Source organism: Podarcis melisellensis (assembly GCF_964234715.1).
Source record: "Podarcis melisellensis genome assembly, chromosome: 6".
In the NCBI taxonomy this organism is placed as follows: Eukaryota; Metazoa; Chordata; class Lepidosauria; order Squamata; family Lacertidae; genus Podarcis; species Podarcis melisellensis.
Window position 1 is genome coordinate 48,322,029 of NC_138538.1, and position 66,675 is coordinate 48,388,703.

General features: G+C 42.8%; 2 protein-coding genes across 10 annotated transcripts; both read right to left on the reverse strand.

Annotated features, from left to right (window-relative positions):
- Positions 1-4,939: 4,939 nt before the first annotated feature.
- On the reverse strand, positions 4,940-10,616 carry LOC309372208 (potassium voltage-gated channel subfamily A member 2). Of its 3 annotated transcripts, none has more exons than XM_081915527.1 (2): positions 10,479-10,616; positions 4,940-8,573 (listed from the first exon to the last, which is right to left on the reverse strand). In XM_081915527.1, the coding sequence occupies exon 2, from the start codon at positions 8,426-8,428 to the stop codon at positions 6,929-6,931; it is 1,500 nt and encodes a 499-aa protein (XP_081771653.1). In that variant the 5' UTR covers positions 8,429-8,573; positions 10,479-10,616; the 3' UTR covers positions 4,940-6,928. The 3 variants fall into 3 exon arrangements, with proteins under 3 accessions (XP_081771653.1, XP_081771652.1, XP_081771654.1); XM_081915526.1 differs by having other exon boundaries at positions 9,872-10,616; XM_081915528.1 differs by lacking the exon at positions 10,479-10,616 and adding an exon at positions 9,185-9,296.
- A 25,461-nt stretch (positions 10,617-36,077) lies between these two features.
- Positions 36,078-60,505, reverse strand: LOC309372061 (potassium voltage-gated channel subfamily A member 3-like). 7 transcript variants are annotated; one of them, XM_081915264.1, is made up of 5 exons: positions 58,035-60,505; positions 56,495-57,563; positions 53,209-53,292; positions 52,755-52,820; positions 52,151-52,269 (listed from the first exon to the last, which is right to left on the reverse strand). In XM_081915264.1, exon 1 carries the CDS (start codon positions 60,016-60,018, stop codon positions 58,183-58,185), a length of 1,836 nt encoding a protein of 611 aa, XP_081771390.1. In that variant the 5' UTR covers positions 60,019-60,505; the 3' UTR covers positions 52,151-52,269; positions 52,755-52,820; positions 53,209-53,292; positions 56,495-57,563; positions 58,035-58,182. The 7 variants fall into 7 exon arrangements, with proteins under 7 accessions (XP_081771394.1, XP_081771392.1, XP_081771393.1 ...); XM_081915262.1 differs by having other exon boundaries at positions 52,755-52,825; XM_081915265.1 differs by lacking the exon at positions 52,151-52,269 and adding an exon at positions 52,390-52,504.
- Positions 60,506-66,675: the final 6,170 nt, after the last annotated feature.

A 66,675-nucleotide genomic window follows, 5' to 3' on the forward strand; every position in this document is an offset into this window, starting at 1 on the left:
CAGAACTACAAAAAAGCCTATATGAAAAACTAAGAGGAAACCCACACCACCAAAAAAAGGGGGACCCTAGCTTAAAGAGGACTGACCATACTCAGTGTCCCCAAAATACTGACAGATTATTGAAGGGATGGGGAAATGGTTGAGAGGCAAATGGGATGAAGTGTCCTGGCAAAGGGCATGGGTGGCTGGAACAGTGAACAGGAACACTCGCCACAACATTTTCTTACTGATCTCCCTTATTCTCATCTGACACTGCTACATGCATAAACTAGCCTTTAGAGACCCTGAAGGAAGGAGCAAAAGTATTCAAGGCATCAACATGTGCACTGGCTGAGTCAAAATAATTTACTGAGAATTCAGGTCAAATGCTAACATTTTTGTGTTGTTATCAAGAAAGCCACACATAGAGGACTTAATGTGAGCTGCAGTAAACCATGGCTCAGTTCTGGATCTGTTTCTAAAAGCTCAGCCATGAAATGTGAAGAATGAAGAGTGCCTCTGAGCATATGCTGAGCCCCTGCTTTCACCACTGAGCTACATCTGCCAGACATCTTGTATTGGAGGCAGGAAAAGCAATTCACAAGCAGGGAATCAGATGGACACAGAGAGCTTCTTGCTACGGATCCAAAAGCAGTCTCATACTTCCTGGACTGTGGAATAACAATGACTAAACTATGCTTCATTCAACAACCAACTCCTCTTTTACTCCAGCATTTAAACCCACTCTCTTCACATCTCATCCATCTATTCCTGCCTCAGCTGTCATTTAGGAACCTGAGTAATATACAGAAGACTACATTTTCCAAATTAAAGAGACAATCAACCCATTGGGCTCTAATGGAAGTTAGGAATGCTGGTTTAACAAATCCAGTTTTCACATTTGTTTACATCACCTTTGTAACCTGCCCAAGACTTTCTGGGCTGATGTCCTCCTCTATCTTGTATAAGATCAACCCTACTTACTAACCTTTGAAGGACACTCAGTTGCCACCCCAATAGCCCAGACTGCTTTCCTGTGCTTTACTGACTAATCCAAATTAGTGGCAGATTCACACCGTATATTTAAAGTGCATGATTTCTTCCAAACAACCCTGGGAGTCATAGTTTCACCAGAGCTACCATTCCCAGGATTCATTGGGGGAAACCATGTGCTTTAAATGTATGTTAAATGTGCTTTGTTAAATGTGTGTGGTGCGGATCTGCCCTAGTTGAGGCAAGAGGCTATGCCCCTGGGGTATTGCTTCATGCTTATCTAGGTAGAAGTGTGCCCTTGACCCTGAATAAACTCACCCAAAGTTATGTAAAGAAGTACCTGCTGAAGTTTAATTGGACTGCAGTCTGGACACCGCATAGGCAAACCTCACAACAGAAGCCCTGCCTTAAACCTGCAGATCCTGCCATCCTTATTCCAGCATTCATCATGACACTCCCGTTTTACCATCTGCTCCTTCCCACCTGCTGTGGTCTGCAGTTTCAGCTCTGCGCCATAACACTCTGCAAAGGTACGGGGCGTGAGATAGCTCTAGCACAGTGGTTGGGTCAAGCCAATTCATAGATTAGAGGGTTGGCATCCTGCCGCTGAGATACAGTTCAAGTTGCCTACACAGTGTCCACGCAGCAGATACGACAGTCAAAACAATCATACATTCCATTTAAACCTGACCTTGGATGCAACAGAGCACTGCAGCTTTTAGTGTTTCTCCTGGTTATTCTTGGCTTCCTCTCTCCCTACCTCCGCAGCACATCTAAGGCTGCAATCCCAAACACACTTACTAATGAGTAAGCCCCACTGAACATACTTCAGAGACAACTGCAGCACATTGAGGCCATCCTTTCCTCGGTCTACAGAATCAATATTTCAGCATCTCACCATTAGGCAATAACTTAAATGAAAAACCAACTGCTTAGATTTCCTACTTCTGCTTTTTCCCCCAACATTCATTGATAGTGGTCAGTCACAGTTAAAGCCCAGAAGGTAGGTTGTTTTGATTTACATCAGCCTTGGGGTCTCCTGATAATGGGTTTGAAAAGCTAAAGCAAAGGACTCACACTAACTGTCTGGGTCCAGATCCAGTGCCATCGATGATAGATAGATATAGATAGATGATAGATAGATAGATAGATAGATAGATAGATAGATGATAGATAGATAGATAGATATAGATGATAGATAGATAGATGATAGATGATAGATGATAGATAGATAGATGATAGATAGATAGATAGATAGATAGATAGATAGATAGATAGATGATAGATAGATAGATGATAGATAGATAGATGATAGATAGATGATGATAGATATAGATAGATGATAGATAGATAGATGATAGATAGATAGATAGATAGATAGATAGATAGATAGATAGATGATAGATAGATAGATATAGATAGATAGATAGATAGATGATAGATAGATAGATAGATAGATAGATAGATAGATAGATAGATAGATAGATAGATAGATAGATAGATGATAGATAGATGATAGATAGATGATAGATAGATAGATAGATAGATAGATAGATAGATGATAGATAGATAGATAGATAGATAGATAGATAGATAGATAGATAGATGATAGATAGATGATAGATAGATGATTGATTGATTGATGATAGATAGATAGATAGATGATAGATGATAGATAGATAGATAGATAGATAGATGATAGATAGATAGATAGATAGATAGATAGATAGATAGATAGATAGATGATAGATAGATAGATAGATGATAGATGATAGATAGATACTCCCAAGTGTGCAGCTATTCCCCTAGAAGCTTGACCAACCATAGTGGCTTTTGTAAAGTTCCTAGATTGGCACTCTTAAACTGAGCCACCAGAAAAAATGTCCAGGATGGTGCTAGATAAGGATCTAAAACTTCAGGTTATTGCCACTGCAGATGGGATGGATAAGGCAGCAAGATGATGAGCTATAAAGATGTGTCCAACATTTCAAACATGCTCTGCTATAGAGTTTTGTGCAATAAGGAGGTACATTTCAAGATAATGTTTCATGACCTTTTAGTCCTGTTTAGAGTTTCATTCCTGGGTTTCCCCTCCCACCTCTTTCTCATAAACAAACTTTTTTTTTTAGTACTGTACTTCATAAGAGGTGTAAGCTTTTATGCAACTGGCCTCAGATGAAGTCTCAGATTGCTCCTCTACCTGTATCTTAACATATGCATTGAGTTTCACTTCTGGTGGCACCTGATCACCTTATCTACTGCCAATTTCTTTTGATGCAGAGACCAGGCAATTTAGGATGCCCCTTCAAGGTTACTTCCCATACAGAGACCACTCCTTTTTGATACGCTGCACCTTTTGGGGCAGGGGGCGGTCAATAGGTATCACACAGTTGGGATTGCAAATTCAATCAACTTTATATTAGGGTGAGGGCATTAAAAAGTCAAAGTCTGCAATTCCGAGAGGCAGATTGGGAAATGCATGAAAACAAGTGTGGAGTTAGATAATGTGCAAACCCAAGTACAAGAGCAGCAATTGAAAATTCAGTGAAATAGTACTAGTCTGGATCCAACCTAAGATGCTGGGAAATAGCAGCAGTGAGTCCCCTCCTCAGAAGTACTAGGCTTCATCCTTGAAATTCTATCTTGAACATACTCCTAGCATGAATAACCTCAACTACTATTGAAATCAGTAGGCTTAGCTTTGCCTCCCTTACTCTCTGATGCCCCATGGATCCTACCCCATAATTACATGAGGACAGTACCCAGTGGAAGTCCCTGAAGTAACCCCCTTCCTCATGGATTTTTTGCATAGACTGCAATGATTTCCCCCTAATGTACAGGAGTATCCTGCATGGATCTTTAACCAAGAATATTTATGATTCCTTTACAGACAGAGTGGTGGAGAGGACAGAATATTTTTAGCAGTGGCTTAAGGCAATAGGAAGGATTATTCCATCCCTGCTCACTGCAATGGAAGATATTCCAAAATTAGCCTTTTAAATTCATAGCATAGTTGGAGAGCAAGCAATTAGAGATGTGATGCCAAGCTCTTCCTTTGTCAGCATTCTACAAGAATGGTCCAAGGCACTGTGACATAGGTGGCCCTAATCCTGCAATGCAAACTCCAGCACTGCTGATGTGTGAAATAATTAGTAAGCCCCTCAAATCATAAGCTGTTAGAAAACCCTGACAGCTTTCTTTTTTATACATCTTTTCAGCAGTGACTGCCAAGAAGGTTAGAGAAATTGCCTGTCTTTGGCAGGGGCAGTGCAGGGTTGGGGGAAGATCAAGAAATTGACCCACATTTTATCATGTGAATCTAATGTTTGGGGGGGGGGTTCATATTCAAAAAGTGAGAGTCAGCTGTCCTGCAACAGGTGTAGAATCAAAACAAGGCCTGCATGTCGCTTATACTCTGTTTAAAGGGAGGGCGGGTGTTGTTGTGATATATTGCCCCTCTTGGCACAAGCATATGGGTTAGGGCCAATACACGCAACCCAGGTGGTTCATTAAGAATGCAGGTTAAGTGGATTGTATAGAGTTTGGCACACGATCAATAAATTAGGTGATTGCTTCAGCAAGTATCCCATTCAACCTATATCATTTTCAATGCTAAGCTGTTGAAAGTGAGTTGAGTGGGGTGCAATAAGTAAATAAGCAACAGTGGATCTGCTTTACCTTGTTGCCAAATTCTGTACAGATCCAATCAGATCACATGCTCAACACATTCTTTTGGTCTGGTGAATTTTTGGTCCTCACAAGGCATCCATCATCCATATCAATGAAAGATTGATATAAGCAAGCTGCCTGAGTAATACTTGCAGGATCCACATGATTGATCTGGTTGGGGATTTTAGTTTTGCTCCATTTGCTCCCTATGGCATGGGTGGGTATATATATAGGGGGCTTCTCACATAGTCTCCAAATCCTAAGCTTCTAAATACGATATAAGCACACACACATTTCAAATAATCATACCATGTTTAGCAGCTCAGGAAATAGGACACCCATGGTGGCCTCAGAACCAAATCCTGTTGGCTTAGAAGGGTCATCATCTTTTTTATTACTGATGAGAAGAAGGGGGTATTGGCCTCACTCTTTTAAACACTGGTTCCAAAAGCCACTTTCCTAGGATGTTGATAGCAGAATGAGCCTTTGCTGAAGGGCTATCCTTTCCCTTGAGAGCTGAAGCAGCCGCATCAACGGGACACTACCAAGCTAAAATGCCAGTCTATGAAGAGCAGTCCAACCAGGAGTCTTATTTCCTCCTTGACTCAAAAAAATGGATCTGATTCTGATGTGTGAGGTTGGCCAAATTCTGCTACCATATTGCCCATTTCCCCAACAGATTAGCCCACTGGGAGTAGACCTGGATTGTTTTTACTCTAAAGCTGAGGAATATTGACTCCACCACATGACAGCAACATCCCAAAGGAAGCCTTAACTTCCAAGCCATGCGTTGCATGTATCCATCCACAGCCATCTCCTCAGCTGGGGCAACTCCGTCAAGACTCATTTTCATGGGCCAACTTTGCCCACACCTGAACAAATGACCTTGGGCTGGCATTATCGTATAAGCCCCATCACCACCAGAAGACGCAAGTCAACAAAATTCAGACAAAGTCATTGGCACTCTATACTGTTGCATCTTAGCTGTGGATCTCAAACTATCTATGCCTCCAAGCACTGTGAGCAATATTTGTTGTGGGTCTGAGCTTACATTTGCCTAACAGCGTCACCCAGCAATGTTTTAGTCACAAATAAGCCTGGCCATCTCTGGTCAGATGTACATCTCTGCATATGATACCACTATGAATAAATTACCAGTTCCTCCCTACATGTGCAAGACAGGTGTGTACTCTTCATATCACCTTTCCTGGGTTGCACCCTCATGCAAGCAAACACTTAGGGCATTTGCCTTGGTTATCAAATTTGTGGTTGGCCCACATCCATCCCCAACACATTCCCTTTCTCCCCCTTTTATGTCCACAAATCTCCTTCAAGCCACTGGAGAATCTAGAAACACTATAAACAGGTATACTCTATAGTCTACTTAAGAAAATAGATATATTTTCGTGTATTAAATATTAAGATCCATGCAACAAATATCCATGCAGCTTTACTGTAATACTGGGTTAAATTTCACTGCAGTATAAATATATTCTAGGCCACAGCTTAGTTGCTCCAGCATTTGAAACAAGATGCTTTTCAGTCCTGAATATGTTGGTGACCCCCAAACCAGCAAAAAATAATAATACATGTGTTCTTTAAAAAAAGAAATGCCTCCAGACTCTTGATGTATCTCTACCAAAGCAACAGAAAATGTCCTACTAAACAGTGCCTCCCGCGAGCCTCACACTGGCGTGCTGCAGTGGATGAATCCAATGCAGCATTTTTGGTTCAGAAGCATGACCCTGCATGGTATATTCTCCCTTTGGCATTTGTGATCTGGAAATCTGAACCTTAAAGTAATTTGGATGGATGTTCCATTAATTAAACTATGCATGACCTTTTGTATAATTCCTGAAGCTTGAAAGCTAGATGTATAGTTGCATACTATTTCCTTGGGATATATTTTTGCATGGGCTGAGTTCTATATTAAATTATATTTATGCTAGTTGGCATTTGTTTGTTATTGTTGTTTACATGGGGAGGTGGTTTGTTTTGTTTTTCTCCAATGCCTTTCATTTGATATTGTGACATAATTTTGCTTTAATTGTGCCATACAATTGGAAAACCAGAAGTCTGTGATGGGGAGGAGGGGTTGAATGAAAGCTTATTGAGCATCAAATGTTAAAAAGAGTCACTTACACGACTATTGCTTCCCATGCAGAACCAATACACGTTGTAGAACATTTTGTATTAACTACAATGCAAGGTATTATGCAACATCTGCAATTGTTCCACTCAAGTTTTAAATAAGTTATTAGGGTTGTTTTTTTATTATTATTATTAGCTAGACATCAGTTAGCATTTTGGTTATATTAACATAGTTTGTGTTAGCTAGGGTGCAGTTGGCTGTTTTCAAGTTCTCCTCTCTAAAGTCCTCATTGCTATTATTCACACCTTCTTGTATCTCCATATAATCAGACTTACTAATAGTGGAGGCACTTCTGCTTTTCTTTAGGTCAGGGGAAGAAGGGATCTTTGGGCAGCTGGTGACTTGCAAGTATTGAGCTTGCTCCTCTCCCTCTGTCTCACGGTGATAGAAGTAGTTGAAATTGGACACTATAACCGGCACTGGTAAGGCAATTGTTAATACACCTGCAATGGCACACAAGGAACCAACTATTTTCCCACCTATGGTCGTGGGGACCATGTCTCCATAGCCAACTGTTGTCATGGAAACCACGGCCCACCAAAAAGCATCAGGGATGCTGGGAAACTGAGAATCGCTCTCGTCGGCCTCTGCAAAGTAGACAGCACTGGAGAAGAGAATGACACCAATGAAGAGGAAAAATATCAAGAGGCCCAGCTCCCTCATGCTGGCCTTCAGGGTCTGTCCGAGGATCTGCAATCCCTTGGAGTGCCTGGAGAGCTTGAAGATCCTGAAGACCCTCACCAGGCGGATCACTCGAAGGATGGCAAGAGACATTGCCTGCTGACCTTGTTGGCCATCTTCTGGTTTCTCAGCCAGTTCCGTTCCAAGTGTGATGAAGTAGGGGATGATGGCTACAATGTCAATGATGTTCATGATGTTGGTAAAAAAGCCAGCTTTGCTGGGGCAGGCGAAGAATCTCACCAAGAACTCAAAGGAGAACCAAATGATGCAGAGCGTCTCCACTATAAAGAAAGGGTCTGTGAAAGATGTTTGCTGCTGAGACCCCATAGTGCTATTGGAGTAAGAGCTTGGGTTGCTACTGCTGCCATGCATCTCATCATTCTCATCCCGGAACACAGGCAAAGTTTCCAGGCAGAAGCTTACAATTGAGATCAAAATGACCATGACAGAGACAATTGCTATAATCCTGGCTGGCCCAGAGCTTTCTGGATACTCAAACAGCAGCCACACTTGTCTCTGAAACTCATTCTCTGGTAAAGGCCGCTCTTCTTCCTTGATGTAACCTTCATCCTCCCGAAACATCTCCATAGCTTCCTCCCCAAGTTCATAAAACCTTATCTCTTCTGAGAAGATGTCTAAGGGGACATTAACAGGCCTCCTCAACCTGCCACCAGACTGGTAGTAGTACAAAATAGCATCAAAGCTGGGTCTGTTTCGGTCAAAGAAATACTCATTCCGAAGGGGATCAAAATATCTCATTCTCTTTTTAGGGTCTCCTAACAAGGTCTCTGGAAACTGAGCAAGTGTCTTGAGCTGTGTTTCAAAGCGCAGTCCCGAGATGTTGATGACCACCCTCTCGCAACATTCATGGTCAGTTTCTGGGTTGTAGGTGTCCTGAGGATGACCAGGCAAAGCTGCTGCTTCATCTGTGGGATCTCCAGTGGCAACTGTCATATTTAGGCCTTTAAGCTAAACTTTTCTGAATGTCTGGTGGTGGGATGAGGTTCAGGGGGACTCTAACACCTGCCAGAAGGGTCTGCGTGTGGGCTTGGAAGTGGCTCATGAAAACGTAGAGAGGATATAAAGGAAGCCTGTCCAGCTGAAAGAGAGAAACAAATAGCACCATGAGCATTAGCCCTCTCTTTCTTCACAATGTATACAAAACATAAATGGGTTGCTTTTAATTTGCATCCTCAAGCGTAGTCTAAAAATACTCCCATCACCCCATGCTATGCCATTTAAGGAAGGGCTAAAAGAAACAAGAAGGGTGCTTTCTCCCTGGCAAACATATCACACAACATAAGTGGGGGTTCTTTCTCCCCCACGGCCAACAGTTTATTCAAAGAACTTCAAAGGCTGCCTAGAGTTTGCTCCTGCATTGAAGTGTTAAGATTTGCCCATGCGGCACCTGGGACTTGAGCATCCAACTCAAGGAATACCCTGGTGACTCAGAGGTAAACATTAAGCACTCTGTTTCATCAAACAGCATCGTGCACATTTAACATGCTGCATCCCTACCTTAATCTCTTTTGACTTTTGCAGTCCAGTCTCCCTCCCTTTCCTTCCTTCCTACCACCCCTCCTTCTCCACTGTTTTCTAGTGTGCAAGTGCTCTTTGCTAGCTTTCCCCTGCTGCATTTCTGTGCTGAGGCTCCTCTCTTAACAATTGCCTAAGGAATAAGAGCAAGCAAAAAGCAAGGCACACGTTTACCTTGATGGAGGAGAGCTCAGTGTCTCTCACACTGACTCCCTGACCTTAGAGAGAAACACAGAGGTTTCCAAGATTCCCATAAGTTCCTCAGGCAATATGGTGAGTCAGAAAGAAAGAAAGAAAGAAAGAAAGAAAGAAAGAAAGAAAGAAAGAAAGAAAGAAAGAAAGAAAGAAAGAAAGAAAGAGAAAGAAAGAAAGAAATTTGCAATGAGGTTTGCAATGAGGTGGTGACTGGAAAGAATTTTTGGTAGTTCTTGTAGCCCTTTGCTCAGGGCAGTGCCTGCCTGAATTGAAATCCTTCTGTATGATAGTGGAAAGATGCTATACTCAGCAAAAAACAAACAAACCCTGATGTCCCCAGTGTCCTCAAGAGGTGTGACGTTGCCTGGAAAACCAGCAGTAAGACAGTGCTGGATGGGCTTTAAAACAGCATCTGCAAAGAAGACCAGGAGGGGGGTTGTTTGTTTTTGTCCAAATGTAGCCCTTCCCTCACAGAGCTGTATTGCAAGCTCTAGCTATCTTGGATGAAACAAGGAGAGCAACTGTGGTGGCATAAAAACAGAGCTATATTTCTCTCACACAGAGACACAAACACACACTCTTTCACACACACACACACACAGAGAGAGAGAGAGAGAGAGAGAGAGCACAGTATATTGCTGAGGGTAGAAGTGGTAGTCTACACACCATTCGGCACTTGTGTCGGTCTATGCAGCCTGGCTGGCGCAGGGTCCTCTGCAGTGTGGTCTCCCTCTTGATCTTCCTCCTCTCAGCAAGAGAAACAGTGCAACACGCTCTCTGCCACGCAGAGCTCATCCAGCTGCGGCCGGGTCCACATCAAAGAAGCTCTGGACTTCATTCCGCATGCAGGACATGTCCTGGAAAGGCTTGGCCCTCCTAAGCACCTGAAGAAGACCCCATGTGGGCTTGAGGTCTCAGCCAGAAGCCCCCGCTGAGATTTCCATGTCCTTAGCACAATGCAGCATTGCCAGCTGTCCAGCCTCTGGCTTGGTCTAAGTGGATGCCCACCTCACTGATAGCCACAGGAGACTATTCACTTCTCTTCTCAGGATACTGCAATTTTTTGTGTGGGTTTTTTGCCTTCTTGTTGCTAAGCCCAACCAAAGGATTTTTGCTCCCCAAGAGAGACTCCCTGGCATCCCATCCTCAGCAGTAGACAGCCGCCTTCCTTAACCACTCAGAGTCAGGATTCAAGAACTAAGGGAGGGGAGGCAAATGAAATACCACCTTTTAGTCTTAGTCCTTAAGACAGAGATTTTTGCATGCACCTGACCTGTTATCTTTCTTGATGCCCATCACCATCATCATCCCTTCGGGGTGTGCTTCAGATTCTCCATTCCCTGGATTTTCCCCTTGTCTCCTGTCTCCTAGCCTCCCTTCTCCTTGTGCATTAGAAAAATAGTACAACCCTGACAAAGCTTGCAGCCTTCAACTGCTATACTTAACCCCTTGTTTACCAAGGCAAAATCATAGACGGTTATCATATGCTCCATTCTCTTCCCCCCTCCCTCCCTCCCTCTGCCTCCTCCTTCTCCTTTGAATTGCTAAGAGAATCCACCCCCCTTGGGAACGGAGGGTTTTTAAGGCAATATTTCTGAATGCCAAATGGGAGGCATCGTTTACAATCAACCTGATGTGCACAAAATGGAACAAAAGCAAAATCTAACCTTGGTTTTTATATTGTCTCTCCCTCCCTCCCTCCCTCCCTGCCTCCCTCCCTAATATCACACAAAGTCAAGGTGAATCATCAGCAAATGAGAGAGAGAGAGAGAAAATCTTCCAGCAGGTTAATTTTTATTTTGGCATCTTAATAGTGATGGAAATTTTCATTATACAAATGTTATAGTGTCGTCTGTGCTTATCATATTTTAAATTCCTCCTCCAGTCTAGGTGCTTTTCAATATTTCATGCATCTTTGATCCGCAATTCATAGAAGGACATACATATGTTTGTTTGTTTGTGTGTGCATGCGTATTCTCATGCATATAGATTTGGCTAACGAAGATGTATTGGGGTCTTTGCAGTGCGTGAACCACATCAGGTAAATGCCTGCAGGGGTGCGGCGAATGGATGAAATCAATCACTGGACAGGCATGAGGCAGGCCACACACTACAGCAATGTTCAGCATAATCTCCAGAGGCAGTGAGGTGCACGCACCAAGGGAAAGGCTGTGTTTGATTTACCCTTTTCATTCAAAATATGAAGCATCCATTTTCACAGTTTGTGGTAAACCTCTATTTAACTGGGGTGTGGGGGGAGGTGAGCAGCGGCTTACAATTGGTTCTGCAGTTAGGCATGCAGCGAATACATAACAAGCTTTCTGTGCTGTGGCGCCCCTCCTTACCTGCGAACAGAGGAAGCTAATTTAAAGGAGACAGAGCTTAGGAGACAAAGAGAGAAATAGAGAGAGTGAGCTTTAGAATCCCTGATAACAATTCATATTAGTAAAAAAGAAAAACTTCAGTGACTTTTCTTTTCTTTTCTGAAGCAGTGACTAATTGCCATTTTTTAAAAAAACTATGGACATTTGTTGCCACTACAACGCATGTAATAGTTTTAGTGACCAATGAGCTTGGTAAAAGCGCAAAAATAATTGTTTCTCAGTCAGGAATTTTCCCTGGTCTGCAGTTTCTTTGCAGCAGGACTGTATAACCTCCCTAATGGGTCCGTAGTACAATCAACAACTCACACATGTGTGTTTGTCAGACGATGGCTGAGGTCGCTCCGAGCCTTACCTTTGAAGGTGTAGATTGCCACTTTTGGAAAAGATGGCATCTGAGATGGTGGCTGAGAGGTAATATGATGAAAGCTCTGGTTGTAGTGAATGATGCATGATGGTTATACAATTAGAAGTCATCACTTCATCTGGCAGTCATTGAGTGATTAACATGAATGCATGAATGAGTCCTTAGGCCCAACTCCAGAATTCCCAACTCTACCTATTTATTAGGCACCTATTTTCTTGGGCAATAGGTACCAGTTTATTCCTGACAATGGCACACATCCTGAAAATACATCTGTTTGCCTGACAGAAAGCCAACGTTCTGGGTTTTATATCAAGACTAACAACTTGATATTAGGAGGGCTCTGGGATTCACGTCTTGTTTGAGGCCTTCTCAAGAGGCATCTGGTTGGTCAACAGTGTTTGACTAGAGAGGCCTTTGGCCTGACCCCGCAAGGCTCTCCTTATCTTTTATTAATTTTAGCAGTACACAGCAAATGAAAAAAATTCTGAAATAGTCCAAATACATGTTTCAGTGGCAGAAACAATACACCGTTTGAAATAAAGGAAGCAGTCTGGACTTATTTCCACACTTGGAGCATTTAAAGGGCATGAATCCTAGGAACTGTAATTTGCTAAGGGTGCTGGGAATTGTAGCTATGTGAGGGGTGAACTACAGTTCCCATGATTCTTTGGGGGAAGCCATGTGTAGGTGTGACCTTGATCTCAACCCTCTTATGAGGTTGAACAAGGATGCTTAAATTGCCTCCATTGACTGCTGGGAGGCTTGCAACATTTGTGGTCATTTATATTTAGCTATATGAGGTGACTTCACCTCTCAGTTTCATGTTTCAAGTGTCTCCCTACATCCAGGGAATCTTTTCAGCCAGAGGACCACATTCCCTTCTGGGGGTCACATGGGGCGAGAAGCAAATCTGGGCACAGCAACAAAAGTCAATTTTATCTTTGTACATATGGCAAGTGTGGTCTCTTTAAGAGACATCTCTGAACTGCAGTTGAAGTTCTGCTCCATTATCTGGGTGTGCTTCCCTCCATAGCTCAGTGGGAACCAGGTGGAGTCCTAGTCTTCCCTTTGTAGGACGTCATCTGCTGAGTTGCTGAGCTTCTGGTTGCCAATAAATACAGCTATGGACATTTTCCCAATTCCTGCTGCTTAAGATGGATTTCTCATCTGCATTTAGTTCATGAGATGATAAATTTACTATCAAATCCACCTTCTCCTTGAATACAAGGGAGTTGCATCAGCTTCTGCATCATCCTGACCATCTTAACACTGGGCGATGCTCCAAAAAAGTTTTGCTCCTATCTTTATTGCAGTCCTCTCTCTCTCTCTTTGAGATAGCCAAAGAATCTCCATATTTGTTGCTGCTCCCGGGGTCTGAAGAAAAACTATGAGATTCTTGGAATGTAACTACCTTTTCGGTAGGATCCTTTTGATTCAACCAGGGATATGCTTTCTCTATTTTTATCATCCCATTCATCGCATTTAAAACTTCTTAATCTTGACAGCTTTTAAGTCCTTTATGTATACATTCAATTCCTTTTGCGTACCTTCTCGCCATCGTGCTTTATCTTGTGATATGTTATTAGCCCCGTTTCACAATCCTGAACAGCTTTTATTTACCTTCTGTATTTCCATGTTAGAACGTTCAGATAGTAGTAATATTAAGTCCATAGAGCATTTGTTCAAAATAGATGCCCATTTTAAAAAATAAATCCATGTGCTGGTTAAATAAACCTGGGTATTTTTTTTTTAATCCTCAATCCCCTAGGGATCCTCAATGATTTACAGAATAGATTTAAAGATTTGGGAGAAATGTAGCATGCATATATCTTTTAGCATCTGCTTTTTTTCCTTTAACTTTCCCCAACTTTGCCAATCTGTATTATTTCCACAATTTGTTATGTTTTGCCCTGTGAGAATGATATTTGAGTGGAATATTCCATAAACCTGGGTAACTGCATTTATTGTGTCTAATTATTGTGTGTGTGCACAAATTGCACTTACTGCTAATGATCTATTAACAAAAAAGCAGCAGCACAGGCAAAGGAATTCTGTTGGCCAGTAATGTACAGAAAGGGATACATTTTCTCGGGAGTGTGGTGTTATCACTCTTCCCAAAGACACTAGATTAAATGGATGAGATTGAAAACGACTAATTAGTTGAAACAGACTATCATCTGGCGTTCGGTCTTCTGATAAGACTTCTGTAAGACCTGCTTGGCAGTGGAACAGTCTCCCTCGGGAAGTGGTGGATTCTCCTACCTTGGAGGTTTTTAAGGAGAGGTTGGATAGTAAGGTATGCTGAGATTCCTGCATTGCAGGGTGTTGGACTAGATTGCCTTTGGGGGTACCTTCCCACTCTACAATTCCATGATCGTATGATATATATTACACTCTGTTGCTTAATTGTAACAGTGTGTGTGTGTGTGTGTGTGTGTGTGTGTGTGTGTGTGTATTTATATATTCTTAGCTTTCAATGAAGGACTGTTTTCATCTTTTAGATCTGATGTTGTTTATGCACTCTTGAAGATTCAGGCCTGTCCCAAGAATATCTGGAGCCAAGCCAGGTCAGCTGAATTGGTTGCCTGGAAATGGAGCCAGGGTATGATTGGGATGAAAACACTGCCTCTTTCCACATCCATCACTTTAACTATAATAATAATTATTATTATTTTATTATTTGTACCTCGCTCATCTGACTGGGTTGCCCCGGCCACTCTGGGTGGCTTCCAGCAAATCTAAAAGCATGATAAAACATCAAACATTAAAAGGCTACCAATGTGGGGACTTTATTTCCTAAACCAAGTTCTTCTTCTTCTGTATCTGTTGTGATCTATATTTTACTCCAGATTTATCTTCTATAGATTTTGTTATCTGTTTTGAGAAGCTCCTTGGAGACAACAGGTGGAATATAAATGCAATAAATAAATAAATACCTCCTGAAACAGCCATCCAGATAGGAATGGAACAACTAAAACAGAGTGCCGGTGATTCCCACTTCACAGACAGCCTCAGTAGAAAAAGTATCACAGTTGATGGTCTTGAAAATACTATTTGGTCCAAGTCGATTGCTGGACTCCTCCAGTTCTCCATCCAGCATAGGTCAGGCTGACCAAATTTGTTGTCAATCCAAGCAAGACCTGAGGACTGCCAAATTTCTGTTTTTATTTGATTGATTGATTGATTGATTGATTGATTGACTGTTTGTACATTATGACATATGAACGCTCTGAATGAATTGTGCCTGGAAGCAAACTAGGAGCCAGTGCAGCTGCTGTGATGTTTTCCTCCTAATCCCTGATCCCAGTTAACAGCCTAACAACTATATTTTCATTCCACTGAAGTTTCTGGACAGTCTTCAAAGATAGTCCCAAGTTTAAGATAATACAGCAGTCTAGCCAGAAGGTCAGCACGGCATGGACCACTGTAGCCAGTCTCTCTGTGTTCAGAAGGGGTTGCAGTTGGCATGCCAGCTTCAGCTGGTAGAAAGAGAAGGGGTCCTGGGGAAAATACCTTCCAAGGTCCCCCTCCCTCCCTCTCCTTCAGGTCACTCATTTTCATCTTTCACTCTTCTCCTTGGCTCCTTCCTACTTGTTGCCTGGTAACTGGGTGGGAGAGAGAATTCCATTCCTTACCTAGCATCTGGTAGGCAGCAGGTAATGCAGCAGGGGGATTAACAGGCCCCTTTTACTTTCTTCTAAGAAAGCAAATAAGAGGAAACTCATCCCCACCCCAGGTTCATGGCTGGAACATGGGAAGGAAGGAGGGCACCCAAAAGTCTCTGTGGGGAAAAAAGCTTTGGTGAAATCAACAGGAACCTATTCCTGTCTTACTATTTGCCCACTTCCATGTCAGTCTCCCCCTTTCTCCCCTGATTCAAATGTGTGGCAGAGGCAGGAGGAGCGAGGGGTGGACTAGTTGTACCTTCTCTCCGTTTCTTTTTCCCCAAGCATAATAATAATAATAATAATAATAATAATAATAATAATAATAATAATAATTTTATACCCCACCCATCTGGCTGGGTTTCCCAGTTCTCAACATTTCAACATCCATTTGCAATATTTTTTTCAGTCCTCATGAAAATTTATCCACATTTTGGTGAGAATTTATTATAATAGATATATTTTTGCACCCAGTTTTGGCTAAAATTACATTTTTGTAAAGCATCTTTCCCTCGTGTAATGCGCTTTGTCTGAAATTTTCACTAATATATGCATTTAATAAATGCATATGTATTTCTGCAAGTAGATAAGTAGGTACCACTCCGGTGGGAAGGTAAACAGCGTTTCCATGCACTTCTCTGGTTCGCCAGAAGCGGCTTAGTCATGCTGGCCATATGACCCGGAAGCTGTACGCCGGCTCCCTCGGCCAATAAAGCAAGATGAGCACCACAACCCTAGAGTCAGCCACGACTGGACCTAATGGTCAGAGGTCCCTTTACCTTATTTCTGTACACATTGCATCACTAGGGAGAAGCATGAACTTTGAAGGGTGGGACTGTATTTCAGTTCACAAATTGTTTCAGAAAGGACAAATTTTGTCAGTTTGGCTTTAAATGCAAACAGAATTAAATTTATCCCCTAGGCCTACCAACCACACACTCACCACCTTCATTTCCCAGAGTCCCAAGCAGGCTCAGAGGTATAGCGCTCTGAGAAACAAAGATGGAGGTCTGAGTGACTGGAGCTTCACTCTGTTCCCTACTCACTCTGGTTATTTTTAAAGGAAAGACATTGCAGATGACTACTACTAACAAAGGCCAGCCATTTCCACCCCTACACCCTATGCAGGGGCCCAGACCTGTGGCCCATCACCCAGCCCAAGCAGTGCCACTGGATGAAAACAAAACTGTGTGCCAGGGAGACAACTTCTGCATTCAGTGGCAAAGGGATAAATGAGAACCGTCAAGTTGCAAATCTGATCCCTCAAGGAGAGTGGAGACCCATGTAGAAGAGCTTGGATACCTCCTTCCTAGATAGCCAAGCCAGCCACTGAGAAGCACATCCATCTTGCCTGCAACAAACTTCAGTTTATTGGCTCTTGTCCAATAAATTAACAAGTCCAGGCATCAATTTAGCACTTCTGCTGCCTCACCAAATCCAATGAAAGGAGAGATTTTCAAGCAGAGAGATTGTTCAAAGGGGGGGTGGCAAGGAAGAACTGACGCTTTTTATTAGAAAAAGAAATTTAGCTCACGTCACTCAAAAATTATTCCATTGTAATTTACTATTTTTAAAATCCTGAACCACAGAAAGTCAAAAAAAGGCAACACTTTAACTTGGAACCATACGCTGTAGCAACATTTATGCCCCCCCCCCATTTATTTTGCCTTCTCAAACAAGGACTTTTAGGAGAGAGTTGTGGTCGACTGGCAAGTTGACTCAAATTTCTTATCCAAAAGGTCTAAGCTGCCATTTCTGGGTTCAGCCCCTTAACACATTTCAGCCCTTTAGAAATAACTTGCTTCTCAAACTCAGTTTCTGTGGGGACCAAGCTATGCATTACACATGGTGTATTCATTTTCTATAGTCAAGCTGCACATGCTGAAATTCCCTCTTCTACACAACTATAACATTGTTTGTAAGAGTGTTGCCTGCCTTTTTTGCCCCCCCCCCTACTGTTTCCCACCTTAGTATCTGCATGGTTTCACTTTTCAGCAGCTACAAGGTCATGGGAACACACCTGGATACAGGGCCGTTTCATCCATGAGGCAGACTTAGGCAGCTGCCTCAGGCAGCAGAATTCAAGGGGCATCTCTGTGGGTGTCCTCTCCCCCCCCCCCCCACACACACACACAAACACACACACAGCCTCCGGAGAAGAAGCTGTGGCAGCTTCCAGTGAGATCTTGCAGTGGGCTAGAGTCCATTTCATCACATACATGAAGTGTAGGAATGCGGGGGGGGAGAGGGAATTGGATTCAGTTTGCATTTAAATGTGAACCTACCTAATTCACTTCCTGAACAATACAAGGACCTAAACAGAGCCATCCCTGAAAATTCACATTTTCCAAATTTTGTAATGCAGTTCTCCTGCTGAGTAATGAGCACAAAAAATGCATATACTGGGCTAAAGCATCCATAAAAATGCATCTATTAGGGAAAAGAACAGACAATATGCATTTTTATTTTAAATGAAATTGCTTTGAAGAAAAGTGCATATTAGGCAAAATTGCATACAAACTTGTGAATATTCAAAAAGATCCACATTAAAATGCTGGTGAATTTTCATAAGGATTTATTTTAAAAATCACACCGATGTGGAAATGTGGAGAACTGAATTTAAGGTTGGGAAAAATGAGAGAGAAACCAAAACGGACAGATTTGTCCATCTCTAATGAAGTATTAACCCGAGTTTGGCAGATATATCTGTGCACACACAAGACTGGAGAGGAAAGGGGGGGGATATTATAGGGAGTCAGGTTGAAGGGGGATAAAATGCCAAAAGTACAGACAATGACAATTACTGTAAAGCTTAAATGTATGTAAAAAATGTACAGTGATCTTTTACAAAGCAGTGTTGATAATAACACAAACATCCAGGGATAACCTATTATCTCAATTCGGGCCCCAGGTTAAACTATGGAACTTCTTGTGATTCAGTTGTAATTCAGCAGCTTCATGCTGGAGTCTCCCTTGGAAGTTTATTCAAGAAAGGCCACGCTAACATCAGTAACAGGACATCCTGGGAAGCTGAAATGTTCTCCCACTGGTTTCTGACTATTGCACTTTCTAAAGTCTGATTTGTGGCTATTTATTCTTTTTGTGCCCAACCTGTTGTCGAACAAGAGCTCTGGATCAAAGTACAGATATTAGACGTGTCAAGAAACTGCCTGAATGAGACCGTTCCAATTTCATGCAGCTTATTTTGGTACAATCACTGCCTGTACTCTACTGAAACTTTGCAAGGTGGCTGTTTCATATATACCAGCTCACGGTGCACGTTGGACTCAGCTGTTTGCTTCCTCTCCACCACCAGGATTCGTATGGGAGGGGGCAATCCATAGGGAATACTGATGCGCACAAAGCAACAAGCAACAGAGAATGCCCACATTGCAAAGCAGCTCCAAGCAGCTTCCTCATGGCAACCTTATTGTGGAGAAGCCACCTTAATGTGCAATTTTTGAAGCTCCCAAGGGTCTTCTCCAAAGACCCTCAATATATAATAACAATTTTAAAAGCAATTTCATGCAGGCCTGAGTGAACTAAATAAAGGAGGAAGTGTACTGCTGAATCCAACGCAAGCTGGGCGTTACACACTTGTCGTAGCCCTCATTTCTGCTTCACGAATGGTGACCGCCATCACCACCAATTCACTGACACCTCTGCCAGCAGCGGTGAAATTACGTTGAAGTCATATCACACATGACATTAACATGCCATAGTCACTATATTTCTCAGCCTGGTCCTCACCCCAAGAAAATATGAAAAAGTAATGGGGGGAATTACATATATATCCTGCTTTATTTAATGTACTTAATAAACATGACTGTATAAATGATACACTCTTTCCATATACATTCAGGAGCTGTTTTACTATGTAGGGTTGCATTTAAAACATCCACTGCACAGCTGTTTGTGTGACCTGGGTCTCAGATGCATTGTAAGGAGGAACAGAAGGTTATCTAACATACACACTGGACTGGTTATCTGACATACACACTTTTGCATTGTTAGCATTCATTTGCCACTTCCAAGAACTGTTTAAAAGGTCTGTTTATGAGCCACATTGGAGTTGTACTTTTTCTGTTTATTTGTTTTCCTTTTTCTCAGCTCACATGAGTAGCTTACTGGCATGAGAAGTGTCATTTATGATCCTGAAGGTAGCAGAGAAAGGGGCTAGCATATATATATATATATATATATATATATATATATTTGCTTTCGTAGATTTTCACGGGTACAGGAATGCAGGTTTTGGTGTCCTCGGGTGTCTTCCCGTGTAAAAGTTGGGGTGTCTAGGCGACGTTTCGACGAGGTCTCACTCGTCATCTTCAGGCTGGTGCTTTCGGCTTCTTGTTACTGGAACAGAGCAGGATCTCAGTGTTTGAGTTCCTATAAATACTGTTGAGGGGGTGTGGTGTATAGCCTCCAATGTTCTGGGCAGAGAGGAAGTTCCCAGGCTAGTGTGCCTTTTCTTCTTTTGTTCCTTAATTACTTGAGGGATATCTTGAGTGATTTCTTGGGTGATATCCTGAGTACCACTTAGGTGGGTCATTAGGTGTGGATTAGTTGCTAAAGTCTTTGTGTCTTGACCTCTTGAACTTTGTGAAGAGTTTTTCTGAGAAGATGGCTGTACTAAGTGCAGTACAGCCATCTTCTCAGAAAAACTCTTCACAAAGTTCAAGAGGTCAAGACACAAAGACTTTAGCAACTAATCCACACCTAATGACCCACCTAAGTGGTACTCAGGATATCACCCAAGAAATCACTCAAGATATCCCTCAAGTAATTAAGGAACAAAAGAAGAAAAGGCACACTAGCCTGGGAACTTCCTCTCTGCCCAGAACATTGGAGGCTATACACCACACCCCCTCAACAGTATTTATAGGAACTCAAACACTGAGATCCTGCTCTGTTCCAGTAACAAGAAGCCGAAAGCACCAGCCTGAAGATGACGAGTGAGACCTCGTCGAAACGTCGCCTAGACACCCCAACTTTTACACGGGAAGACACCCGAGGACACCAAAACCTGCATATATATATATATATATATATATATATATATATATATATATATATATATATATATATGAAGCTGTCATGGGCTCAAACAGCTACAGGAATGAGCCTGGAGACATTGTATGCATAATTGGCTTAGAGGACTTTGCAAGGTACTGGCTTGTGTGCAATGCTGCCCTCTTCTGGCATCTGATGGCCTCTTCATATAAATCAATCTTCACCCTCAGTGAATCTCATTGTGCAATTTTCAATACACCATTTGCACGGTTTGAGTCCCAAACCTTCATCTCTGGGATGGAAGCTCAAAGCTGTTCCAAAAGCAACTGTTATTAAGGTCTTCACCTCCACCAGATTTGGGGGGGGGGGGGTTTCTCATGGATACATATACATTGTTGTTCATCCACCAAAATGGGAACTATCCGTAATACAGATCTTTCCTACTGGATTCCACATTGCCAGCTTTTTTTCTGACATGGCTTTTGTTCCATTAACTACTGTGTGACCAGCAGAAACCCCATTCGTACTGTATTGGTATGCTGGGGAAAAGCTTTGCCTGCTAATGTTTCCATTTTTTCAGCAGTGGTTTAAATGCACAGGAGCCCCTGCACAGAAAATAGTTGGCAGCTGTTAAATCTGATTCCTGCTCATGGGCTTGTTTCAAGTGGCTGGCCATTTCTCATGTAATGTTCTCCACATGCTTGTCCAAATGCATAGGCATGGAAACAAATGGTGTAGTAGAGGTCTTGAGCAGTAGCCTGGATAAAACAATTCTGAGGATGACAGGCAAGCAGGAGACCATACGATAAAGATATCACGAGGAGGCTACACGTTTGGCCACCTCAGCATTTATTCTGCATTCTAAAAGCACTTATGAGCTCTTGGCACCAAAATATCTGAACAAAGCAATATATACAGTCTTGTATTCACACCCCAAGGTGCTTAGAGGAGACAAAGTGTTCCACTAAATCTCCTTTGTGGCTGAGGAGATAATAAGTGAGAGCATCTGCATAAGTTAACATTCCACTAGGGCCTGGGTCAAGACAGTCCCAAGCCCTAGTCCAGCATCTTAAACCCAAAACACCACCAACTGAGACAATTGCATTTTTTTAAACAGCCATTCATGGCTCAACATAGTTTGCAGATTTTTGGTTGTACTATTCTATGGCAGGCTTTTACTGTTGTTGTTGTTTTACGTTTTATTTAAGTTTTTCAGTAGATGACCATTAACAAAACTAGCAAGTAAACAGTGTTTTGTTTTGCGCACGTGCCTTTGCTGTTTATTACTTTATTTAAATTCATATCCTGCTCATCCTCCCAAAGCAAAACAATACAATTAAAAATAAAATGAATAGAAACATTTAAAAACACAAAGAACATCGAAAAACATTTCCGTTGTTTTCAAATTCCTCCTGAATGTATATAATGAGGGAGACACCTGCCCAGGGTGTCTCATTGCTGCCTGTCATGCTTTTATTAAAGGAAAAGCATCTATTGGGGCAAGGGGAGGGCATGGCGGTTCACCTTCCAGAATTGTATGTGTATGTGTTGTTTCCTATTCACTGGCACTGGGATTTTTTATTTTTAAAAAATATTGTTTTAAACTGACCAGATGGTAACCCTACCTGGAGATTTGACTTACTTGCTGATAAAGCAGAAGGTGAAACTAAAAGATACTTAGAGGCATATGATGCTGCATAGCAGCAGGCTAAAGGGCAAAACTGAAATATACAGGTCATCAGACATCACCAGACCAGAGCCACAGGCTTGTCTCCCATGGGGGGAAATCTTGATTCTTCCCCCCCCCCATAAGCACGCAATGACTGTTTTAAGTGAAAATGTTATTCGTCAGAAATTATCTTTTCGTGAATTTAGAGTGTGATGGTTTAGTGTTTTAAATGGCCAGTCCTAAAATATATTCTTGGCTAGCCCTGAGTAAGTACAGATGGAAGGAATACACAGCAGAATCTAATGTGAAGCACTTTGAACTCATGGAAGCTCTGTATAAATGTTAAGTGCTATTACATTTTACGCTTGCAAATATAACGATCATCCCTCTGAACCCCCCTGAGATCTTACGATGAAGGACGGTATATAAATTATTATTATTATTATTATTATTATTATTATTATTATTATTATTATTCCTGTATCTTTATATGGAAACACACGAATTGTCTGAATTGAGAAGACCTGACTCCACTGTATTGAAATCCAAATGACTCCAAAATGAAATCTCCGGAGTGGATAGATCTTTTGTTATTTTCGTAACAAACCAGGGTAGGCCTGTTCATCTGATGCATTGATGAACTATGGGCAATGTGGCTCAATACAGTCTTCTCCGAATAATCCCACTTGACACTTATTTAGTACTTTCAAGTGTTCAAAGTACTTTGCATATGTTTTTCTTGCAATGCTTGCAACAGCCCTGTAGGGAATTACTATTATCCATTTCATCGTGGATTTGAAGGAGAGAGAGAGGATTATCTAATATTAGGGAAGAAGCAAGATTTGAACTGGGGGTCTTGCTGATTCATAGCTCTACCACAATAACAATAATAAGAGCAACAGCAACTCATAATACACCTGAAACTTTCTCGATGCTATTCAAACATTTTCTTAAAGCAAAAAGTCAGTCCTTGTGCACATGCTTGCAATCAAATAGATATGATACAGAAGGGGAGAAAGAATAATTGTTGTGTATTGAGTCAAAGGATTTTATATCTGTATTATTATTGTCTGTATTTGCATTAGGGTAAAGTAACTGCCTTTTGGTTCCAGAGGGTACAGCTACTATTGGTTCATTTAAGCTGCTGTATTTGGATCCTCTGTCTTATTGGTTTCCTCCAAAAGGCAGGACTGTGATTGCCTGATATTGTTCCCTCCAAAATGTATCCTTTCTAGCTAGTTCCCTGTCCCTATAAATGTAGCTCTCCCCTCCTCAGGTCTTAGTCTTGTTTGCTTTAATAAAGAAGTGTTACTAGAGAACTGTCTCCAGCATATTATGTCAAGAGAGCTGAAATCACAAACCCCACGTCACAACAATAATAATAATAATAATAATTTATTTCTACCCCTCCCATCTGGCTGGGTTTCTCCAGCCACTCTGCACAGCTTCCAACAAAAGATTTAAAATACATTAAAACATCAATCATTAAAAGCTTCCCTAAACAGGGCTGCCTTTAGATGTCTTCTAAAAGTTTGGTAGTTATTTTTCTCTTTGACATCTGGTGGGAGGGCGTTCCACAGGGCGGGCGCCACTACTGAGAAGGCCCTCTGCCTGGTTCCCTGTAACTTGGCTTCTCGCAGTGAGGGAACTGTCAGAAGGCCCTCGGTGCTGGACCTCAGTGTCCGGGCAGAACAATGGGGGTGGAGGCGCTCCTTCAGGTATACTGGGCTGAGGCCGTTTAGGGCTTTAAAGGTCAGCACCAACACTTTGAATTGTGCTCGGAAATGCAGAGGGAAGAGGAAAGCAAGCACTAAAGCACAGCTCTTTCTGGCAGAGAGGAAGATGCAGCTTCTTCTTCTGTGGCTGATGGATGGACTCAGCCTGATCTTCTCCTTGCCACAATCTATTTCCTGGGAGGAAAGGGGTTCATCTTCCCACAGTGCAGAAAGTGTGATATTTTCATTCACAGGGGAGATGGCAATTCAACAGAAGCAATTTTAGCTAACCACTTTTGCACAGCTGGAAAATGGTATATGCCTTATATCTGTTGCCTTATATCCGGTCAAATCAGACGGTTTGTCCATTCAGCCCAGTGCTGCTGACTCTGTCGGACAGGCAGAAGTCTCCCATAACACCTGCTTCCTGGACCTTTAAATTAGAGAAACCTGGGATTCGATCTGGGACCTTGTGTGTTCATAGCATGCGCTTCGCCACTGACCTATGACTCTTCCCTGGTGTGATATGAGGGTTTCTTTTTAAAAATATAACTCCAGGATTCAGATGATTAAGATGTGAGAGCCTGCCTTGCTAAATGATTCTGTTTTTCACACATCCCTTATAGTTTTTATATATAAAATGTGTCTATTTGAGCATGCTGCAGATGGTCTTCAGCAAAGTATCTCTTCCAATTTCTTTCCATCAGCCACATAAACAAATGATAAGAATAGCAAAACCCATCTATTTTTAGTCAGAGACAGCGAAGTCTTCTGTTATCAATATGAATACCAAACAGAACTAAGCCATAAACCTAAGCGAGAATTAAATCAAATTCTCCTTCCAACGCAAGTGCAGTGTTTTAGTAGACTATTCAGTTGTGACACTGAGTCCATCAGCTGAAGTCACCCATCAACAGTCAACACCTGGACAGCAGACTGAGCAGGCCCAAAAGTTGCATGGCCCTCCCACGATGGTGAGATGTGTTGTATTTCTATGTGAATTAGAGTGATTTATTTTTAAATTTGCATCTACAGTGGTACCTCGGGTTAAGAACTTAATTTGTTCCGGAGCTCCGTTCTTAACCTGAAACTGCTCCCCACTTTAGCTAATGGGGCCTCCCACTGCCACTGCGCTGCCACCGTGCGATTTCTGTTCTCATTCTGCAGCAAAGTTACTATTTCTGGGTTAGCGGAGTCTGTAACCTGAAGCGTCTGTAACCTGAAGCGTCTGTAACCTGAAGCGTCTGTAACCTGAAGCATCTGTAACCCGAGGTACCATTGTACATATTAATGCAGACCTTATCCTCTTTTGAGTTTTTTTGGTGATGAGGCAGCAGCCACCCTGCTTGCCTCTATCTATGGATGGAGAGAGAGAGAGAGGGGAGAGAGAGAGAGAGAGAGAGAGAGAGAGAGAGAGAGAGAGAGAGAGAGAGAGAGAGAGAAGAGAACTTTGTGGATTGGGCCCAGTGTGAAGAAACAGCAGGGTTCCATCAGATTGAAAAGTAGCCCCAGTGGTATGTAGCGGCGGAGGAAGCCTCTTGGTCACCTGGGGCGGCGGGCACCATAGGGGCAGGGGGCACCATGGGGCCTCGGCCTCCCTACAGCTGGGGGGGAGGCAGCGGGCGTACAGAATGGAGCGTACAGCATGGAGGCCCCATGGTGAGTGCCGTCTGCCATTTTGTCACCCCCCTCAGTGGGGACACCTGGGGTGGACCGCACATACTACACCCCCCCTTGCTACGCCCCTGGTGGTATGGTACGGAGTGCATTCCCTGCTGAAATATGAGAGGCCCCATCCAGATCAATGTTCTGCCAGCTTTTGCAGATCTGCCTGTTTACCCAGGCATTCCTTCGATTTCTTTATCTGAGTCTCCTGTTTTCAATTGCAGTATTGTTTTAATGGCACAGTTTTAGTGTGCGAGGAGGCATTGCCATTGTACTCACTGGTGCAGAGTGCTGCCATTTTGTGCTAGCACCCATGTCATTCTTGCAAAAATGGATAGAGAGTGTGTGTGTTTTAATTAGGGATATTTATTTTTTTATTGGTTTCTGCAACTTAGTTTTACACAGTAATCTGTGCCGGAGGCACGTCCACCACCTGCAGCGTTCGTAACCTGCAGCGCTGCACATGTGCAAGCACGTGATGCAATTTGGCGCTTCTGCGCATGCGGCGAAACCTGGAAGTAACACTTTCTGGTACTTCCGGGTTTCCCGCAGTACGCAACCTGAAAACATGTAACTCGAAGCGTCTGTAACCCGAGGTACCACTGTACTTTGTAAACTACATAGAAGGCTATTTTGGCATTAATTTGTATATAAATTTATAATTAAGTAACTAATTATATTAACAATGTTTTAAAAGTTGTGGCAGTCATAGCAGTGAGGTGGCTGCTTTCCTAGGGGCAAAAACAATGGAGCTGGTCTGTAAAAGATGAGATGAGGGGTTGCAGCTTTGGACTTCCATGTCCATTTGTTCATCACTGTCTGACTGTAGTCTGCACAACTACCTAAGGTTGGCTTTTTGACCACTGAACCTGGAATTCCCTTGCCCCAACAGTCCACCCAATTCCTTCCTTTCACATCTTGAGGAAACAACATAAAAGTAATGCCTTTGAGACAGCTGGGTTTGCTAGAGTTTTTCAGAAAGTCTGGCACATAAACTTTTCTTTGATGTTCAGAGTCTACCACTAATTGTAATTAAAAATGGAGGAGAAATTAGATTCAGTTTGCATTCAAAGGCTGAATCACACTTTCTGAAAAAAGTGAAACACAGCCATCCTTCAAAATCTGCATTTCTCTGAATTTTGCAATGCTGTTCTCCAGCCAAGTCATATGTACAAACAAACAAAAAGCATATACTGGGGTAAAAGGTCCATAAAAATGCATTTATTAGTGGAGAAAACACGCAAAAGTCTGTTACAATGGGAAAAATTGCTTTGTGAAAGTGTGTGGAAGAGGCAAAAATAAAGAATTAATGTGTGTATTAGGAGAATTTTGCACTAAAATGCTGGTGAATTTTCAACAAGGATTTTAAAAATAAATTCACAAACCAGGGTGGAAATGCAGAGAAGTGGACTGAAGAGCAGGCAAATGAGAAACAGAGAGAAGCCAACATTGTCAGGTTTGCTCATCCATAATGGTGATGGGGCCTGAAAGGATTTTCTCCCAGTCTAGCGCTCCTGGGAACGCGACTCTCCTTCTCTGTTATGGTATGGCACCACGTAACTGGTCTCTGGCCTAAGCATTCTGCCATTCTGCCCCGCCTTCAGGGAAATCCTTGCTTGCCTGCTGTCACCTCTGGCGAAGCTCACCTTTTCTACTGCTTTTTCTAACATGGATGCCATAGCTAATTTATCAGCAGTCCTGTTTGGGCTGTGTGCGTGTTCAAATCCTCTCCTGGCCTGCACTTCTGTTATTTTTTTATATTCCATAGATGGCTTAGAATCCATTATTCCAGGGGTTGCTAAGTGTTCTCTAGAAGACCCTTTGAGGCACACAATGTCAACTGTACTTTCAGTATGATTTCCCATTACATTTTCTTGTTTTGTTTGTTTACAGTTTCATCTCATCCCTCCCCCCCTTTTTTTTTTGCTTTCTGTAGGAGATGTTCCAGTTGTCATGGTAACCTCTCTCTTCTCTCCCCCCGCCCAGATGTTTTCATACATTTCTTTGTGGTCTCTCTATATATAGCCATGTAGTTTCCCCCTAACCCTGCTCTGCAATGATAATAAGACCTGACTAGCAAGGAAACTGCCTTTTCTTACTCTTAGCCAGCCACTTCCATTAGAAAGTAGAGCATCACAGGCTTTCCTATGTAGTTGATCACACGAATCTTCCCAAATTCTGTCCTTCTCACCAGGAACAGTTGACCTGGTGGGTCTTTAGTTTTTGTTTGATGGATCTGGAGAGCGATTTAGACAGTTTGTTGGCTTTTCATACATTGAAGAATGGGCTTATTGACCAGGTAGCCCATTGAGCTCAGTGATATGGATCATCTCAATGCTATTTGTGGTTGAATTGCTACAATGTTGACATTTCCCTGTGGGCAGGGCTTTTTTGTGGCCAGGACTTGGCAGAACTCAGTTTCGGCACATCCCAGATGGGCACCATTGCCCTTCTAAGAGAATGTGTGCAAGAGAATGTGTGTGGTAGTCACAATCAGCACGCTTAGGGAGTGATGATTGTGCTGATTATGACTACAAAATTGTGGGTTCATTCTATCATGCACCTACTATAATCCTTGATGGTGCCATGGCATCTGGAGACACAAGGTATACGAACAATTAAGACAAAAAACAATGCACACAGCTGAGGCTGAAGCTGAGGCTGCGTGCAGGCATAACATTGTGGTAGTGGCAGGGGTAATTTTTCTGCTCAGTAAAGAAGCACACTTCTTCTGTTCTAAGGAGAGCTCTTTTTAAAAAGGTCCAGCATTCTTGAATTTATGTGCAGCAGCTTCATCAATAGAGAGTTCCTTGGGACCATGGGACACAGGTGGCGCTGTGAGTTAAACCACAGAGTCTAGGGCTTGCCAATCAGAAGGTCGGCAGTTCGAATCCCCGTGACAGGGTGAGCTCCCATTGCTCGGTCCCTGCTCCTGCCAACCTAGCAGTTTGAAAGCAAGTCAAAGTGCAAGTAGATAAATAGGTACCACTCTAGCGGGAAGGTAAATGGTTTGCCAGAAGCGGCTTAGTCATGCTGGCCACATGACCCGGAAGCTGTACAGAGGCTCCCTCGGCCAATAAAGCGAGATGAGCACCACAACCCCAGTCAGTTCCCCCAGTCAGCCACGACTGGACCTAATGGTCAGGGGTCCCTTTACCCTTTGCCTTTATGATGTCACTTCCCATTCCTCCCATTTCCAAAACAGTTTTGCAACTGTTTTGTATTAATTTGTTTTATTTGTAAGGTGAGGACGAACATGCTTAAATGTAAATATGCATGTGCTGTTTTTTTATTTTAAAAGTGCCATGCAAAGTTATTTCTATCATCAACATCAGGCACTCTGAGCGTACCTTGCTACGAAGTTCAGCTGGAACTCTGCACATCCTCCAGAACTAAGTATTTATTTTTCCTTTACTCCGAGATATGGATGTGAGGCAGCTGCAAAGGAATCAGAGAAAGCTGCAGGAGTTTAACCAAGCATCCTCCGATCAGGAGAAGCTGCTCTAGTGGTTCCAGTCAAATATCCTCTCCGTGGCAACTGCTATACAGGGAATTTCCCAGCAACAACAGAGGTGCATAATGAATCTCTGGATCATGTAAGAGCAAAAACCAAATTAAGTATCTGGAACCTTTGCCATATCAAATGCAAGTAAGATCCCTTTATTCAATTATTAACTAACTAAAGGAAAGTAACAAACAATCATCTACCAACAGTCGTATTAAGAATTAAGTCTAAATTTGAATTTTCTGGGAAATGTCTCTCCTTTTTTCCATACCTCACTTTGAGACCTGATTGGCCAGAGATCTTTGTGACTTCTCTGCCACTCTCTGGTGGGGAAATCATATTATAATGCCTATCAGTTGTTTACTGCCTGTGTTCTTTGTCATTTAATCCATCCAGCCCTTCCCTTAATGACATCACCCTTTGTGTATAGTGAACACTAGTAAATACTCTTCCCTATAGCTAAGTATGTCCTCAGTCCCCATGTTGTTCAGTCCTCAAGTATCTCACTCACTGGACTGCTCCACACACCCCTTGCCTTAGCCTGCTCCAAACCAGTGGATACCTGTAGAAGCCAAACTTCCTCAGCTTTGCTAAACCCTTGCCTTTTCTTCCTGATTCTCATTTGGTAGGGGTCATATTGGCTACACCTGCCTTAGAACATCACAGAGAACAATTGAGGCATATATACATATCAATTTCTGTATTTACACAAGGAATGGGTGCCTCACTGTGAGGCCCTCACTCTGCATACACATTTATACACCAGCACCATCATTCTCATCACAGCAGCCCCTCCATCCTGTCTTGGGTCAATCCATTTAATGCATCACCTTTACTCCACTGTTTTTCCATGCTTCATCCAACATGCTTTTCAGACCCAATGCAGAATCCACAAGCAGTCTTTGCACCTTGCTACAGCACCCACTACAAACACACTAGTTTGTAGCTCCTGGGAAGGTCAAAATTGCACACCTTGAATGATGAGTTCTGCGTCTGCTGAGGAAAGAGGCCAGAGTTTGCAAGCATCACAACAGGTGCTTAAAAGTCTATTGGCAATGCATTGTTTGCGCCAGTTCAGCTCAGCTATGTAGGTGTTTGTGCTGTGATTAGCCTTGATAGTACTGCAACCCTAAGCAGCTTTCCTGGTCAACAGGTTGCTTACAACATGACCATACAGGCCCATTGAGTGTCCTGGGAATATTCCCTGGTTCCCTATAGCCTTGTGAATCTGGAACATTCAGTTATTCATCCAGTATCTCTGTTGTCAGTACATGCCAATTCTACCTGGTAAGGTTGTCACACAAAGCCTGATTTTTCACCATTGTGGCTTTTTCTCTACACTGTTCCTAACACAGAAAATTTGGCAATAATGTGCAAAATATGAAATATTTTTTATTGAGCTTTGTGTATGAAATTATTTGACAATTTGAAATTCTACTGCAAAACATTCAGAAAAAAAGAATTTCAATGTTTGTGTGTGCTTGTTTGTTTGTTTGTTTGTTTGTTTGTTTAAAAAAACTATCACACAACCCAACATTGACTGAAACTGAAAACAAGAACCATATAACTATGGAATCTACTGTAAAACTGTATGTACAATTCGTACAGTAGTACACCACAGTTTGTTTTCACGTTACAGCGATGTCAAATACTATTTAATCCACAGTGCCAAAAATGAAGGTTGACGCAATAATGCACACCAGAAAATGGTTTGATTTTACATTGTGATTCACAATTCTGATGTTTCAAGAAGATTCTGCTAGTGTTTTCCCATGACCAATTATCCAATCAGTGACTGCTTTGTGAGCCTTCTTCATTAGCTGCACATCTTCAGAAGGCTATTGTTCAAGAGTAGATCATTTCCAAAAAAATGTGCCATTAATATTAGATGACGGATGACACTTTGCAGTGTTTAAAAATATCTTACAATCATTTCCATAATAATAAAGAAACACAGTAAAACCTTCTGCATATGAGATATAACTCAAGAGGTAGAAGAACGATTATAAAATACCTTACAATGTGGAAAGCAATTGGTAATTTTCCATTTGGTTTATGTTCTCAGTGATGACTTGCTCTAGAAAAGGCTCCAAGACTTCTCCTTTCCAGAGTGCATTCTTTTTTAATGTAGGTGACATAACGAGGAAGTAAAATGACCCAAATTACAAATGGCTAGTTAGCTGGCATATAGAAGACCTGCATTTAAACCCTGAATGCCCATAGTGCCTAACTACTCATTATGCATGACTGCTGCTGTGTTCACTTCAAAGTTTAGCATGAACCTACCTAATCTGCAGTTCCTGAAACACTATTCGAAACAAAACACAGCTGTTCTTTGAAATTTGCACTTCTCTGAATGTTGGTATGCAGTCCTGCAAAATATGCATACCAAGAGAAAAGTAAACTAAGGGAAAGTGAAAACCCAAAAATGCATTTTGGTACATTATTTTCATTAACATATGGATTTGTGTGCATATGCTTTGGTTGGCTGGAGCACTGCTTTGCAAAATTTGGAGATGTGTGGATTTCAGAGATGCCTTGCATTCCGGTTTGCAATTCAGGAAGTCTGAATTCAGTAGGTTCTAATGGTTCTAATGAAAATGCAAACCAAATGAATTTCTTCCCTCATCACAAATGCACCATACTATGAATCTAAAGCAGAGAGGGGAAGAGACACAGGGCTGCTGTTTTCTCTGGCAGCAACATCTATTTCCAGACTCAGTTCTCTCTAAAATGGAAAAACCCAGCCTTCCTCATGCTCTCAGTCTATGATAGTTTGGCTAAAAGGCTATAGCATTATATATTTGACCTGAACGGAGCTGGGATCAAGTCTTGTACCTTTTATAGCACCATAGACCCATTGCTAAGTGGGGGCTCAGAGTCTGGTAAGAAGGAAATGCATCTCTTTTAAATGCATCTGGCTTAGTGGATCCAAAATCTTCAAATGTAGAGACAGGTGAGTCAAAGATGACTTTTATTCTGGTTTTGTCAAGGTCATTGCAAGCTGGAACTAATGCCCACAGTTCTAATAATGACTGCAAAAACTATCCTGGGGCTTGCAAGCCAATTATTAATCAGTGACCTAAGAGACATCTTACCTTACACGTTAGCCCTGTTGGCTGGGTCTGATGGGAGTTGGAGACCAACAACATCTGGAGAGCCACAGGCTCCCCATTCCTTGATGCAGAGTGATGCCTGATAAATGATGCTGCAGAAAGCTGATTGCTTACAGATTTTTAGACCTGGTCATCATAAACAGCAAAAGAATTGGTAAATCTGCTTCCAGATTCTAGTACCTCAAAATGCAGATAGAAAACTTGGGAGAAGACAAGATCAGAATACTTTTGCTTGGCATCTAATTTCTTGTGCGCAGGGAATAGTTTTGGATGGAAGAGTTTCCAGTTGTGTGACACACAAACAAGCACACACACAGTCTATATTGATACAGTTTAGACAAAGGTTTGCCATTTCATCTGCTGCTTGTGGGGGAACAGAGCCTTAAATTGCTGGCCTCTTCCATGAAGGTCTCCATCTCTCACTGAATTTCACTGGGATTGGGCACCTGCCCTCCTGCAAATCCTATCCACAATATATGAAATCATCCTTTTCAGAAGCAGCATCATTTTAGGATGGAATACTAAAAGAAACACAAAGAGGCATCCTTGCTAATAACTCTTTATGCAGCCAAACAAATAGATTGATAATCTCATACTCAGTCCCCAGCATTTCAAGGTGGGGTTGAAAAAGACCGCTGGAAAGCAGTGATCAGCATAAGCCATCATGACCTAGATGGACCAAAGGTCTGATGTAGGTTAAGGCAGCTTCCTATGTTCCTTGGTTCAAAGGGCAGCATGGAAACTTCCATATGTGTACCTTCCAAGCCCAGCACCCCCTTCTTACTACAGCTTGCTGAAAAGCTGTTCCCGAAAGCTGGGAGGCCCTCAGAAGTGGCCTTGAACATAAAGGAGCCTGCAGTTATACCAGAAAATCATGGGGTTTGGCTACTAGGCATGCCCTATGTTGTTGTTGCTTTAGTAGTTGGCTGCAGTGTCTTCTTTCTATGGGCATACGTGTAAACTGCAACGTATTGGTTGCAATGTATTCCTGCCTTGCACACAAGCATGTATTTCACTATCACTACCACTTCTTCTCAGCTTTCAGAAACAGGCCTCTGACCCAGCACACAGCTCACACCCACAGATTTTCTCAGCTTCTCGAACATGCCAGTCCCACCCAAACAAGTCCACCCACCGACATTGTCACGAGGCCCTGCCTATTTTCAGCTTTTAGGCTCACTCTCTTTAAAAAGCCCCCCGGACGGTTATGTTCTCTTGGGCAGTCCCTGTCTCCAAATGCCAGCGTTCTCCAAACTACACAAGTGGCATTTGGTCTGTAGAGAACAGGACACTTACTTTGCCAGGGAAAACTTAGCAATTCAGGTAGGAGGAGGAAGAGAGAGAGTGAGTGAGACCTGAGAGGCCATTTGGATGAATACATTAAGAAGTCTGAAAAGACTGGCTGTTAAGCAAGTTGTTCAATTGTTATCGGACCCCGCAGTTATATATCTGCATGTTTTTATAAGATTTTTGACAGTGGGATCAAGGACACAAAGGTGCTTCAGCATGCTTAAATAATAGCAACCCCTTGCAATTACAACCCAGAAGATTTTAAAAAAAAATCATGTATGTAAAGCAGGGGTGTGATTCTCCAGAGGTTATTGGAATACAGCTCCCATCAGTCCCAGTTAGCATGGCTAATGGTCAGGGGTGATGGTAGCTGCAGTTCAACATCTTCTGAAGGACACAAAGTTGGAGAAGTCCAGATTTTATTATCACCTTCATGTTCATTAATTACATTTACATCCCACCTTTCTTCCAATGAACTAAGGGCAGTGTATATGGCTCTCTCCCTTCCCATTTTATCCTCACAGCATCTTGAGGCAGCTTAGGCTGAGAGGCAGTAACAGGCACAAGGTCACCCAGTGAGCTGCATGGCTGAGTGTTCCTCCATAGTTTCTGTTCTTTTCATTGAGGCTGCAAAATACAGTACAACGTCCCAATGGACTGTGTCTTTAGGCCACTGCTCGCAAATCCACCAAGACAGAACACTTTGATTTAAGCAGATTTACTGCCATTAACTCAATGGGATTAGCCTGTAGTTGAATTTCTGAATTGCCTTTTGTGATACTCTTAACATCAGCCCCCATTCCCTGCTTTGTTTACCATCTAGGGTGATGAAGAGTTCTACAGAACTTAAAAACCTGCACACTGTCGTGTGACATTTTAGTTGGCCTCATTAAGATATTGCCCTTATTTTTCTTAAAATATACTATGTTCTTTATAGCCTGCTATGCTGTGCTTTGAAATTACCTGATAAAGATGGATGTACAGTCTGTGAAGCCTTAGCTCTAAGCAGAAAAGCTGATTATTTCCTGTTCTCCTGACGTACAATATGTCAAAATAGGGACAAAATAGTTCTTTATTGGAAACAGAATAGCCCCTAACCTGCCCTCCACAAAAACAGTGTGTTGTCTCTACAAAAGAAAAGTTTTCTGCTTGCTGTGCTGCTATAGACACTGCTCAGGTATAACTTTTGCTTCTAGAAGTGGTTGGCAAATGCAATCTACACTGAACCTCTGCAAAAAGAGCTGATATGGCAGGAGTAAAAACTGATGTAAAGCTTTTAAAGTAATGCAATGCGCAACTTCAGGAGACTCAGAATCAGATCCCATCTGTATCCAATGCCAGAGAAGACAAGATGCTTCCTAACAGCATTTCAAGGGCACCTTGGGGAGTGCAATAGTATCTTGGTTAACACAAAAAAGGTTGGATTATACAGCACGATCCTATGCATGTTTACTCAAAATTAGATCCCATTGAGTTCAATGGAGACTTACTCCTAGGGAAGTGTTTACCCCATTGCAACATGGTGTAAAAGAAGAAAGACTTAACACATGTTGTGATCATGTAAAGCATGAAGTGGGAGAAATAAGATTCCACATGATGACTCTCCCTTCATGTATCTGCTCAACATAAGAACCAATGTTGTGTCATGGTTAGGGCACTCAGCTAGGACTAGGCAGACCTGGGTCAGATACCTACTCAGCTATGAGGTTCACTGGGTGACCTTGGACTAGTGTCTCCTACCTCCTATTATGATGATCAAATGGAGGTGAGGGAGGGGGAGCATGTAGTTCTTGGAGGAAGGACATGATAAAAAGGAATGCATAAATAATCTGTGCATAGTACACTTCCCCACTGTGGAAGGACGTGTGGATCCAGAATTGGCCTCCATAGTCACTTATGGACTCACTGTTAAGACCGTGTTCATGGAAGACAATCTTGCTTGGCTATGAGTGAAAGAAGAAAGAAGGAGGAGGAGGAGGAGGAGGAGGAGAACACACATCTAGGCTCTGTAAGCATGATCAATGGATTTGCTCCTGATCACTCATGCTATTTGAATGTGCATAGCTATTTTGCTGAACATGCATAGGGAAGATGGCAGAGCCATGAGCTGTGAACTTGTCCTCCTATTCATTTTTATTTTAAATGGCTTTAATATCCACACAGATCGACTATGCACCTGAAATAACCAACTATAAACTTGAGAAAACACAGCTCGGCAGTTTTCTTCATTGCATATTGACTTTGCATAAGGCCTTTAATAAAAAGGGCAGAGCAAATGTTCAGGTCAATGCAAGAAATGGGAAAAGGCATAGAAAATGAACACCCTCAAGTCATCCCCATGACCAAAAGCAGAATTTCATAGTAGCTGGTATTTCAACAAGCACTGGAAATGTTTTCTGCAAGAACTTATCCGATTAACAATTTTCTGATTTTTATCTGCACAGTGAAACACATCTGACAATCTACAGAGTACACATTTCACATTTCTTGATGCATTGATGTTTATTAACAGTGTTGATTCTCTTATATTTAGCACATGGTTAAAAAGCTTAGTACAGAATCCATCAAGCTCAATGGAAGTTTTGCACTGACTACAAAGATGTCGTCTGTCATTTAACTACCACTTCTTATGCTGCAATTCAAATATTGGTGGTTTAGGAGAACAAATACCAATTTCAAAAGTCAAATACCAATTTCAAATCCTTCAGCAGGCATTGAACTTTGGCAAAGAAATTCAAAGCTACGCATTTTAATTCTGAATATCTAACCTTGGAACTAGCTTTAGCATATTCCAAAAGGAACATTGTTTACCTGAGCCCGTGTACCATTTCATCCTCTTGTTCCTAGGGGACCCTTCCAGATATTTTGCACGAAGAATACACGATTGGGCTGCCCATCAACTGGAGGAATCTAGATTATTATTTTCAGTGAACACATTTTCCTAGAAAATAACTTTTCCCTGCATTCAGATGGCAGTATTGAGCTGTTGAGAAAATGCAATGCAGGCACAACCATGTGCTGGAGGAGTGGAAACCCTTGCCAGGTCTAAAAACACATGCAAAAGTGCCCCATTATTGAGTCTTTATTTGGGAAAATGATAGAACTAATGTCTTTTTAGCTCTGGTGTTTATTTAATCACCATATTCATCTTGGTAATTTTGGCACTTCCAAAACCTGCTGTGCTTTAATTTTCTAGCATATCACTAATGGCAAAATGAATTGTGCTGCAGTTTTAGAAGTCATAATCTTCAAAGAGAGAGCATGGGGTTGAGGATCTTTGAAATCTGTCTACTAAATAACAAATTTGTTGTGGCAGGAGGGCTAATTCTGAGACTGTTCACTCCTTTGGGAATCATTTCATTTTCTCTAACTAGGCACTGGTTGTCAACAATTTTTTGACAAAGTTCCTCCTTTCTTCTTTCTCTTTCCTTAAATTTGCCATATTCAGGTCAGAGGGCACTGGGTGGGGGGTCTTTTTGCCTAAGGAATGCTGAACCTGTCATTTGCTGCTAATGATGCTTCAGCGATTTGTGTCACTCTCCTGTCAAAACATAATAAAATGTTAATATAAAAAGATATGGGCTTAGGTGTCGTGTGTTAATGTTGTGAGCACCTGCCAGGTGCCACCTCTGACGTCCCATTGGAGAGACTTCCCCTCCCACTGCCAAGCACTACTGTGTGCATCTCTCTTAATATGTGCAGATTTTGGCTATCCTTTCCTGCAGCAAGGCAACTCTAACCCTCCCAGTACAAAAGGGCAAGAACAAACCCAAACTGGAACTAGGTGGGGCAACAGCTACGAGATTATCCTTGTGCAAACAAAACATCTTCTGGAAAGGTCCACCGATAGAAGGTTATCACTGGAACAAAGAAATAAACTTTGTTTCACTACTGCTGCATGCTAAGGTACCCATTTTGGTCCCTTCAGAGCAGCTTGGGTGTGAAACGCATGCCTGTTGCACTCCCTGTTGCTTCAGTTCATAATTTTAACATTGCTGGTTACACATTAATAACTAGCTGTTAGGGCTGGGCGATATCTGGTTTTCTACATCAATACATCACCAGCTAAACATAGCCATATACCGATATACTGATATAATGTCTGAAATAAGGATGGAGTTATGTAGAGGCATTGGCTGGCTTCAAGCTTCTTCCCACGTTGTGATTTTTGCATAGCGCATGCACACACATTGTGATTCATGATATATTGCCAGGTCAAAATTATGAAACCAATATCATGATATGGACTTCAAACCAGTTTTAGACGATCTATCGATATTATCTCCCAGCCCTACTAGCTGTAAAAGACTGGAACCCTATATAAACAATTCTCTATTGCTCCCCTCAGCTGTAATGCACTACGCCCTACTTGTTTTCAAGTGAGCTTGCACTAGAGCAGAGCTCAGCTGACCATAATGATATGTGCTCATTGACAACACTTGGTAATTGCCCATGGAGCTCACTATCATGACCACAACCAGTAAGACTCTGTATGACCCTCAAAACGGCTCTAGAGACTTGTGCTATGCTTTAACCAGATGCTCTTAATCCTTCCCAATTTGGTGATAAGCCTGTGGTCGTTAAGCAATCTGTCCATATCTCTTTTATTATACCTTTATACATGAATATTAATGAAATACAGGCTGCAGTCCAATACACATTTACTGGAAATCCCAGTGAATTCAATGGGACTAACTTCTGAGTAAACATGCAAAGAATTGCACTTACAATTTAAGAGGAGATATGTATTTCTTTGCTAACAAACACATATGCCTTTCAGTACCCTTCTTTAAATAAATGCTTCAAAACAAGGCACAAAATTTAAACTTAACAGTTCAGAAAATCCTTTGAGGATTCGTTTAAATCAGCATCACTTCTCCTCGTACACAAAGGCTAAAATAAGTAGGAAAGCTTTTTGTAACAAAGGTACCACTTTATAAATAACACTGAACGGGGGGGACGACTCATTTTAAAAAAACACAGAATGATGATTCATTTCTCATCACAGCCCAAAATAAAACTGTACAAAACAGATGAATATTTTACAATCAACACATTTGGAATGTTTATTAGCAGCTCATTTGAAGTTTTGTTCTTAGTCACTGAAGCTTGCATGAGATTTTATAAAGGCAGAAATAACATCCACATAATTGTGCCCCTTTCCCCCAGCTTTGATCTTTCTTTTAATATTGCGTTTGGTTTTATCTTACAACATGAAAGATGTTCATTTCTACATAATGCACTTGTCAGAAAACACAGATAGAACTTGTTATACAACTACAAGTTAAAATACTGAGACACAAGAGGGCAGACCATCCTTCTGTTCGGTGCACGATGCTATAGTATAATTAGTGACTTCTTCCTGGTGTCTGTGGTTCTTTTTAGTAAGTATTTAAGAGGTTGGTGGCATTCTGTTGCACTTATTGAGACATCTTCTGTTATCTGTTGAGCAGAATAAATGAAAGCATTCAGTGTACATTCAAGCACGGAATGGTGTCACATTTTTAAAGGCAGAATCAAATCCTTCTTGCACAGGGTTTGCATCCCAGAAAATTTGCAATTTCATGCCCTAAAAATAAAAGGAAGAAGCAGGATATGTAAATTCAGCACTCCACATGACACCTGGCAAATTCTGAGTGTACCTCTGGTTTGTTATTTGGGGGAGGAGAGGAATTTGTCCAAAGACCTCCTATGCCAGCAGAACTTGAGCTACACTGCCACCTTGAAAGGTACAGTGTCAGAACACGCCAGATTTTCAAGCAGAACGCTAGCAGCTGGCTGAGTTGTCTGCTGGTGAAAATATGCCAGTGTAACAGCCAAAATGAGGTACGGTTGTAGGCAATCCACAGCCATGCCCCGCACTGACAGCACAGCTGTATACCAGCCCTAGAGCAACAAAGAATTTCCCTCTGACTGTTTTTTCTGGCTCTTTTCAGAGAAACAGGTGCACTTTGCACAAAGCAGAATGCACAAAGTCGAACTTGAACACACTGAAAGTACTTGTCTGTTTAGAACCCCAATAGGAACCTCATCTTGGGACCCCAGACATGAACACCCAGCTCCATTACAAGGTAATGCCATGGAAGGTAAGCTATTGAAGGGGGACACACGCCCTGAAATGGACAACTGTGTTTCCCATGCCTCCTCCTCCCACACCTTTTGCTATATGCGTCATGCCCAACTGTGTTGCTCTAACACTTTCCCCATCCCTAACAGTGGAGAGCAGGGTCTCCCACGCAGATAGGAGGCATGTGAGTTTTGCAGTACGCTTCTCCAAGTTTCTAGTGCTGTAATATGAAACCACCTGGGTGAGGGGATTTTCTGGACAAGACCCAAGACAACACTTGAAGGAAGATAGGCAGGTCATTTGGTGATGCTCACTCTGTCTTTAGGCCAGGAGGAAAGAGGATGGAGAGGAGAGGAGCAAAACAGAGCTGCATGAGAAAGCAGCAAGCTTTATAGTTCCCATGGGAGGGACCCTTGGGAACCCAACTGCTGATGGAAAATGATTGTTGCTGTATGGATACTTCAGCTTTCATGTTCAGTAAGGGATGGCGCTGCCTAGTCACTCGTGAGACAAAACAATGTGTTACATGACAGAGCATGGTTGCCTATGGAGTACATATTATTTACTTTTGCCTCACTGTTGTCTCAGGTGAGACAGGTTTTCCAAGATTCTAGAATACTACAAAAACCGGCTTAGTATGAGATGGGAGACTCAGTCAATTTCAGTTTCTCATTTTCTCCGATCTTAAGTTCAATCCTCCATATTTCCACATCAGTTTGCCATTTTTTAAAGTCTTCATGAAAATTCATAAGTTTCACAGTGGGAATTTCACCAAACAGACACATTTCTATGCAAATTTTCTTAATACTGTATACACATTTTCCCCCCAAAGCAACTTTCCCTAATACACGTTTGTATGTTATTTTCACTGATATATTCATTTTATGCACATTTTACTGCACTGTATGCATTTTCGTGCACATTACCTGTCTGGAAAACTGCACTGCAAAATTCAGAAAAGTGCAAAGCAATGGATAGCTGTGTTTCATTTGCGCCTTGTTTCAGAAACTGTGGATTAGGGAGGTTCATCTTTAAATGCAAACTGAATCAGATTTTCACCCCATCCCTAGGTTAGTGAACACACAAGTAGTGATTCTTCTTTCAAACGACCTTCAACACTTGGGTGGTTGCCATTCACTGCATTTGCACCGTCACTGTAAGAAGGAAGCTTGGTCCTCTCCTGGCTACTATCCATCCTACTCTAGGGAGGCCCATCTCACACTTTCAGAAATGCTAAAACAATTCATTTAGCGCAGCGGTTCTCAACCTGTGGGTCCCCAGATGTCGTTGGACTACAACTCCCATCATCCCTGAGCTCTGGCCTTGCTAGCTAGGGGTGATGGGTGTTGTAGTTCAACAACATCTGGGGACCCACAGGTTGAGAAAGGCTCACTTAGGATCAAATCTTCATTTCAGGTACTAATAGACTCTCCTTTCATATAACACTACACCCCCCTCTTTCTGTTGCAACTGTTCTTTTGGAACAAGTTGTGCAGTTGGGTGGGGCAGAGCCACAGAACAGTCCTGCCACCACTGGCATCGCTACAGTTTATATGGGTGTGGCTGGGACAGGAGGGCAACAAGGCTGGGGCTGTGTGGACACACTGGCAGGAATGCCAGATTAGCTCCTCCAGAATGTCTGCAAAGTTCCAACCTGACCACCACCCCTGCCCTGCCCCATCTGCAGCGATGTTGGGGAGGGCAGTTCCACCACACTGCACCATCACACCAGCCACTATCTTTGTTTTTTTTAAAAAAAATGTACAAGTGGTAGTGGCAGGGAACTCTAAATGCACTTCTAGTTCTTTCCTTTCTTTCTTTGCAGCTGCCCAGCTTGAGTTCAAGCCAAACTGCAAAGGAAGATCCCTGCTAAAAACAGGGATTGGCTGCAGGAGAAAGTTCCCAATTAGCAATTCCCTCCTGCAGCCAATCCCTTTGGGCTTGCTGTCAGCACCACTCACTAGCCAAATCAAACATTATTATTCTTGTTCCTTCTTCTTCCTCTTCTTCTTTTAATGCACTTGGTTAGATTGTTGGGCTACAATCATATAGAGTAGGGTTCCAATATCTGCTCAACCCAAGGTAACCTTGGGCCAGTCACAATCTCTCTGCCTAACCTACCTCACAAGGTTGTTGTGAGGATAAAATGGGGAGGAATAGAACCATGTACACCACCTTGAGCTACTTGGAGGAAAGGTGAAGTAGAAGTAAATGCAATAAATATAAACAAATATAAACAAATACAGGCCCTGATCCAGAATATGTTTCTGCTCTGAATCAGGAGCAAGTTTCAGACTGGGGCCCTGCAGCTGTTTTTCTCCAAAATAAACATGGTCAGGTTAAGTACTTTAAACACATCTTGTACACCGGCTGAGCCCCCACCTGCCCACAGACCGTCTCGCCAGAGTGGTACATGCTCTGGTTATCTCCCGCTTGGATTACTGCAATGCACTTTACGTGGGGCTATCTTTGAAGGTGACTCAGAAACTACAACTAGTACAATAATGCGGCAGCTAGACTGGTGGCTGAGAGTGGCCACAAAGACAATATAACACTGGTCCTAAAGGATCTTCACTGTTTCCCAATACAGTGGGACCTTGGTTCTCAAACGCCTTGGTACTCAAAGAACTTGGAACCCAAACACTGCAAACCTGGAAGTAAGTGTTCTGGTTTGCGAACTTTTTTGGAAGCAGAACGTGCTCCGTTTTGAGTGCCACACTTCCATGTTGAGTGTTACACTGAGGTCTGTCTGTTTTTGCTATTTATTTTGCGTTTTTGTTTTTGTGGCTCTTTTTGTTTTGTTTTTGTGAGTGTTTGGAACCCAGTTGAGCTACTGATTGATTTAATGTGTGACTGCAGTATAATTGTTCATTGCTTTCTTGTTAGATAGTAAAATTCATGTTAAATTGCTGTTTTAGAGGTTGTTTTTAAAAGTCTGGAACGAATTAATCTACTTTGCATTACTTTCTATGGGAAAGTGCACATTGGTTTTGGAACGCTTTAGTTTTGGAACAGACTTCCGGAACGGATTAAGTTTGAGAACCAAGGTACCACTGTACATTTCTGAGCACAATTCAAAGTGTTGGCTCTGACCTTTAAAGCCCTAAATGGCCTCGGCTCAGTATACCTGAAGGAGCATCTCCACCCCTATTATTCAGTATGGACACTGAGGTCCACTTCCGAGGGCCTTCTGGCGGTTCCATCACTGCGAGAAGTAAACTTACAGGGAACCAGGCACAGGGTCTTCTTAGCAGTGGTGCCCTTCCCTGTGGAACGCCCTCCCATTAGATGTCAGTGAGATAAAGAATTACACAAGTTTTAGAAAACATCTGAAGGCAGCCCTGTTCAGTTTTTAATGTCTGACATTTTTTTATTTTGCTAGAAGCCACCCAGAGTGGCTAGGGAAACCCAGGCAGATGGGCAGGATATGAACAATAAAATTATTATTATTATTATTATTATTATTATTATTATTATTATTTACATTTTTTAAAAAAAGTATGAATAACACCATGTGCACATGTAGACAATACTGAACTAGATGCACCACTGGTCTGACTGGATACAAAGCAGCTTTCTATGCCACATATGTCTAAGAACTAAATACTATTTTCTTCCCTAGAACACTGCACTTGCCAGCTCCTCTTCATCTATCAATGTAGGCTATTTAAAACAAAAAACCCTTAACTTTTTTTTTTACTTTTTTAAAGAAGTGCCAGACTGACAGTTCTAGGAGGTGAGGAAATGCACGTGTGAGTACAAGATAAACAAGTAAGAAGGATGTGATGATGTCTCCTTCAACCCTAGTCCGATATTCTGGGATTTTAACATATGATGAGAACTCCAAAGTTAGACTTCAGGTGCACAGAGATGATGACAGAAAGTGGAACTGATCGGGGGGGGGGGAGCAGAGACTTGTAGCCAACAAAATCATTGCGTAAAGTGAATTACTTCCGCTTGCACAGCAGAATTTCCCCTCCCTCTCCAACACCAACACACACACACACCCTGCACACACAAAACCACACTGCTCCACCCTAAGATCTTGCTCTGGAGGGTAAGGAGAATCTCTAGAGCAGATGTGGGGGTGCAAAGTGCCTGAAAAGGGAGGGGAGGGGAGGTTCCATTGCACAAGAGAAAGTTTTTTCCACTCATGCAGTGACTTAGGCTGTGCACACATTACCAGCTAAAAACTCAGCTAGGTTGTTCTTTTCCTCAATTTGGATTGAAGCTGGTTTGGAGGGAAGCACAGCTAAACACAGTATTTCATAAGAGACAACAGGACAGATACAGGATAAATATGGATTGTGGCTGAGGTTACGCGTAGACTGTTTCCCAAACCAGCACTGGGAGCAAACGGAATGCAGAGTAAACAGCAGTGCGTACACAGCTGTCATTTTAGAATATTAAGTGGTTTATAAATGCTTTAAATAAATAGTTGGATACAAACCAGAGAGATTCTTTTTGAAATGTGGGGTGGAGAAGCTCTCAAGGGAAGAGCTGTAAGTACCGTAAGTAGAATCTAAGTAGAAGAGGGGAAAGGACACAGCAAAGCAGGGGAACGTTCAAATGTGTGGCTGTCCATTTCTCTGCTGCTACACACCAGTGTTCCTGGAACTACAGATGTCTGTAGGAGCCAAGGACCTGTCCAAGTGAAATACAGCTGGCCTTAATAAACTCTCAAGGCTCTTCAATTTTATTTTAAGAAGGCAGAAGTACATAGGTTCTAAGCTGCAAAGTCAAGATGACAGCATGTTCCACAAGTGCCACAGCTGAAGTCTGCTTCCCTTCAAATTTCTAAGCGTTCTCCCCCAAAAGCTATTATCATACTATACACTGGGAGATTATGGTTCTGAGCTAAGTAGCATGTAAAAATGGTGTCATTACATATTCATAAGCATATTTTAGAGGGGTTAATTGTAAAGCCAGATGTTTCCATTTTTATTTAGAGATGACAGCAGAGGGCTAATAAAGATCAATTACCCATCTGTCCACAATTCCAAAACAGTCAACCATGTATTATTATTTTAAAAAAATAAAAAAAGAGCTGAAAGCACCTTCAGGCTCTCCAGTTATTTGAATCAAGTATTTGCTATTAACAGTGAAATCAACAGGTTTTATTAATTCATGTAGAGCAAATTCAGATTTGAGCTTTCAGCCCAGTAATGGGACACTACTATTTTTGACTCTCCACTTCCTCAGAACCTTACATTAGTTTTTTGGAAAGCAAAGCTGGATCGAGAAGCTGGTTTTGCAATTCCTATTAATTTCATCAATCAGACAGAAAGAGAACCTATTCTACCACTACTTTAAGATGGTGAAACTTGCTTATTTCAGCAAAGTCTCTTTAACAAAATCCTTCCTCAAAAAAGATTATGAGATCCAATCAGGCTAGCAACAAACCAAATCTCACATCAGGCAAGAAATCCTATCCAAAGTAACAGCAGGCATACAGTACAGAGCAACCTGTAACAGAACTCAGTGCCACTGTCCCCAACATTCTGGTAGTTTTGGTGTTGAATGCCAAGTTGGTCTTTAATAAAACCATGCTGATTCATGGATGAATGGGCCACCCTGGGTATATCACTGAGACCACGGCGAGGGAGGTGGGTGGGTCAGAACTGATGCAGCTCTACCTACCCAGGTACTCCGTTTGTCATCAGCCCAGACTGGGAGCAGCAGGGAGGTATTGCTGTACACGGGAGTTCACTTCCCCTGAGGGGAGGGGGACGGAAGGATCTGCAGGTTTGGGATACTGTTGGTGTACCACCCATCCTGCTGCTCAGCAGCCTCCCTGACTGAACTTGTCTTGGGTGCAGTGTGGAACCAAGAATGAACTTGTCTTGGGTGTGGAACCCAGAATGGTGATTTTGGGTGACTTCAACATCCAAGCTGAGGAAACATCAAGTCCAGTTTTGGTGTTCATGGCCTCCATGGTAACTATGGGCCTGTCTCAGATGAACATCAATGCAACACAGAGAGCAGGGCATACCCTTGATTTTGTATTTGAGCCACATGGAGAGCAGGGGGTCTGGAAATAGATCACATGGATATCACCCCATTATTATGGTCAGGCCACTTCCTGGTGAAGTTTCTGAGTAGCTGTGGTCAATTGTATAGAGATAGACCAGATGAAGGCTGGAGCGTAAGTGGTGTTACTCTCACTCCGGAGCCAACCAAGCACATGTTCAGACTCATAATCAGGCCTACCACATGACTGCGGAGACAGTGAAGAGATCCTGCTTCACTGCCTTCATTGCATCCATTCTTACCTTCAGGGACATGTTCAGAAAGCAGAACTAATAATAGAAATAAAAATCCAAAATCTTCAGTTCTGCACTTCAATAGATCATTAGCATGACAATCAGAAGTTGAACAGAAAGTAGGGAGTACTTTCTGATTTTGCAATGTCAACTATACATTGGCTCAGCATAATGATGAGAAAGCACAGCATTATGCTTATGATATCTTGAGAAACGCAATTTAACTGCAAAATCAGCCATGTGTGATCATTTGGGGGAGGGGAATCAATGCAGTTCTCTGTACCTGATCCTCTACTATGGCTCTACAAATGTTGGACTCCAACTCTCTCATCAGTCCCAGCCAGCATAGCCAATGAATGAAAGGAGCTGTAATCCAACAACTGGAGAGTCACAGGTTCTCCACCCCAATCTACTGTTTCCTGATAGCATCTTCAGAAAATACATTTTCTATTACAGAGAACAGTCTTCATGTCAGTAATGCAAGTCAGTGTGATGTGCAATGACCTCACAGTAAGAAACCACAAGCATCAGTTTCCTGATAAATATATAATAGAAGGTGAAAAAGATACTTACAGCAACACATTTTAGGGTACACACTTTTCCTATCCCACCCCAAAGCAGGATAGCTCAAGTCCAAATCCACACAGCTTAAATAAAGATCATTAAGGGAACCAGGGCTAGCCACCATCTGTCAGTATAACTTGGTGGGCACTTATGTGTGATTTCACTTTCAATACGATTGACACCTGCAGAAGTTTTGGGGTGTGACATATTGCTTCATTTCCAATCAGTGCATGTCTCATACCTTCCTGTTGAAATCCTGTAACTGTTTATACCACAAATATACGTGTGTTCCACTTTTCTTGCAAGAGTGCCCCTCCAGACAGCAATAATACAACAGCATTGGGGAAGTATCACAGAACAACTATTAAAGTGGAATGATGTCCAGACACTACAGTATAAATGCACCACTAATGCACTATTATTGCATCAGGTCACTTCCAAACAACTTGTCTAATGAGCACTTGTTCTGATTTGTTTGTGGGGATATTACATGAAGTTGCATCAAGCAGGCATTGTTCTACACTTTCTGTGCATTTTCCCATCACTTTCCTTACTGCAAAAAAATCCTATCTTTTGTGGAAGCAGGTTTGTTTCACAAGAGCTCCAAATCTACATTAATTGTGCAGGCTGGGATATGACTGAATCCCACCCAAAAACATTGATAGTCTGGAAATGGTCCTCCCTAGCTACATGGGACAGACATGTTACTGAATGCACCCACAAGTAATCACAAGTTTACAGATGCACCTAGCACAGAAAATCCACTTTAACAAAGAAACAAACTTTTCAGAGTTAGGAAAGCGACTGGAAATACACTGGAAAATGTGGAATGAATTGCCAACGGGAAGACATATAAACACCCCTTAAACAAATCAGGATGAATGCTCATTGTCATATAACTACCATGCAAACAAACAGAATGACCAGATAATCTAACCTTCACACAAGCTTTGTGAAAGTAAATCAGGATGAATGCTCAATAAATAGGTAATATGGAGGAACCCTCAGAGAGATATGTCAATACTGAGTGTGTTTTAATTTCAAGATAGTTTAGACATGAGTTTTGCTAGAGAGTTAAGAGTCGGGACATGTAAATGTATGTATCTGTATGAAATTCGCATAAACAAATGTATAGTGCAAATTCAGGTCTCTAAGTCAGTTCACACTGGTTCTAACATTGTGTTTTGCTGCATCCTCCACTGCCCTGTAAGCAATGTGGTCCTTAATAAATACAAGTTGCAAAAGGAGGTCAAGAGATAAGAGATCTGGAGCCTTGTGGGACTCATGGTTAAGTTAGTCTCTGGCCCCTTCAGTGTCCCACAAGGCTCCAGATCTCCTATCTCTATCTCTTGACCTCCTTTTACAGTAGGTTTCAGTCAGGATCCCACCCAGGACAGGTAGAAACAGGTCAGCAAAGCAGGGGGCAGATCCTGTAGGACTTTATGCATTTTGCTCTTATGGGTGAGAAGCATAGTTATATCGACTGGCAAGCTGAACACAAAAGCTTTCCACAATTTAGCCTGTTACAAGACAAGTTACATTTACTTGAGCATGTATCTCGATTCATAAAACAAAGATGAAATGACAAAGACTAGAGGGGTATTTTCATGCATGAATGTTTGGCAGTGTGTTACTACGAGGCTTACTGGAACCCAAAATCCAAGGATTGTGCATAAATGTCCATCACAGTAGGATTGGTAAAATTAGTGGCAAAGCAGCATTAAGCTCACAGAAGTCTAACCAAATAGTCACATAAGAAATAAGGGGTTTTTTTTTAAAGAGCCACAATCCATTGCACAGTTTCCCCTTTTGCTATCAGTATAACACTTTGTGCAGACCAAGTCTGTGCACATTTACTCAGAAGTAAGACCCACTGAAGTCGCAGGGGCCAACTCCCAAATACATGTGCACAGGATTACAGACAGAGACAAGCAACAGTATTAGCCAGCTGGGGGTTTATACTTGAAATGGAAATGTTTTAACTTTTGCCTGAGGCAAAATCAGGATGCATATTCATCCTTCAAGACCGCCACTTCATTGCACCATGAAAGAAAAGGTGGAGCACCAGATGGAAATGTTTTAGGGTTGCTGGCAGCACAACGCTTTGGAAGAGGGACTGATTTGCATTCAGTTCTCATCCAATTCTGAAATCTAAACGTATTTTCACCACCGTGTGCAGCCTGCCAAACAGGAGCCATGCTTAAGGTCTCTTTTTTGCACTTTCAATTTAATAGCACTGGCAACAAGCTGGAGATGTGTGAAGCTGCCAGCAGGATGTATGGTGAAAGGTGAGCAAGATGACTCAAGGGATGAATCTGCACTGACATTGTCCTCATATGATCTCAATGAAAACAAGCAGGTCACAATTTATTTGAGTGTCTAGTCATACAGACCTTGCAGATCTACCATTTTTTATTAAATATCTGCAGAGAGCAAAATACCAAAGGTCAAAAGAGCAAGAGGAAGAATCTGCAGATGTCTAAAGAGGGCCTCATACTGATCCCCAAAGGAGTCATTAGCAGAAATCTTACAACTAGACACAGAGAGAAACGAGTTATGCTACACTTTGTTATCTCTTTTCATATGTAATAACCTAGCCACGTCTGAGTGCATTGGCTCCCAATCTATGAAGTCTTTACTACGAATGTATGTACATTTAACGACAGAGTCTGAACACTGGCGAGGGTGGGGTGACCAACTTGATAGCCTTAATGGTATAGGTAAGCATATTCAGGGTAGGTAATTCTGAATGGAATTTACATATTATGTATCCAAATTGGATTTGGATTGGTATCAGTTGGCTTCACCCAGAGATGTGCAGGGAATTTAAAAGTATGTAGGTTACCACCTGTGACCTGGGTCTATGCCCATCCTGCCTAGTAGAAACTGCCTGGGGATATTAATACACCTTTCAGGGAGGGAAAGACGCCAGGTGGCCTGTTGTTGTCTGGCTCCTACTCAATAAACGAAACCGAAATGCAAATTTCCCCAGCCAGTTACTGCCTCATTTTTAATCTTCCCCTTTTGTAGAATAATGTCAAGTGAACAATTAGTTTTCAACTTCATCTTTTTCTGGATACTAGCAGATTTCTGGATTGTTTAGCTTGGACTAGGGCATTTGCAGCCTTGCTCAGCAAGCAATCTTTATCTACTGTTTGATACAGGTAACAGTAGCACTCTATTCATCCTGTGATATTTTTCTGCTATATTCATATTATTCAACACAGGATACTGGGCAACTACAATATCTGGTGCAGGGGTGGGGAATCTGTGGCCCTCCTGATGTTGTTGGACTTCAACTCCCATCAGCACCAGCCAGCATAGCCAATATCAAGAATGATGGTTGTAGTAGTCTAACAATATGTGAAGGGACACAGACTTCCCACACCTGATAATAGTGAGACCATCCTTGACTGGTTCTACTTGTTCTTCTCAACAAGGTCCCAGCAGGTGATTATGGGGATTTCCCTTATCACTTCCCTCTGGGGATACAAGACTGATCTTGACCCTTCCTGCTCATACACATATGTAAAGCCACTTGGCACCATCATGTGAAGACTTGGGTTGCTTCCAGGTGACCCTAAACATTCATTCTGATTTGTTTGTAAGGTTGTTAAGACAGCATTGCATCAATCAAATGCATCAAGCTTTCCAGCAATTTCACCTGGCAAGAAGGTTGTGAACCTTTCTATGAGATGTTGACTTGGCACTCATCAACAATTAGCCATGCTTCTGTAACCTCAAACAAAGGCTCTGTAACGTTATCTATGATGGGCTGCCCCTTATGACTATGAAAAATTCAGCTAGAGCAGGATATACTAGCACAAAATGCAACATTGGGTTGTGTCAATGTCTCAGCACCTACAATGGCTTTCTATTGTTTTTCTATTGTTTTTACCACTCAAATTGCAAGTTTTCTATAAAAAAATTCTAAACAGGCTAGACCAAACACACCCTAAGAATCACCACCCATTCCTTTTCTTCACCAGTTTCCAATATCAATTGCCTCTTGGTAGCACCATATATGCACTACATCAGACACATACACCAAATCTAGAGACTCCATCCATCTGGGGACTATAGCACATGAGCATCTTTTGAAAGTTCTGTCAGAACCCTTAATCTGAGCTAATGGAAAGTTGCATAGTTCCTTGCATTGATAGAAAGCATCAGCAAGGACAACTGTGTAGCCTTCCCCAACATGGTACCTTCCACATATCCTTGATACCTAACAACTTCCATCAGTCCCAGCCAGCATGCCTAATAGTCAGGAGTCACAAGAGTTGTGGAGGTACAGCATTTGTAGGGAACAAAGAGAGAGAGAAGCCTAAATGTCATTATCATCTTCAGAGTCCTTTAAGTGCCTCCTGAAATTAGGCCAGGTTTCGTAAACTGAAGGGCAGCACGTATCTTCAATAAATGAATAAATGAGCAAATGACCTCATTATGTCACCTAAACCAGTATGCACACAGCTTTTCAACTGCTCAGTATCAGACATAAAAAGCAGACCACAGTGACTCCTCCTGCGTAAGCTGTCATGGCACTCTGCATAGGAGACCTGCATGAAGAAGCCAGAGGAGATCTCAGGAGGAAGGTTTCAGTCTCAATGGAGAGGATCAATGCCTCCATTCAAGACAAAGTGTGTTTGCATTGCTGTGAATGTGAGGAGAGACAGCATTTTTCAGGGGAAAGTGGGGAGAGGCACATGCACAAAGGAAAATGAATGCTACAACAGTAGACCCATGGCAGAAAGTATTGTGAGCTGCTTAGCAGGTCATTGGGAAGGAGCAAAACAGAGGGGGAAACAAAATGAGATCTCAAACCAAAATGCAGAGAGATGTGAATATGATCTTTACCAGGCACAACCTACATTTTATGTGTCTAGCCGGCAGACAGGGGAAAACAACAAGACCAGAACCCATAGCTACACTTTGACCACCATGCAAAGGTGTGCACAGAATAACTTATGAAGGGTCCTTTGAAGTCTCCTATGACATGCCACTTACTCCTCTCAAGCACCCCAATGTACAGGAAGGCTCCTAGTCATGTGGACCAAAGGAGCACTATGTGCATCCATAACCCAATGGAAAAGCACAGATGCAGCATGCCAAAGCCTTCAGAGTCACTACTAGCTACAGAATCCCAGGAGAAATGGTTGGGAAGAACCATAGACAAACCAAGACAGAGCAATGAGATATCCAGTTAATGTCATTTGCACAGACCAATCATTTTTCTCTCAGTTTCATTCATACTCCAGAACACTTCTCATTTTGCCAGGCCTACTTCATCCCATTCAGAAATATATTCATTTCGACAACTGCTACATGTGTCAGTTAGTGTCCCATGCGACCTTGTGATCAGTTTGACCCACTGCCACCCCTGCATTCACTCTCTCCATGCAACCCAGTTGGTAGGTTTTTCATCACAGAGAAAGTCAGGTAGAGGAGGCAACCCATTCGCCATCACTAGTACTTCTATTTCAAAGCTATAAGCAAGATGCTGATCCACAGTCCTACTGTGTTGTTGTAGCAAGGAACTCACTGTTCTCTTGCCTAGTTTGTGTGCCTCTCTTGGGAGACAACTGAGCAGAGCAAAAATTGGAGGGTGATGGTTCCCTACCTGCCAACCGTCATGAGAAAACAGACAAAGCTGAAACACAGCTTCACAACATCCCAGCTTTTATTAAACCATATCAGTGGCAGGTATAAGTTCTGACAGCAACACAGAAGAATCAAGGCTGTTGTCTTTGCATTCTTGCAGGATTTCTGTATGCTTGAAAACTGCAAGAGAAAGAAGAGTAATAGATGCAGGTTTCCTTATCACTATTCATGCTGGCTACCCCTGTTTACATTATGGGCTATCACACCTGATGGAAAAGCTGTAGCCCAACAAAGGCATTATCTGCCTTCAACTAGTTATTGCTGCTGCTTGCTGCAGGTGCCATTTGTGGTCTGCATGATACTAGGGATGGGAATCATCCTTGCCTCTCAGAATATGGAATGGCTGCCTTGTTGCCTACAGGGAGACAAGTATGGGATGGTAATGAATAACGGGGATCAGCAGCAACTGATAGGTCCAGTGACTAAGTGCCATTATGGGTAGGTGAGTGAGCAGAAGCAACAAAGGATGCTATCACTAGGTGCTATTTCACCCTGCATGCCTCACCTCAGTTTCCTACTCTCCCACTGGCAGGCCAATCTCCCACTCTATGTTTGGAAGCTTCTCCTGTAGGGGAAGACCATGCAGTCATTGCAAGAACACTCACCTGTCCATTGTAGGGACTGGAATGTCTGTCTGCAGTTTGCAGCTTCTTTTGTTCCGTATGCTCTGGCTGTACTGGAGTGGAAAAAAATACATCATGAATGTTTTGCCAGCTGTAGCAATAGACAGAGATAAGTGCCTAGCATTCACTAGCAAAGGTGGCTGTTATCCATTGCATTCATTGGTGCTTTGTGGAAGCTCACCAACATTTGGAATAAACAGAAGTCCCCTTTCTACACTGTGCATATTTATCGTGTGTCCCACATTTGTCTGCTGTGAGGGGAAGCTTGTAAAGTTAGAAGTTTCCCAGTACTGCAGGGATTGATGGGAGACACTCTTGAGGCCATGGGTGGCCATCACTTTTATTGGGAGGGTTGGAGAAGAAGTGTAGGCATCATATGATGAGACATAATGACCCCCTCCCTGGTGACCCCCAACAATCCCCTGACCTTGCCTACCTCTTGTGGGGTGCTTTTTCCTTGCAGCTCTGGTTGCAGGCTTAGAGTTGAAGTTTGCATCTGGAGTCCCAAGGCAGAGGAATTCTGAGAAGACAAGTGTTGCTCATCAGTCCTTCCTATCTTCTTTGTTATCCTTGACTTTGGGGTGTGCGTTGTTTGTGAACAGTGCTCATTTCATGCCATTCATTAGATCATTTTTTTTACTGCTTTTTGGCCCCCAAAGGAGCCCCTGGATTGACTTACAACAAAAACTATTAAAACACAGTGATATGTCCCCACCTGTTGGTCCCTAGTTTGCTAGACAGTGATGGAGATCCATGCTATAGTTTTCATACATGAGATCTGTGTTCAGTGGCTGGGGCAAAAGGCCAAACTGTGCATTATGTGGGAGGACCATGATCCGGTCTGATTTTTGTTCTTACTGAAATGCAGCCACGTGGAGTGGGGAGCTGCAAATTTCTTTGCAGGAACACAGGGAAGGATGGAATATTTTCCTAATCAAAATTGCCCCCTGGCCCTCTTCCCAGGGAAACAGTAACCTAGGAAAGGAGTTTTTGGCTATAAAAATGGGGCCCCAGTTTCAGTATATTTTTGCCTTTGCCACTACTGTGATACCCTCTGTGCTGAGAATGCAGGGTATATATTTAATAGTAAAATCAACATTAAACAAACAGGAAAATAACAGACCAACTGGCTTGAACGTATTGGTCTTTGTAATACAGTACTTTGCAGGTATGCTACTAAAGAGGAAGAAACAGCCACTTAGGTGGCACTATTTTAAAAAGATCCCTCCTTTCATTTGGGAATAGGGCCATCATTGACAGTGATAGTCTGTCACCATTGGGCTGACTTTTTGATGTCCACCAGAAACAATAGCTTGGAATTTCTCACCCTGATAATCACGAACAGTTTTTTAAAAAAAACAAAACAAAACGCAAACATGCAAAGGATCACCTTTTGAAGTAAGAGCCTTCTCTATGCTTACAATATGTATGGCTTCTGTGTAATAGATCTTTCCTTTGGAATACAGTGGTACCTCGGGTTACATACGCTTCAGGTTACAGACTCCGCTAACCCAGAAATAGTGCTTCAGGTTAAGAACTTTGCTTCAGGATGAGAAGAGAAATCGTGCTCCGGCGGTGCAGCAGCAGCAGCAGGAGGCCCCATTAGCTAAAGTGGTGCTTCAGGTTAAGAACAGTTTCTGGTTAAGTACGGACCTCCGGAACGAATTAAGTACTTAACCTGAGGTACCACTGTACATGGATTCATATGTTCTGGGTGCAAGTAAAAAAATATTGAAGCAATGTCATCTTCTCAAAGTCCTCATTCTCACCTTGTAGGTGAAGTAAAAACCCTGAACATAAAATGAGAATGCACATTGCTTATTCCTAGAGCTGGGAGTTCCTATTCATCTTAATGGCCTAGATCCAAAGAACAATGCAATTAGTTCTGCCAATCATATCTCCCCATGCTGCGTGGCCTCTTTTGGAACCAAGGAGAAATTTCCAAAGTAGTTTGGGGCGCATGGGACTTGCAATGGAATGTTGCACCATGGAGAGCGCCTGTTCACTGTTCCAGCCCTACCTTCCTCCATGATTTTCCATTTCTCCCTCACCTCATCCCTACTGACCAGGTATAGGCAAACTCGGCCCTCCAGATGATTTGGGACTACAATTCCCATCATCCCTGACCACTGGTCCTGTTAGCTAGGGATAATGGGAGTTGTAGTCCCAAAACATCTGGAGGGCCGAGTTTGCCTAAGCCTGCCTGCTGACAGTCAACAATCTATGGACACTACACACTTTTAGTCTTGGACTGTTTTGGATATTCTCCCCACCATCACCACCACCTTTACAGCTTTTTCTCAAAATTTGGGTTGTATCCAACATAGGATTCTGCTCGTGCAACAGAACATTCCCCCATCTCCATCCCCAGATGTGTTCCAGAGGTTCCTTCAGCCCTGCCCCAGAGATCTGGGAGGGGTGGGAAGTTCTGTTGCACAAGCACAAATCCTTGCACTAATGGAATGATTGGACTGGATATCACCCACTTTACTTTTGTAAACCTTTGGGTTCCCCTAAGTGCTGTAATAGCTCCTGTGTTTTCATGGATGGTGCCATTTTGACTACATAAAGCAATGGCACTCACGCCTAAACATCTGAAATAGAGGGAACGATATGGGGCGGGGAAGAGAGAGAGAGAATGCTGCTCAGAGAAAATCTCACAGTCCCATTAGGCATGCCTAAGCCCTAGGATGCACCCAAAGTGACTCTCTGGATCCTGGCCAAAGAGTTCTTGCTTTGTGATAATATTCCACACACATCAAAATTAGGATTTAACCATTTCAACCAATAAGCAAAAGAAGAAAGCAATATTCCTATAGTGCTCCCCCTTCCCTCTTATCCTTTCTCTCCAGACAAACTTGCAAGCTGAAATTCACACAGACAACACTATTATGACCGATTTCGCTGGCACAGCTCTACACCCGACGCTAATTAGCCCAGTTCTCAGCTGGTGAAAATTACAAGGCTCAATTGCAGCTCCATATAGTGCCACAAATAACTGTGGGCTTGGCCAATAAATTTATCATAGTGTGCTGAATTTAATGGCTGAAAATAAAAGTAGACGGGAATGTTGAATGGGATCAAGTAAGATCGCCACACACAGATCATAGTTTCATACAAAAAGCATAAAATTTTATGCTAGTAGAGCTCTGAATCTCATCAAATGTACACACATACCACAAATAGAAGTATCCCCATTCAATTGCTACTATATTTGCTGAAAACAATTTTAAGAAAATTAAATTGGCTGAATGCCTGGTGTCTTTAGGCATTATCTACCACACATTTTGCTTTACCAAGGTTTAAGGTGGCTTGAAAGTCACTGAATCAGGACCTCACAGCTGGCATGATTAACTAACTTGCAGCTCTATAGATTCATTTTGAGAAGTGGAATCAAGTTACAGAAAGCAATGCACTAGTGGCTAATATTGCAACACATACTGAATTCCAATAGCTATATAGAGATATCCTGATATTTACTCTGGAAGTCACTTGGATTGAAATCAATAGAAATGCTTTGGAGCAGGTAGCTTTACTGCAATTCTAAAAATGCAGGAAACAAAACTCTTTCAGAAATTAAGCATTTTAAAAATAAAATAATAGGAAGTAAAATGAGACTTGATCTTAAAACTGAGGGGTTAGAAATGTCTGATTATTCAAAGATGGTATATTTTATACACCATAAGCAAGAATAACACTTCTTGCAGCAGCAAACAGCTCACCTGTGCCTGTCTGATATTCCACAGCCCCAGTTGTGTGTATACGAGTATACATTCCCCAGATGATTTGAATATTTCTCAGCCCAACACTTTTGGGTTCATCTGCATCTATTTCCCCAGATTTTCATCCTTCTGTAATAAATGCTTTTGGTCTTGTTCTTCAGTGCCATACGTGCTTTCAAAGTGGAGCTGCCATTTGTGTCAGGAGGGGTGTTTTGCATAAAACTAGGTCATGCGCCATGATTTAATGTATCATTTCATCAAAAGAAGCAGAGATGGTGTCATCTTTATAAATCTTCTATGCAGCTTTGTAGGTAGCATATATAGACTTAATTTCCATTTTCAATTATCAGGCACCAAATGGTAAGGGAGGGTTTGAAGCTTGCTTTTATATGGAACAGATGTTATGATTCTTTTAGGATGTGCAGAACAACAAAAACTATTCCATATCATCCTTTTTCCCCTTCTTCTATAGGTTCCAGAACTTTTAGAATTCTGCACATCTAAAAATGGTGCATATAGAATAATGCCTAGTTTCCACACCTAAATCTCTCTGGGATTAGTGGTGTGTGTGTGTGTGTGTGATCAGAGCAGCGGCTTTTCTGCGGAACCACAGAAGTTCGAACCATCTGGAAGGGTTACTATGGAAACAGCAAAGGACTGGGGGAGGGAGGGAATGGATGCCATGACAACCTTTGGGAGTTTCCCAGGAAACCAAAGTTGCTATGGAAACTGCATCACTCAGGTCCAAATTAGTAACTTCCGCTGCAAGGCATGTTTGCCACTTTAATCTTCTTGTGATAGATGCAACCGCTTATCTTAAATGCATTGGAATGGATGGAAATGCCCCCTTTGTTTCTAAGGTTTGGATGGGTTTCAACTGAGGCTACAGTCACTGTGAAAAGCCCATCAGTGACTTTACCAGAAGCCTAAAACTTCATGATATGCAGAAAGCCAAACACTCAGGATATGATCCAGTAAGACAATTGTTCAACCTTGTGATGTAGGAAGAAGTATTTTCCACTATACTGTGCAGGTAGAATTTTGAATTCAAGGAAGCAATTCTGTAGTTCTGGGGATCAAAGAAATCCAGACTTACAATGAAGACTTTCCCCTCGCTATATCAAAACAATTATGCGTATGCCTAGGGCAGATTCAGACTGCACACAGGCTTTAATCTGGCATTAACAAAAGCAAAACTGTACCCTCGTATGACACACATTAGATGATGTGAGCATCATTTTGCAGTGTAATGGCAGAGATGCTTTGTGAAATTTCAGTGCCTATATTTTCTACTCACTGCAACACACTTGCATCCGCGTTTCTTTCACTTCGTAACTTTCATTCCAACAAGTGCACACATTCAAGGAAAGGAAAATTAACAAATGAGCTGCTCTTTTGCTAAATTTCCCATCGAAACCCCAAAGCCCGGCAACCAACAGCCAGAACAAAAACCTGTTTCTAGAAGAAGCAGCCCAGACTTCTTTGTATCCTCTTATCTATCTGCTTTCTTAACATCTGCTTAGTTGTTTGGTTTTTTTACCTTCTAAAAATGCCCATCTTCAGAAAGAAGGATCAGAAAAGTACATGTACTAAACAAGAGCACAAAGAATGACGATGGTGCATGTTCCTCACAATACTGATTACGGAGACCTTCTGTAATATTTTTATATATCCTTGAAAGGTGTCTTTTAAACATCCGTAAAGATCTTTTTAATATTCACACAGTTTGGATTGTTTGTGGCTGTACAGTTGCCTGTTTTGAAGGCAGCCTGTTTGAATGCACTGTTGCTGATGCCTCCCTCTTCTATCACCATGTACTCTGACTTGCTGAGAGTCGAATTGCTCCGAGCTTTCCTCAGCTCCTCAGTGGAGGAGAGATGCTGGCAGCTTCCTACATGCATATACTGGGCTTGTTCTTCACCTTCCGTTTCTCGGTGATAAAAGTAGTTAAAGTTGGAGACTATCACGGGCACAGGCAAGGCAATGGTCAGCACCCCAGCTATGGCACAGAGAGACCCTACTATTTTGCCCCCAATAGTGACTGGGTGCATGTCACCATAACCCACTGTAGTCATGGTCACTACAGCCCACCAAAAGGCATCAGGGATACTGCTGAAGCTGGACGTGGGATCATCAGCCTCTGCAAAGTAGACGGCACTGGAAAAGAGGATAACTCCAATGAAGAGGAAGAAAATGAGCAAGCCCAGCTCCCTCATGCTGGCCTTGAGGGTCTGCCCCAAGATCTGCAACCCCTTGGAGTGCCGAGAGAGCTTGAATATACGGAAGACTCTGACTAACCGGATGACCCTGAGAATGGCCAGAGACATCGCTTGTTGACCATTGCCCTGCCTCTCGGCCAGCTCAGTGCCCAAGGTGATGAAATAAGGAATAATAGCCACAATGTCAATTATGTTCATAATGTTCTTGGAGAAGGTGGGTTTGCTGGGACAAGCAAAGAAACGGACAAGCAGCTCAAAGGAGAACCAGATAATGCACAGAGTCTCCACCACAAAAAAAGGATCAGTGAAAGAGGACACCATGGAGGTTGCTGGAGAAGAGGAATTTGGGAAGATATCTGCCATGAAAGGTCCACCACTGGTCCCAAATGTTCCTGTGGTGCTGTCATAGTCACGGTCATCTCTGAACTCAGGCAAGGTTTCCAGGCAGAAAATGACAATGGAGATGAGGATAACTAAGACTGAGACAATCGCAATGCCCCGAGCTGGTCCAGAGCTCTCCGGGTACTCAAAGAGGAGCCACACCTGGCGCTGGAACTCCTTCTCGGGCAGAGGTCTCTGCTCTTCACGGATGAAACCTTCATCTTCTCGGAATTTCTCCATGGCCTCCTCGCCCAACTGGTAGAAGCGGATTTCTTCCGAGAAGATGTCAATGGGGACGTTGACAGGGCGCCGGATGCGGCCTCCGGACTGGTAGTAGTATAGGATGGCATCGAAGCTGGGTCGGTTGCGGTCAAAGAAATACTCGTTGCGGAGGGGGTCAAAGTAGCGCATCCTCTTGCGGGGGTCCCCCAGCAGGGTCTCGGGGAACTGGGCGAGCGTCTTGAGCTGGGTCTCGAAGCGCAGACCAGAGATGTTGATCACCACCCGCTCGCAACACTCGTGCTCCCCGGCGTCCCCCCCACTGCCCACCTGGTGATGGCCAGGGGGAGGCAGGGTGTGGGCCATCGAGGGGTGGTCGTAGCGCTCTCCTCCCAGCAGGGCATGGGGGTGCTGGGTCTCCTCGAGCAGAGGGTCCTCTCCCCCCACCACGGTCATGCCCCCCTCCAGCTCCCCGTCGCCCACGTCCTCCTCGACGCCCTCCTCGTCGTCTTCCTGCCCTTCCCCGGTCCCCGAGAGCGCGCCTTCGGGGAAGAACTGCTCACTGTAGCCCAAGTTGTGGTGGCTGCTGCCCACAGCGACGACGCCCGCGACGACGACGCCAGCGCCGCCGCTGCTGCCGCCCCTCGCGTGCCTGCCGGAGGACAGGGCGGCCGGCGAGCGCAGCAGGCTCAGGTGCTCGTCCATGGAGGTGGCGGCAGAGCCGAGGGGAGGCTGCCTCCCCGGCCGACCAAGCGACACCTCAGGCAGAGCGCCAGAGTGACCCTCCTGGCTGCACCCGCCGCCGCCGCCGTCGCTCTGAGGTGCCCGCCCGACGCGGCTCAAAAAATCCGCCCCCAGCCCGGACGCCGCCTCTCGCCCTCCTCAGTCACTCGCTCCGCGCCGTCGCCGCCCACGCCGTCGCCCTCCCGCCAGAGCGCCGAGAAGGAGGGCGAGGGGAGCGGACGCTTCTGGAACGAGGGAGGGGTCTCCCCGCTTCCCCCACCTGTGAGAGCCCAGAGCTGCTGCTGCTGCAGCAACAACAACAGCGAGAGAGAGACAGCGCGCACTCGGCTGCTGGACGCTGCCAGCGAGCAACACGTTACGCGCGGGGGGAAGTTTGCAAGAGCGCCTCGCCCTCCCCGCGGCTGCAAAGCCGCTGCATCGCGCGCTTAACCTTGGAGTAAGTCCCCGTCAGCGCTACGAGGCTCACTTTCAAGAGACAGGTTCCCGCGCATCGGCCTCCTCAGGAGCATTTCCCCCAAAACACACGCCGCGCGCACACGCCTGGGCTCTGAAATAACGTCAAGGTTTAGTGCTGGAACATAGGGAATAATGGCTTTCTCGTAACGTGAGGAGCAGGGGCTCGGGCGTGCGTTTGGCTGTGTTGTTGACGCCAGCCAGTTTGCTGCCCCGGGGTTGTTGTTGCAGCGAGGAACCCTGTGCTGCTCAGGATCCCGCCGGCCACTGTGCAAGCTTGGGGAGAGATGCGGCTCCTCCTTGGGGAGAGATGCGGCCGCGCTCTCTGGACCCCTTGCTCAAAGCACTCTGGGCTCACATCCACACCATGCATTTAAAGTACATGGCTTCCCCCAAACAGATCTGGGGGTGGCATTCCACCCCCTGCAGAGCTATAATTCCCAGCCCCCTTGACAAACTACACTTTTGGCGAAGCCATGTGGTGCAGAGTGACCTGGTTCTCCTTGCATTGCTTGCCTTCACCTGGCAAATGCTTATCCATTCCCTTTATCATTGTCCCCACAATAAGCAATGTCTGGTGTTGTTTGTGCAGTGGGGCTGGTCCTGTCTGCATGCTGCTATCCCAGATACATTTATTCATTTACATAAGAAGAGACCCTCTAGTTCAGACCAAAGGCCCACATAATCCAGCATCCTGTTCTCACAGCAACCAGCCACATACCTGTTAGAAGCACACAAGCAGGAGCTTACTGCAATAGTACTCTCCACACTTGGTATTTCTAGCAACTGGAATTCAGAGGCATACTGCTTCCAACAGTGGAAATAGAAGGTAACCAAAGTGACTAGTGGCAATGAGTGCCATGGTTTAACCAGATGTTGTGTGAAGCACTGTATTTTTCACTCTGTAAGACGCACCAGACCACAAGACACACCTAGTTTTTGGAGAAGGAAGACAAGAAAAAATATATTCTGAATCTCAGAAGCCAGAACAGCAAGAGGGATCGCTGCGCAGTGAAAGCAGCAATCCCTCTTGCTGTTCTGGCTTATGTGATAGCTGCGCAGCCTGCATTCGCTCCATAAGACACACACACATTTCCCCTTACTTTTTAGGAGGGAAAAAGTGAGTCTTATAGAGCAAAAAAGTATGATACTTTCTTTTGCCTAGCCTGAATCTTCCAACATTCGGCTTCATTTGATGGTCCCAGGTTCTAGCATGAGAGGGTGAGAAAGATTTCTCCTTTTCCACACGATGCATAACCTTGTACACCTCTATCATATGACCTCTTACCTTTTATTTAAACTAAAAAGCCAGAAATGTAACCTTTCCTCATAGAGGAGTTGCTCCAGTCCCTGGATCATTTTGGTCGTCCTTTTCTGAAACTTCCAGAGCTACAATACCCATTTTGAGGTACGGCAACCAGAGCTGTACACAGTATTCAGAGTGTGGTCACACCATAGATTTGTATGATATTGACAGTTCTATTTTAATTCCTAATGATCCCTGCTAACATGGAATCTGCTTTTTTCACAGCTTAGGAGAAGGAAACTCTGATCCTAAACCTCCTCTGCCTTGCGGGACATCTTTGAGAGAAGAAAAGGCTAAGGAGTAAACCCTACACAAATCTGGAGTGGAGTCCCTAAGATGGTTGGAAGGTGCCTAGTACATTTCCCTCCAGCAACTCCTTCAGCCAAGCTGGTGCCAAATTCTGCTTTCCTTTGGACCACATCAGTGAGGCCGAGAGAGAAGTCTTGTTATCTGGGCAGCCAAGGACCTCCACACACACTGCCCCAGGAAGTTCACTTGAGGGCTGCAAACACAGCAGTTTGGCAGATGTCATTGTCTCTTGGGATGTCATCAACAACAACAACACATGGGTCAGCATCTTCTTTGAGCTATCCACTATGGCCCCACAATCTTATTCCTGAGAATGAGACTTACTAGCATATATGTGAAATTAAGATATTTTGACCGAGCGTGCATCACTTTACACTCGCATACATCAAATTACATTTGCCATTTTAATTCCCATTCAGCCAATTTAGCTGGATCTCCTTGCACTTTTTGTTCTGAACAATTTGCTATCATCACCAAATCTGGCTATCTCGCCACTCACCCCTAACAGTAAATCATTTATGACTGCTCTGTATTGTTGTTCTAGGTTTTTTTATTCATATTTCAAAACTGAAATAAAAGTTTTTTTTATTTAAAAAATCTAGAGCATTTATAAACTAATTAAAAAGCACAGCCTCCAGTACCAGTCCCCCAATACCACTTTCAGCATCCCTCCATTGGAAGAATGTCTGCTCTTTCCTCCTCTCATTCCTGTTCCATAACCAGTTACAGAAACATAAATGGATCTCTCCTCTTATCCCATAGCTGCTAAACTTACTCACTAGACCTTGCTGGAATTCCAAATCTTCAAAGACATATCGGCCACTGAAATTTGGTTTGAATAATACAATCACAGTTAAATCTGGGACCTCAGAGACCATCTTGGCCACCCCTCTCAAAGGAAGAAATCAGCAGGATCGATGGTCATAAATCTCTACTTTAAAATCACTAATGAAGGAAAGTTATTAACTGGGTACATTCATGCCTTTCCTCTGTTCGTAGGGATGTAAATGTTGGCACTCCCTATGTAAATGGCCAGTACAGAACTTAAAATTAAGGTTTTAACCACTTGCTCCTGAACATTAGCTGTGCAGTTGAGCTGTCTGTGCTATTTAATATATAGATTCAAAGTGTATGCATTAATTCAGTTGTGTACACTATCATATTTTTGTTCTGAGAACTGCCCTGAGACCTCCAGGTATAGGGCAGTATATAAATTCAATAAATAATAATAATATTTGGCTAAGAACATGTGAGGGAAGGGCAATAGCTCAGTGATAGACTGCATGCTTTGCGTGCAAAAGGTCCAAGGTTCAATCTCTGGCAGATTACTTTCTGAAACCCTGGAGAGTTGAAGCCAGTGAGGGTAGACTACACTGAGCAAGTGGACTAATAGTCTGCATTGGTATACTGCAGCTTCTTATATTCCGCCTCATGCATACATGGAGCAGTATGGTGCAGCTGGTCATGCCTACCTGATGCAATACACATACATGTTATCATGTAACATGCACATTTAGTCATTTCAGTTGTACCAGTATACTCTTACACAAATAAATTGCTGCTACTGCTGCTACTGCTGCTGCTACTGCTACTAATACTACTACACCATAGGAACCAGCCCTTAGAACTAAGTGACTATGGTGTTGTCCCAGCTTCTGCCAACCTAGCAGTTCAAAAGCACACCAGTGCAAGTAGATAAATAGGTATTGCTGTGGCGGGAAGGTAAACGGTGTTTCCGTGCGCTCTGGTTTCTGAACAGTGTCACATTGCGCCAGAAGCAGTTTAGTCATGCTGGCCACATAATCCAGAAAGCTGTCTGTGGACAAACGCCCGCTTCCTCAGCCTGATGTGAGATGAGCGCAGCTACCCCATACAGTGGTACCTTGGGTTACAGACACTTCGGGTTACAAACTCCGCTAACCAGGAAGTGGCTGCTCCAGGTTAATAACTTGGCCGCAGGATAAGAACAGAAATCGCGTGCCAGTGGCGCAGCGGCAGTGAGAGGCCCCATTAGCGAAAGCATGCCTCAGGTTAAGAACAGCTTCGGGTTAAGAATGGACCTCCGGAACAAATTAAGTTCTTAACCCGAGGTACCACTGTAGTCAGATTCAAATGGACTTAACTGTCCAGGGCTCCTTTACCTTTACCTTTTTCTTCACTACCTAATGTTATACAGTATAATTCATTTTCCCCATTTTCTGTGTGGTGAATTATTTTCCCAAGCAGTCACTCTACACCTCGTACCTTTTTTTATCTCAATGTGCTTCACACTTTTTTTCCTGCATAAAAGATGCCAGGGGTGGCCACAGGAAGCTCAGTGGGGACTCAAAATTATGGGAATGTGGAATCATGAGGCTATATCACGGGATTCATTGCTACAAGCAGCAGAATAAGCAAGCGCTTAGCACACAGAGAATGCTTGGGCAAGATTTTTAAATAGAAAGTTGATGAACATGAACAAATGTCTAGCAATGAAGAAGCCAGGGTCAAGACAGGTAATAATTTTAGAGAACTAAATTTGCTTAGCTGTCTGGAACAGCAAGGCAAAGAATGGAACAAGGTTATTACCAAGGGGAAGACTAAAATATTTAGGGAGCCAGTTAGAAGGAGACACCCCAATTTGAATGGTGACAGAAAAAGGAAATAGACTATGGTTGGGTGGAGACAGAGAGGAGGCACTAGAGGAAGAAGGAATTGCATAAGTGCAGGGGTGGAGAGGGGAGAAGACCTGGGATGAAGGAACTAATGAGAGAGAACCTAAGCAGGCACAGGAGAAAGGACAGATGAGAAGGACAAAACTCAGCAAGATGGGATGAGTAAGCTGGCAAAAATGGCCTTTATATGCGTTCATAATTGTTGTGTATTTTTATGTTTCCTTTGTACTGTATTTCTGATTCTTTGGCCTGTTGTAGCTCTAGATTAATGAAACTTTCAACTATTTTGAACTTGTCTGATCTATCACTGCATGGCTCAGATGATCAGAAAACCACAATGGACTCCAAGTTCACAGTAGGATCTCTGCTGGAAAGTTTTGGGGTCACAATGTAAAATATCTCACAAAAAGTCCTACAGGGGGGCAGGCAGTTAGTTGCCTGGGGGTTGCTTGTCACCCCACCTCCTCTAGTGCCACATATGAAGAAACTCCCAGGTGGACATGCCCTCAGTTGATAATCATCCCATCTTGACAACAGTAGAAATCAGGTCCCAGTCAAGTCAGACCGGAAGGTAGAAGGCCCCATTCTTCTCGCCTCCCCCCCCCCCATTATGATGGAAGGCAATATGTGCTCACACAGTGGTTTCCTGGCTAATGCAAAGACACAGCTTCATGCACTTAGTCACTGAATAAGAGGCTTAATCTCTTCCTTAATTTGTGTGTCCTAGTTTCTTATACTGAATATGAATATTGCATTATTGCGTTTTTTCAGTCTTGTTTCTGTTTCTCTCTATGCAGGAGTATTCATTTTCTGGGCTAGTCAAATGGAAACTCTTTAAACTACAATCCTATAAACACTTACTTGGAAGTAAGTCCAATTGAGCAAAGTCAGACATACACTCAAGTGTGAATGTATAGCAGGGATGTCCAACATGTCGATCGTGATCTACTGGTCGATCCCTGCAAGGTTTTGGTAGATTGCGGTCGATCGCTGACCCCCTTCCAGCCCCGGCCCCTCTCCCTGTGCCGGTGGTGTTAAGCACACAAAAGCAACTATATACATTGTGTAGCAAAGCAGAATGAGCAAAATATAACTGTCAGTGTATTGTTGCTGGAGGCATAAATTACAAAATAAATAATTCCAAAGCACTATGAAAAATAGCTTTTCTGTATGCTCAGTAATATAGACAATTTTAAAAACTAGATGTTTCCAACCTTTTATCTAGTCTAAGAGGGAGATCATCCTAAGGCTATAACAGTAACCATAATACTTTACCCCTGAACAATGAGATTTGTTGACTGAACAATATCAGCTTCTCCCCCCCCCATCTCAAATTACACAGTGTTATTTAGCTAGATGACTCCATTGACATTGATGGGAGCAGCCTAGCTAAATCCCATTCATCTCTTTAGATATATAGAAAGTTACAACTCAGAGTACAAGGAGATCCATTTTAATATTCTAAAAGTATGATTACAGTATGGGATTATGCTGGGCAAACAATGTTAATTCATATTTCCACATAATGGAGATCATATTATAGGACTATTACAATAGCAACAAAGGATATGCAGTAAGTCTGCAGAGCTCCTGTTACATGTCATTATTTTATCATAAGATACAAGATCATGTTTGCAAAGCAAAGGGAATCTCTAATCCGCAGCTTTGCACTAGTTGAAAGGTTCGTACAAATGTGGAACACCTCACATAAAGCTGAAATACATTGTGCTGAACTTGAAGAAATGGTCACACAAATATTTTGAAATATTATTACAGTGCTGCTTGGACCACAATATCAGTGCACATTCAAAAAGGACATTGTTCGGGAATCATTCTTTTATGCCCAGATGAAAAGGTGACAAAATTATTTTGTAAATGACAGGTAAAATGGGCAAC

Coding starts and splice junctions, on each gene's coding strand:
- LOC309372208 (XM_081915527.1), bottom strand. CDS start 8,428: ATGACAGTTGCCACTGGAGATCCCACAGATGAAGCAGCAGCTTTGCCT.
- LOC309372061 (XM_081915267.1), bottom strand. CDS start 60,018: ATGGACGAGCACCTGAGCCTGCTGCGCTCGCCGGCCGCCCTGTCCTCC.